The 69,463-nt window shown below is 36.8% G+C and overlaps 6 protein-coding genes across 19 annotated transcripts in view; 4 read left to right on the top strand and 2 right to left on the bottom strand.

Annotated features, from left to right (window-relative positions):
- Nucleotides 1-7,356, bottom strand: part of LOC137714919 (uncharacterized) — an 8,134-nt gene extending 778 nt beyond the window's left edge. Inside the window, exons 1-19 of one of the 3 annotated variants that reach the window (XM_068454079.1) lie at nt 6,941-7,356; nt 6,516-6,774; nt 6,159-6,264; nt 5,935-6,076; nt 5,429-5,693; nt 4,897-5,264; nt 4,616-4,689; nt 4,382-4,532; nt 3,847-4,030; nt 3,122-3,219; nt 2,955-2,995; nt 1,984-2,484; nt 1,484-1,541; nt 1,020-1,104; nt 839-913; nt 667-750; nt 418-561; nt 168-240; nt 1-62 (exon numbers count right to left, since the gene is read on the bottom strand). The exon at nt 1-62 is cut by the window's left edge and continues 21 nt beyond it. In XM_068454079.1, the coding sequence (XP_068310180.1) occupies nt 1-62; nt 168-240; nt 418-561; nt 667-750; nt 839-913; nt 1,020-1,104; nt 1,484-1,541; nt 1,984-2,484; nt 2,955-2,995; nt 3,122-3,219; nt 3,847-4,030; nt 4,382-4,532; nt 4,616-4,689; nt 4,897-5,264; nt 5,429-5,693; nt 5,935-6,076; nt 6,159-6,264; nt 6,516-6,774; nt 6,941-7,235 (3,065 nt within the window). In that variant the 5' untranslated portion in view covers nt 7,236-7,356. Of the gene's footprint in view, nt 63-167; nt 241-417; nt 593-666; nt 751-838; nt 914-1,019; nt 1,105-1,483; nt 1,542-1,983; nt 2,485-2,954; nt 2,996-3,121; nt 3,220-3,846; nt 4,031-4,381; nt 4,533-4,615; nt 4,690-4,896; nt 5,265-5,428; nt 5,694-5,934; nt 6,077-6,158; nt 6,265-6,515; nt 6,775-6,940 lie in introns of those variants that run through there. The other 2 variants (XM_068454080.1, XR_011065482.1) reach the window with 2 other exon arrangements.
- Nucleotides 7,357-18,326: 10,970 nt separating this feature from the next.
- LOC137715879 (heat stress transcription factor A-7a-like) lies at nt 18,327-22,105 on the top strand. 7 transcript variants are annotated; one of them, XR_011065606.1, is made up of 5 exons: nt 18,327-18,525; nt 18,715-19,010; nt 20,020-21,175; nt 21,286-21,379; nt 21,490-22,105. XR_011065606.1 is itself a non-coding variant. In XM_068455237.1 (3 exons), exons 1-3 carry the CDS (start codon nt 18,477-18,479, stop codon nt 20,773-20,775), a joined length of 1,101 nt encoding a protein of 366 aa, XP_068311338.1. In that variant the 5' UTR covers nt 18,327-18,476; the 3' UTR covers nt 20,776-22,104. The 7 variants fall into 7 exon arrangements, 1 of the variants encoding a protein (XP_068311338.1); XR_011065607.1 differs by having other exon boundaries at nt 21,286-21,386; XR_011065604.1 differs by having other exon boundaries at nt 21,282-21,379; nt 21,490-22,104.
- Nucleotides 22,106-29,519: 7,414 nt separating this feature from the next.
- Nucleotides 29,520-33,249, top strand: LOC137716242 (protein indeterminate-domain 12-like). Its single transcript, XM_068455666.1, has 3 exons — nt 29,520-29,834; nt 30,095-30,494; nt 32,140-33,249. Exons 1-3 carry the CDS (start codon nt 29,660-29,662, stop codon nt 32,960-32,962), a joined length of 1,398 nt encoding a protein of 465 aa, XP_068311767.1. The 5' UTR covers nt 29,520-29,659; the 3' UTR covers nt 32,963-33,249.
- A 3,628-nt stretch (nt 33,250-36,877) lies between these two features.
- Nucleotides 36,878-42,781, bottom strand: LOC137715392 (lysine-specific demethylase JMJ31-like). Of its 5 annotated transcripts, none has more exons than XM_068454707.1 (15): nt 42,610-42,781; nt 42,415-42,492; nt 41,910-41,993; nt 41,643-41,807; nt 41,401-41,469; nt 41,175-41,301; nt 40,758-40,830; nt 40,478-40,594; nt 40,250-40,369; nt 40,120-40,138; nt 39,734-39,818; nt 39,276-39,604; nt 38,494-38,609; nt 38,311-38,404; nt 36,878-37,330 (listed from the first exon to the last, which is right to left on the bottom strand). In XM_068454707.1, the coding sequence occupies exons 1-15, from the start codon at nt 42,691-42,693 to the stop codon at nt 37,253-37,255; spliced, it is 1,638 nt and encodes a 545-aa protein (XP_068310808.1). In that variant the 5' UTR covers nt 42,694-42,781; the 3' UTR covers nt 36,878-37,252. The 5 variants fall into 5 exon arrangements, with proteins under 5 accessions (XP_068310808.1, XP_068310809.1, XP_068310811.1 ...); XM_068454708.1 differs by having other exon boundaries at nt 39,761-39,818; XM_068454710.1 differs by having other exon boundaries at nt 41,687-41,807; nt 42,610-42,741.
- A 757-nt stretch (nt 42,782-43,538) lies between these two features.
- On the top strand, nt 43,539-44,853 carry LOC137714709 (transmembrane emp24 domain-containing protein p24beta3-like). The gene is made up of 4 exons (XM_068453854.1): nt 43,539-43,766; nt 43,959-44,145; nt 44,349-44,456; nt 44,611-44,853. The coding sequence occupies exons 1-4, from the start codon at nt 43,539-43,541 to the stop codon at nt 44,742-44,744; spliced, it is 657 nt and encodes a 218-aa protein (XP_068309955.1). The 3' UTR covers nt 44,745-44,853.
- A 6,172-nt stretch (nt 44,854-51,025) lies between these two features.
- Nucleotides 51,026-69,037, top strand: LOC137716159 (protein SPIRRIG-like). 2 transcript variants are annotated; one of them, XM_068455566.1, is made up of 19 exons: nt 51,026-51,596; nt 52,725-52,794; nt 53,246-53,331; nt 53,978-54,113; nt 54,194-54,250; nt 54,375-54,551; nt 55,620-55,811; nt 55,950-56,015; nt 56,291-56,405; nt 56,535-57,691; nt 57,963-58,662; nt 58,745-58,847; nt 59,061-60,166; nt 60,330-61,980; nt 62,093-65,140; nt 65,481-65,789; nt 65,994-66,300; nt 66,612-66,758; nt 67,244-69,037. In XM_068455566.1, exons 1-19 carry the CDS (start codon nt 51,400-51,402, stop codon nt 68,417-68,419), a joined length of 10,800 nt encoding a protein of 3,599 aa, XP_068311667.1. In that variant the 5' UTR covers nt 51,026-51,399; the 3' UTR covers nt 68,420-69,037. The 2 variants fall into 2 exon arrangements, with proteins under 2 accessions (XP_068311667.1, XP_068311668.1); XM_068455567.1 differs by lacking the exons at nt 51,026-51,596; nt 52,725-52,794; nt 53,246-53,331; nt 53,978-54,113; nt 54,194-54,250 and having other exon boundaries at nt 54,430-54,568.
- Nucleotides 69,038-69,463: the final 426 nt, after the last annotated feature.

Genomic DNA, 69,463 nt, shown 5'->3' with positions numbered 1-69,463 from the left:
CTCTTTATTTGATGAGAGAAAAATTCTTCAGAGCATTTCCAAGAAGCTGGTGATCCTCGAGCCTAGTCGCAAAAGTGAAAACAAATTAGCCAAAATGAAATTAGAGAGTATGTTGTCCTAATGTCACAATCCCAAAACCAATTAGCAATAACAGATGGTAAACTCACCTGGCCCTCGGTTTGGTGATGTCGTAAGGAACTCCCAGGGATTAAGATGCACAACTCCATGAACGATCTAAGTCTGTCAACCAAAAAATGTAAGCCTAAATATAAATGGAGCTCAAGTTTGGCAACGGCATAGCCAAAGGCCCAAAGCATGTCATGGACGGTTATAACAAAACAGAGTCTATGAAAGAGATCCGATCCAAATGTTTATTTCCCACGATTAAAGATGTAAGTAACATTGCCTTAAACTCACTTGTAGGCAAGCTCCTTTAAGCCCTCATTCCATCCCTGTAGATGTTGGTCTAAAAGAATGCGTGTGTAATCACTAATCTGGAAAACATTTGGTGATCCTAAAATCAACTCTAACATCACAACACCAACACTCCACATATCGTACCTGTGCAACAGATATGAGGTAAGATGCACATCTATCGTTAGTACAGAAGATCAATTTCTTTCACGAATGTAGATAAAGAACTAATTTACTAATATTTCAACTTACTTCAATGTTGTGTTGGTGGACTTCCGGTACCAATTAGAATAAAGCAAGGCTTCCGGAGGAGTATATTCATTAGTCTGTTCAACTCTAGAGAAACACAAAAATCAATATATCCATCATAAACTCGTTACAATTTTGATTAATGGACAGATAATTCCCACAGTACAATAGATACCTGGATGGTCCAGTAGAACCATACAAATGCTTTAAAGTGAACTCATCCAGTGCACTGCCAAAATCAATAATGCGCCTAAATGATTTATCAAGAAGACATCAAGTTACTAGCACACTCAAATCAAAAGCATGGCCTTTATAATATATCAAGTTATATATTCCAAATAGTAAGGTGATCCTACATTTTGGTGGTGAAATTGTGGCCATTTGGAATTCCTTTCAGGCATCTCCCCGTGTTCTGCTCTTCAAAGCATAACACCATATTCTCTACAAAACATAAGAAAATTCAAGTAGGCAATTAATGCGAAAGATCTAGCTTCTATAAGCCGGATTTTGTAGACAAATAGCTACTAGCATATGTTTCAGTTTCACTGACATAATGAAAATACCATTGGATCCTGTACGACTTGAAAGGTTCAAAATAAATTGTAGATTTAAAGGTGCATCTTATTCGATATTTAAATTTGTCTGACTACCTCCCAAATACTCTTAAAATAATATTTTTATTGGCCAACAAGAATAAAAAGACAATGCTAAGACAAGTACAACCAGCTCTAGCCAATTAATTTCCTTTTCAAAACTATTATACGTATGTTTTCACAATATATAACTAAGGTGTAGTATAACATGACACCGATGAACTCACCAGGTTTGATATCTCTATGGGTAATATTACGGTCATGACAGGACTTCAACGCCATCAACTGGCCAAAATGAAAAAGATCAAGTATTAAAATAAATGCATTGGTCTAAAGGCACAAGAGCAGAAAAATGAATATACGTGATCCCATAATAAGACTGAAAAGAAACTCATGAAAAGTTCCAGCATGATTTTTTTTTCAAACAAATTCAGTTTAAATACCAATAAAAGCAAGAAAGATTCACCAGTCTAAGTTATACTAGACAACTCCGTAGGCGTAGGGATAGTCACGAAGCACGTACTTGTATTAAAGCTAGCATACTTGACAAAGTTCAAAACACTGACACCCCAGAAGTGTTCGACAAAAAGAAATCTTCTGAACTAGATTAACTAGTAATTTGATGTTTTGTTGATAGAAAACTTCTCAATGATATAAGATAGCAATATGTAAATCAGTAATGACGGAGCATAAAAAAAATTCAATGAAAATTAAAGACATGACACACCAATTGCCATATAAGACTGCGCATTTGCTCCTTTCCTGCTTCTGTTGTCTTCAACCAATGCCACCACTTTGATGGACGCAGCATCTGGACATGGTTCACTTTTTCAGCTCTTTCATCAGCATTAGTATCTTCTTCCACGGTATACATAATCTTCGATAAAGACACGCCCTCATAATGAAACACAAGCCATATTTCATTTGCTTGAGATTCAAAAGACTCTACATATCTAGCAATATGGTTCAACCCTTCTTCATAGAAATCTCCATGCAGTCTAAATCTGTCCTGGAACAATGTTTCAAAAGTCCAACTGTTTCTGCTTCCATACGTCATTGAATCAGTTGTCTCTAACAAGCCATAGAAATCAAACCATGATTCATTCAAGACAGAGGTTGATGTTCCAGCTGATAGAGAACCTCCAAGACGACTAGAGGCATTTAGAAAAATTTCACCGAAATATTTTTCCCGTAAACCACTTAAGTAAACAGCAGCCCCTCTCTCCACCTGTTACAATTATCAACCACTCATTCTTAAAAATAGAATTCCAGAAACTTTAAATCTTTAAAACATATTCGACAAGTAAATGCCAGAAAATTTTGAAACTTCACAGAAGCATTTACTTTATGAGTCAAAAGAGGAAACAAATAGTGAGAATGTAAATAATTCTTTGAATTCCATAAGAAAACTGAAAGTATCAATAAGTAGAGAAGAATTATAGTCTTAACACTGCTTTTCAGCACAAGCGCAGTAGGAAGACGAACTTCATTGAATATTCTGATACATGCATATAAAGATTTGTCAACAATAAAACATTTTCAAGAATAAAAATGAAATTAGACCAACTACGGGAAAAGAATAGGCGATATGTTCACAATCAAAAGCTAGAATGTCATTACTATCGCAACATGAATGCTGAATTTTTACAATAATAAATCAATTTTTTTGTCACTAAATTTAATTGATCAAATAATTACCATTATACGTTTTAAAATGAGCAAGTTTTCATCAGGAAGACCTGCATAGCAATTATGAGCCAATCAGCTATTATCTTTGATATGAAAGTCAAAAAGACAAAAAAAAAAAAAAAAAAAAAAAAAAAAAAAAAAAAAAAAACTAAATGAGATGCTCTTATTTTTCTCACTTGAATTTGAAGTGTTGTTGCCTTGATGACAGTTCCAATTAAAAGCCAGCCACACTTCACCATATGATCCACGACCAAACCTCTTCTTTAGTACATACCTGACAGGCAGGAAGGATAATGTTTCTTAAATGTCTGTTCTAAAAGCCAATAAGATACTTTTCAATGCATAAATGGGAGAATACCAAAGGTTTAAAAGGATAACATAAGCATAAATGCAGAACATATACAACACTACACATGATTTTCAAAGCAACCTCTGACTTACTTTTTATTCCACACCATCAAATTCTGATAAATGCACATAAAGTATGATGATTCTAGACTACAGAACAAGAATTTCATCATTCTCTGAATAAAATCCTAACAATCATAAAAATGGTTTTCCAAATGGTACTGCTATTCTGGACCCCTTCGTATCTCTTTCATAGTTTGTGTAAGTATGCATGATGTCAAAGAGATCAAGATACTCATAAATAATACTCACAATATTTCCATATTCATATTCGTACCATTTTTCAAGTGCTTCACAAAATCTATTAATAGGTAGATTGTGGCTGCTTAACGATTTAGCAGTTGTATTTTGTAATACAGATCAGGTGAACTACTCACATACAAATGATGGTTTCAAGATGAATCTCTTATGTCGAAGTCACCACATGTTAGTGTTCAGAACTATTTGACAAAGGTCACGCACAGAGACAATCAAGTAGAGAAAGCATCTTTACCTGCCGTCAGGCATTGAATATTCAGATCCATTAGCTGAACCAGCATCAAGGAAAGGAACTGATTCAAGCAATGCAAGAAAACTTGCAAAGCCTTCAGGATTTGTGCATTGATCTTTAGCATTGTCAACAGTAATTCCAAGGTATGTGCAAAAATTCTGGTCATGGTACAAATTTAGACGTCCACCTAAAACAAAAAGAAAACATTTTAAGTGGGTCTGTATAACTGATGCAATTTGTACTAAAGTTTATACGACATTCTTATTCGACGGTACATCAGGATACAGTACATCAGGAATCTGTATCACGTATGCTAGCATGTTGAAGTGCTTATTTGTGTGTAAACCTAGCCAACATAATAATCATAATAGTAATGAAGAAAGAGGAGAGATGTTTAGATTAAAAATTAAAACAAAAACAGGTTTTAGAAAAACTTCGCAGGCTTCCCATCCAAGTAGAAGCCATTGCAAGTTATTAAGGCTCAGTAAAATTTGATCACTGATGTGGAGCTAAGTTTGTGTTGACACCGTTCACTTACCAAACTGTTGGTCAAAGGCCTCAGGGAGAGCCTGAGGCAGGTCATACACAAAATATTCATGCTCATCCTTCTCTTGCAACATGTACTCTGCATGTTCATCAAGGTTCTCAGATAGATAGAAACAGCCAACATAGCCATGTTTTCCTTTTACCTAGAGTAAGAAAAACAGTCAAAACCTGGATGAGCATACTTCAATTACAACCCCTCCAGTTGAGAAAAGAGGACAAGGCTTACCAATAACCTGTCAAACTTGGCAACAACTGGATGAGCATACTTCAATTGCTTTAGGTCATATGTGAAGTCATTGACTGATCAAGGGAACAAAAGTAATCACGAATGCATTAGGAAATTAACAATCACCAAAAGTGTATGTGACAACCATAAGAGAATTTTAGAAGAACAATGAATTCCAGTTAATGACGTTCTAAATAAGATTTGATTTGAGTTCTCCTACAAATGAATTCCAAATCATCAATGCGATTGATATCCAGAGAAGGTTTAAAAGCATAAGGGACCTGAGCCTTCATAGGTGGACTCCTGCAGTCCTAATGCTGGATAATTTGTGTCTCCTTCTCCAACTGACCTTTCCTTGAATAGATTTCCAGAAATCCCAGTAGATACCAATGGAACAACAACAGCTGCCACGTTATCCATACTGCCCTTTTCAAATGCAGTATTCACTATGCAGTCAGCTAATGAGTAGGAACACGAGGAAGAGATCTCTGATCTCCCAGAATCATAACTCCGTACTTCCCACAACAAATCACAAACGTCCTGCACGCTCAGCTTCTCAAAAACTCCATCAGATGCAGCCACAAGATAGGTATCATTTACAGTTAGGGGTTGCCAATCAGTCAACTCTGGTGCAGATATGACGCCATAACTGATGACAATCCAGTGCAAATGTTAAATTGCATGCAAACGTAATTCAGGTTTCTATGAGATGAAAAACCAGGGAATGCAAATTACTACAACTAAATCAGAAGCTCCTTCCAACAAAGAAAGCGTGCAAACTTTGCAAATTTTTCTGTTGCTTGTGAACCTCACCTTTTAAAGGAGACATCACCAATAGCTCTGGAAATAGCCAGCTCACCATTTACTCGAGGCACACCACCCCATTCAATAACATAGCCACCTGCAGTTTCCACACGTGATTTTTCATCGTATCTGTCAGGATGATGGTCACTTGTCAATTCTTTAACAGAAAAATGCACCATTCCAGTGGAGGAAGCCAAGTCAAGGTTTTTATTGTTTCTTCGACGTGAAAGAGCACCATTATGTCTTTCCTGCCTGTATAATCTTAAATAAGCGGCTGCAACATAAGTACAAGAAAATAAATAAACTCCACCATGTTCTTATATAGTGAAATGTAAACTAAACAGTACCATAGTAAATCACACTCCTACTCCGACATACAAGAACTGATTTGAGAGAGAGAGAGAGAGAGAGAGAGAGAGAGAGAACATAAATTAAACGTCTCAATATGCCAATTTTCACTCAAAATAAAAGTGCATTAAAACAATAAACAGCAGCATTTAAGAAACCCTTCTGACCTTTAGCCTCTGCATGAGATTGAAATTTTTCCGAGCACAATAACGCCTTTGAGTCTCCAATATTTGCAACTAAGATTTGACCATCAGCAAGTATTACAATTGTGGCTGTGGAGCCCGAAACCAGGTTCTTTCTGGATGCTTCCTTCATAATCAATGTAAGGACCATCAATACAAGACCAATTAGATAGAGCATTGCTGGGCAAACAACATCATGTAAAACATACCTTAGAAAACTTTGCATCCATATCATGAATTGCCCTCAATAATGCTTCTTTCAAAATTTCAAAGTGAAAAGAATCATCAAGATTTGCTTGGAATGACTGCTTAAACCTGAGAAATCATAAACAACCAGAGATAAGTACCAAAATGGTTTGTCCAGAAAACCTCCAAAAATAAAGGAACATAAAACAATCTATTCCTTCACTGGCCTATGTAAGTTATTCACGTAAAACAGTGGAAAGCATTTCAGTGGTTTACATCAAAAGCTTCACGTCATGAAATTGAGTAAAAAATTAAAAACCAAAGATCCTTCTTTTCAAGAACCAAATAACAAAGACGGGGCTAATTACATTGAAATGTACCTTCCAAGATTCAATTCATGCCGATCGAGTAGGCCATCCCAATTATACCATTGGAAAAGAAAATGATGATCTGTACTAGTCTGCAAACTTCCTGAAGCTTTCTTCAAGATAGCGGAGTACGATGCATCGATGAGAAAATACGTATGCAAAATGAAATACTCCAGCAAAAGCCTTGAAGCCATTTCACTAGCTTCATCCCCATTATGCCCATCAAAAACAGCAACAATTCCCACTGTAACCTCCTTAATCCCCACTTTCCCTGCCCCAATTTCACATGCCAAACATCAGAAGAAAAACCCAACAGCACGAATTGATCAAATCACAACAAAACCAACCAAATTCATAATTTACAATACAGACGCTAGAGAGAGAGAGAGAGAGAGAGAGCGAGAGAGAGAGAGAGAGAGAGAGATTGGGGCGCTTACCAGGGAAGGGAATGCGTACGTCGAGAGCGCAGAGAGTGCGATCCTCGAGAGACTTCCGGCGGCCTTGAAGCGTGGCGGTCTGGCAGCGGGAGGCGGTGGTTCGAGAGTGGGAGGAAGCATACTCGGAGTGCGTCCAGCGAGGGCATTTAGGGGATTGAAAGACCGCCGGAGCGCCACCTTGTTTGTAAACCGTCAAGCACGTCGACGATTCGGCGTGAGAGGGCGTCGCAACGGCTAGTAATAGTAATAGTAGAAATCCAAATCGGAGGAATTGGTGAGATCTGGAGTCCTTCATCAACTGCCACTCTGCTTTCTGCTCTCCCCCCTCCTCCTATCCGTTGAAAAAATTCAATTTCTAAAGAACGACGATGGGAAACTGTGAACCCGCGCAACCCCGATGACTTCCAATCGCCGGGTTTTTTATTAGACCCTTAAAAGTTCCGATACCGTTTATTTTGAAGGAAAAATCATATTTTTATATTAAAAGTCAATTATGGTATCGTTAAAATTCAAAGTTTTCAAATTTTTTTTTTTTTTTTTAGAGGTGGCAGAGAGTCTCAAATTTTTTGAGAGAGTTCCTATGTTATTTATCTTCGTTACGAGATTTTAAATCAATAAAAGTGATTCTGATTTTGTTATCATTTGATCATTCCGTAAAAAATCTTCTTTAAATAAAAACCAAATGACAAAATGATTGATGATAGACGGAAGAGTTATACTAATTTCTGAGACCATTTTAACAAAAAAAAAAAAAAATTCTTAACGTGATGTTTATATACTCGATAAGCAACTGCCTCCACAGTGGGGCTTTCCATATCACAATTGCAAATATTACTTGGATGCTTATGTCATGAATCATGGTACCCGATCTCAGTAATCGACATTCATTGCACAACATTAGTTTTCCGAAATAGTATACAACTTTTGGAACATTTATGATCATATCCTTCCATCATTGTACCTCGCAAGTCGAGAGCCGATCCCAACAAAAATAAAATCTTCCGAGCAATATGCGATGTTTGTACTGCCTGCCATTAGATTGCCACCAAAATTCTTCCTGCCAGCAAATTATGGATCAGTTTTCTTCATTCGGAAATCATCATTGCGATTGATATCTAGAAGAAGGTTTAAAATTAGAAAAACTAAAGAAAACGTTTTGAAAATTTTGAATTTTAACCAAAATGACAAAAATGTGTTGTAAGTAAATAATACCGGAAGTGACTTTTTAGAGTAAAAAATTTATTAATGTTAAAAGTGAACAGTACCATAAGTGTTTCGTTAAGATTCTCTTTAAAATTCTCTTCACTTTAGAGCCTAACAGTGAAATTTTGAGCTTAAGAACATGCATAAACAGTAAAATTTCACTTTATTCGCCTTTGAAACGTGAGAATTGAGATGAGCAGAGAGGAATGGGGGAGTTGTGAGAGTAGATGTGGTGGGTTGGGTCTTTATAAAGATCAGATATGGACACGTGGTGTGACGTGAGTAGTTGAAAATCTTATTGGAAATTTGAGTAGAGATTCTTAATGGATAATCACACGTGGCTCAACGAGAGCCGTTAAAAATTTTATAGAAAATCTGAGACGATAATGACACGTGAAGAATAAAGGAAAGATTGCATAAAACATAGGGAAATAAAAGAAAAAGTTTCATCTCCCTGTTAAAAGCGCAACTTTAAGGCCTCGTTTGATGGATTGGATGAGATAGGTTGCGATTAATTAAAATGGGTTTGAGTCTAGTCCGTTATTTGTTGAATAAAAATGTGAGATGAACAAGACTAGATATGACGAGTTATGAATCTACAATAAAATGAATTATCTAACATATTCTTATACATAGATTACAAGTCTTTATTACTAATCTCTGTCAATCCAATCTTATTTCTAAAACTCAATCCTTCCCAGCCCACCAAACGGCCTTAGGGTTTTATACATTTTAATAAGAAAACCCTAGTAGCTGATGCTTAATAACCAAAGTGGGCCGGCACTAGATTGGGCTGGAGAACAAGAGAAGCCCATGAAACATCCTCTTGGAGTAGGCCAGCTCATTGAATTAACTAGTTGGTAGATGATCCATAATACCTGGGAGATTTTGATGTTTATAATTTTGTTCGTGTCTCCTTTACGTTGTCGTCTCACAAGGTGAAGTGAATGAGAGAGGACAAAGTTGCAAGTGGCCCTCTACTATAGCGGTGGAGATGAGTTTTGTCTTTACATTACTGTGTGAATTCAAATTTCGTCAGTTCTTTAATTTAACATCTAATCTAACAAAATTATTATTTGATCCATAAAAAATGAGAGGACAAAGTCGCAAAGAAAATTTGAAAATCCCTTTGATAATACTACTGTTGATAAATTATAGTAAATGTGCAAAATCTAAAGAAGATGTAAAATTACATGATTTTATTATAATTATAGAAGATGTAAACTTACCACACACATTCCACCAAACAAAAAAAAACAAAAAAAAAAAAAAAAAAAAAAAAAAAACTTACCACACACTAGTATAATTATTAGTCTTACTATTCTCATCACACTCCCTTTAATTTTTCTTGAATACTTGCCTTTAGACGTCTTCTATTGGCCTTGTGTTTGTTTGTTGCAAAGCAGTGTATGTTTTAGCTGGTTCAATTATCAAGATGTCTCGAGTAGGTTCAACAACCCCAACAATTAAAGAAATAACGACGTTTTAGCTGGTTCACTGATATATACATACATATATATATATATATATATATACACATATATATATATATACATATATATATATATACATATATATATATATATTATTAACCATGTAAACCCAAATGGCATGATCTGTGTAGTGATGCATGATCATGCCATTTGGCTTTACATGATTAATATATGTGTGTACGTATTTAGGGGTTTAATTTGGTTTTTCTCTGTTTGGTTGTCCTTTTATTTTTGATCGTAGAAGATTATCCTATTGTTATGTTACTTGTGATAAAATTTTGTTGTTGTACATATATGGAAGCTAAGAGGAGTTAGTCGTTATGAATAACGATTTTTGTTCGTTATTTCACATGCTCGGTTCCAGTATATACACATGAAGGAGCTAATTAAGATTATTTTTGCATATGTTGAAATTAATTCGGTTAGTAGTGATACTACTTGGTGGTACCGTTGCAGGCATGCATCTTAAAAATAAAAATTAAAAATTAAAAAAAATCTCCTTCACTAAAATCATGCTTTTCTTTGTTTTTGCAGCCCACAATTCAAATGAAACAATACTCGACTTCATGGCATAGTTGATAAACAACTCTTTGTATTGAAAGGCTTTGAAGGGTTGTGGATTGCTTGCACAAATGAGAGCTCCAGCAGGTTCTACAATGCAGTGATCAGAAGGCGTGATAAAAAAACATCAGATGTCCGGCATTACTTGAACTCGTCACTCCCCGATGTACCCTCTGGTTGGCTCTTGGCCGAACGATATTGAACATGTTCAGTGGCACTCAACTGAAACATCTAGTGTTGCTTTGCCGAGCCATTGTTTTACGCATTCGGTGTTAGCTTTCCAAACAATTCACAAATTTAGAGTTTGTCAAAAGTGGAAAATTACGGATGATTTTGTTGCCATAGTTGCTTTTCCAGAGTTTGGTTTTTGTCCCCCGTCTTTGCACTACCTTTTTCTTCTTCAGCGATTTAATAAGCGTAAGGGGCTGAACCCCTTTTATCACAAAAAAAGAAAAAAGAATATATATATATATATATATATATATATATATATATATATATATAATGTGTAATTTCAACAAAATTGAACGCGGAAGAGGAAGAAGTTGGGTTCTTGAGGGTTTGGAGGGGGTGAGTCGTGAGTCGTGAGTCTGTGTGCGAGGATGCAAACATCGATGCATAATTCAGATATTTATGTCCCATGTTGTGATTGTGAAGTTAATCAAGATGGAACTTCAAACTCGTGGAGGCAGAAGAAACACAAGACCAAATTACGATGAAAAACTGTGAAGTGTTAGGCTAGTCAACTCATGAAACTCCTAAATGTCAATCAGATTTGGACTTGGTACCTAAAAACCTAGGACCAATATTGCCACCTGCTTACTAGGTAGGTCAAATATGCAATCACAAGCCAGAAGGTCACATGGCCGGCCCTGAGATTCTGGGGTCCAAGGCGAGCTTCCGAGAGGGGTCCTTGAGTTTCCAAATACAATAAAAGAGAAAAAGCCTCTCAGACATCTATGAAACAAGGAGTCTCTTGACACTTGTCCCTAGTTGTAAAGCCAAATGCAATCACAACCCTAGCTAAATTCCTAATTATATGTGATTTGCATGATCTTCCTATGATCTTCGCTAAGTAACACGTGCGTTATGAGGCAATCAAGGAAACAATGTCTAACGTAAGGCAGGTGATTCACTCCTAGTTAACCCAATCGTTAGTCTAAAGTCTCCAGCACTCCATGCATGATTGAAATGTAAACCCAATCCATAATTAGGGTATTCAACCTACCTATCATATTTGTACATTTCTCTATCAGTCATGTACTTAATCATCTTTTCATTATGTAATGTTGGATGATAATCGAGACTATTTATTTTCAACGTTATCTTACAATTGCTTCATGATAGAAAACAACAAAATGGAAAATTGTTCAAACTTTTATTAACAGTTCAATAATTCATTTTATAATCAAAGATATTGGATTTGTCTAATTAGTTGATTACAATAAGAAAATGACTAAATGATATCTGATTTACTTATTTGTAAATAAAATGACATAGATCAAAGTTTTCAAACCATGAATAATAATAATAATATGGTGGCAGACAATCTAAACAGAAGATAGCTAACACGCTTTGTATATGACCTAAATCAAAAACATCATACCATGCATGTTGAAAATAAGGGGGGTCAAATGTAGAAAAAACAAAGTTGCTACCATACACTCGTTGTAATTTTCGCCTGATTAAGACTCATTCTAAATTTGAATGATAAACCCATTCATTATTGGATCTCCCTCATTAATTTATCATTTTACTCAAAATATCTAGCAATGTGGTCCTATAGTTTCAACAAGACCGAGTGGAAAAGGATAATGCTAAATTTAAATCAAATTTTGTAAATCAAATGATGTAGTTGTTGATGATTAAATTATTAATTAAGTGTGGACTAACGTCCTTATATCATAATGGTGACACATCATTTAGTTTAAAATTTTGGTCTTCCTAATAAATTAAAAAAAAATGAAAACTAATAAAAATGGCTTAAAAACTTTAAGTTTAAATGAAAATGACAAAATAAATGGTAAAATGAATAGTATCATAATTGACTTCCCTTTTAAAAAATTGTTTGCATACCCAGTTTTTGGTTTCTCCAAATGACCAATTCTTTAAAAAAAATTGTGTCAATTCAACAACAAACAAAATTCATTTCGACAAAAAAGAACAACAAACAAAATTGAATGTGGAAGAGGCTCGTGTGTCTTGTGGTCAAACAAACATCGATGCATAATGCAGATATATTTCCCATGTTGTAATTGTGAAGTCAATCAAGATGGACATTAGTACTGCAACTTCAAAATCGTGGAGGAAACAGAAGACCAAATTACGATGGAAAAGTGTTAAGAGTTAGGCTGGTCAACTCATGAACTCCTAAATGGCAATCAGATATGGATTTGGTACCAAAAAACCAAGGACCAAATCGTGCCACCTGTCCACTAGGTAGGTCAAATGCAATCACTCAGGATCCTCGCCGGATCTTCGAATCCCAGGATCCTCCGATCATATCCGTTTATCGTACATCATGCAGTTAGTTTTGGTCAAGTACTATTTATATTCAATTTTCAATAAAAAAAATTTACAATAATTTCTAACCGCACAATGTACGATGAATGGATGTGATTTGAGGATCATCGGGATCTTCACAAAGAGGATCCGGCAAGGATCCTCACTCAAATGCAATCACAAACCAAACTGGTCAAAACCCTAAACCTAAAATCCAAATGAGAATCTTCTATGGATTCTCTTTGTGAGGATTTCAAGGATTTTTAAATTGTGTCTGTTTATCGTATATTGTGCAGTTAGTTTTCGTCAGGTACTATTCATGTTTAATTTTAAATAAAAATTACAAATAATTTATAACCGCACGATATACGATGAACGGACACGATTTGAAGATTCTTAAAATCCTCACAAGAGGATCCGGAGAAAATCTTCATTCCTAAATTCCTAGTAAGTACCTGTACCAAGCACCGCGTACTTGCATTTGGGTAGTCTCTTAACTTGTCCCCTACTTGTAAAGCCAAATGTAATAAATTCCTAATTATATATCATTTGCATGATCTTCCTATAATCTTCTCTATTTAACACGTGCATTATGTGGCAATCAAGGAAACAACGGCCAACGTAAGGCAGATGATTCACTTCTAGAACCCAATCTTTAGTCTAAAGTCTCCATGCATGATTGAAATATAAACCCAATCCATAATTAGAGTATTTTGCCTACCTATCAATTGTACTTTTCTCAATCTGTCATGTACTTTCTTTAGTCTAAAGTCATGTTGCATAATAGTCGAAATCGTTTTCATTGTTATCTTACAATTGCTTCATGATATAAAACAACCAAATGGAAAATTGTCCAACCTTTTTATTAACAGTGGTAATTCATTTTATAATCAAAGATATTGGATTCCTCTAGTTAGTTGATTACAGTAAAAAAAAAATGACTTAAAGTTAACGATACTTGATTTAGTTAACATTTGTAAATAAGATAACTTGGGTTAAAAATTGCATACCATTCATAATAATAAGATGGTGGCAGACGAAATAAAGAGAAGATAGCTAACATGCCTTATGAATCATGATTTGTAACGGATGACATAAATCAAAATCATCGTTCCTTACATGATGCAAACATGTGATCAAAAGTAGAAAAAGAAAACAACCAGCATACACTCGGTCGTAATTTTCGCCTGATTAAGACTCAAACCTTATTTCAAAATCATAAACTCATTCATTATTGGATCTCCCTTATTAATTTATCATTTCACTCAAAATATCTAGCAATGTGGTCCTATAATTTCAACAAGACCGAGTGAGTGAGAATCAAAGAACAATTTGCATTATCTTACAAAAAATATTGCCGATGCTTAACTTTTTATCGGATAATCAAATGCAACTTGTCCTTAGTGCGTGGCTTGTGATCATGCATATTATATTGTGCCGGGGAAAACTGTTGGCTCTGTGCTGCCTATCCCATGACCCCACTTTCCCTAGACTTGTGCCGAGAAGGTGGTGTGTCGACTTCATGGGCCACCACGTATGACTATTCTCATGACTAATTAACCCTATTTTTTAATGTGGTTAAATTAGTTTGCTCTAATGTATTATCCTAAGTATATTTTAACAGCTAAATAGTTGATACGTGTCAAGTAAGATTCATCCACGTACCATTTTTTTGGAGACCCAAAGAGGATATTTTACTTGGCTAAAAATCAAAAGTTGGTGTCTTGGTGACTCGGTCATGCTCGATTGAGTGGGAGGGATTCTCTTTAGATTTAGAAGATTACTTCATTGACCACCAAAGTAAGAAATTATATAACTTTGAATTAAAACCTAATTGGGGAAAGGTGGATATTTAGCCATGTGAAAAGAGTTTAGAGTTATACTAATCTCGAAATAGCTCGAAACGTATACTAAGAGTACGAGATAGCTCGATATTTAAGTTAAAAAAGATATTTTTATTCTAAGTTATACTAAGAGTACGAGATAGCTCGAAACGTATAGATTAAGTGAAAAGGGCTTAGAGTTTATGATTTGATTTTTTCTATTTAAACACTCCATCTCATTTAAGTTCACCTCAATTTCTATCTACAGTTCATATAAAAACTTAAAATCTAACTTTTTCTAAGTTCATCACATTTGTTCAAAGGATACCCTTAAACACCCCAACACCACACCCAACAACACAGCAACAGACGGCTACGGATCTGCTGTGCTGAGTTGAACAAGAATTTTGTATAAATCTATCATCTTCCTTTGAAAGATGATACAAAAACCTAGCAGCCACCCTGTAACCCCAAGTCTCCCAACCACCCAACCCTAGCACGCGTCACCACATGCCTCAACCTGCCTTCCCCACCGTATGCCACCATTGTCTGCCTCCCTCCATCACTTCACCCAACCCTGGTTCAAACTCAGGTGTGGATTAAAGTTCTACAACGAAGTAAAAGCAAAGCTCATATCAACCATGAAAATCAACCACCCTCCATCGAAACCAAAGTCCAATGACCAGTTCCTTATTGAAATCATTAACCATTAATCTATAAGTTTTAAGTTTATAAACTGAAATCATAAGAATATTGCTAGAGGAAAAGTATATTGTACGCAGAAAAATCGGAGAGAGAGATTAGGGTTTGTGAGGTGTAGGGAGAACATGTCCTCTTTTGTTCTCGTACAATTAAAAATAATAATAAAAAATTAAGAGAGGAGGTGGAGTGAAATAAAAAAAAATAAAAAAAAACTCTTACGCTTAGTGAGGAAAAACATTATCTTTCAACATATAAGCTTATTTTCTTAATTGAACTATAATTATATCTTATTTTTCCATTATTTTGTTTGGGCTATTTAATGGAGTTTGTCCTCTTAGAGTCGACATCTATTTTATAAGAAAAAAAAAAAAACCACAACAAAGTTGATAAAACGAAAAACGACAAAATAACTTGAGAAGATAAGATTTGTTAATGTACAAAGTATAAATATTTAAATCAACGGCTAATGATACAAAACATTCTCAACGCAATTGCACATCACTAATCGTCCTACAAATAATTTAGAATTGCTTAGTCGTCCCTAAGTAGTCCCTACACCCTACCAACCAATCCAACCGTATTTTTCATTTTTTCAACTCCAAAACCCTCTTTCGAGAATTATTTTATTTTGTGATATTTATCTTCGAATAATATTGGATATTCCCCAGAGAGTATCCATTGTACTCACTCTTTTAGGTCGCCCATTAAAATCATGACATGTGCATACTAATTTTTGCAATATTCTCTATTGCCCTATCATCCAAACATAAAATAAAACCAAAAAAAAAAAAAAAAAAAAAAAAAAAAAAAAAAAAAAAAAAAAAAACAAACACATCTTCTTTCCCTTCAAATATATAAGAGCATTTTCAATGAGCTCCCTAGATCAGCTTTTAATTAAAATTTAGGAAGGATTTGAAAAATGGTGATGCTAGAAAGACCATCTTTTTTAACAATATTTGTAGACCACAAGTTGTGACTGTCGATGGTTGAATTCCTTCTTTAAATCATTAAAATCATCTCCAATTACACTCCCTATTCACCACCTAAATAGAGATTGTCTAATAGCTCCTAAATCTAGAGAATGAGAAAGGATATTCTAAGACTCCTAGCATTAATTATTGTTGATTAATGTTTAATGCTATTTCAAAATTTTACTTTTATTCTTTTCTTATTTTTATTTGCAAACAAAACTTATAGAAATTATTAGATTGAAGTAAAAAGGAATTAAGACATTTATTGCTTCTCTTAAACTAGAAAGTATGATTAGGGTAAAAAAATTTAGAGCTCCTGATTTTATTTTTTTTTTAGCTAAATTTAACTAATAAAAACATGCAAGTGGCCATTTACCACAGTGATGGGAATGTGTTGTACCCTTGCATGACGGCGTAAGTTCGAACCGTCAGTGGCTAATCTAACATCTAACTTACTAATGCTATCGCTGGACTAAAAAAAACTACTAAAAACATGATTGGAGATGCTCTAACCAAATATCATCTCCTTCTTCCCCCGATCTAGTGTTGCCATGAAAAATACACCATGGCTAATGTCAGCCCTATCCTCATCCCCTCTCCAGCCTCTTGCCTCCTTTGCTTCCTCTCCAATCCCTGTCTTGTCCATTGTCCCCACCCCAAATCCCTATTTTCTCCAGCGACCCAACCTTCAATCCCTTTCTTCTTCTGTCAGCCCACCGACTATTAATCACTTTTTCCACTGATGAACCCAACCCCACTCTTATCCAGCGAGGCCACCCCAAACTCTCTTCTTTGGTGATGGTACTTGAAATCATTATCTTCGACGATGTCAGCTCGAAGGTGAACTGTCATAGGAGAGAGGGAGAGAACGATAGAGAGATAAGAGCATTTTCAAAGAAGATGTCAAAATATTAAAATTAGCATTAGCAGTAAAAAAATGTAGCAACAATGTTATTCAACCGAAAAGTCAAATACGATGTTTTCCAACCTAAAAACCAAACTTAATGTGATAATATGGATTGGCATCCCTTACTCCTACTCTCAAAATTGACAGCAACGTCAAAAAAAAAAAAAAAAAAAGTTATTAAATGCATTTTATTAATTTTATTATTGTTTTTGTTTTAAAAACATTTATTATAATTTATACTAGTTTTTCTTATTTTGTGTGTGTGTGTGTATATATATATATATATTTTTTTTTTTTGAAGATAAACCATAGTGGTTTTATTCATGATGAATTCAGGTTTTTCTTATCTTTTGTATTTTACTTTTTGAAGATAAATGAAAGTGATTTTATTCATCGTGAATTCATAATAAAATAGTAGCAGTTTTATTTGACATATCATATGGTTTACATTTAATTTAAGGAAGTGTTATTGGCACTTCAAAAATCTTATTCTACACTCTTCATAAGTGTAGTTTTCTTTCTTAATATAGAAAGTTTGAAATGTAAAATGAAATTTAAAGTACTAATAACAATTCCCTTAATCTATGAATCGTTTATCCTCCATCCAATAATGTTTTTCCCTGTGATGTCACCCAATTGTGGGTGGGGTCCATGATTCAACCAATGACACTTCAGAAATGTACAAAACCGATAGCTTATCGCTCGCCCATGGGGGCCATGCCTCCACCATACTCCATGGAACTTTCATTCCAGAACTTTGGACCACTCTCTCTCTCTCTCTCCCGGTCTCCCCCCTCTCTCTCTCTCTCTCTCTCTAAAAACTTCTTGCCCAAATGGAGAAAGAGTTAATGTGCAAATCAGAAAAGAGTGTGCTATTTACACACATTTTTAATTTATTATTCATATATGTTTTTAATATGCGATTGTCGACTTGATTGAATTAAAAAAAAATTAAAAGATGGAAATTAACAAGAGATACATGAAAAGTAAACAACAGTATTAAATATAACACATCCATTAGAAATTTCATAACTTTCCCGAAACATTTTAAGATTTGATTAGATCACTATTTAACCCCATCAGTTTTCGCAGCAGCATCTTCTGTGACAAAACCTGCCAACTATATACAATGGCTTTCAACCACTTTCCCGAAGAAGAAAGAAGAAATCCAAAGTCTCAAACTTTGCAGCTCTCTCTCTCTGCCCCCCTATCTCCTCCCTCTCTCTCTCTCTCTCTCTCTCCCCCCTCTTTCTCTCTTCCTTCCACTTTCATAACTGATTCTTGCCCTGATTCAGCTCAAATCTTCCTTTCCCTGATCAGAAATCTCGAAAAGTGTCCGCCTTTGAGCTCCTCCTACTCGGAAGCAGGAATCTCATGACAACTGCAGCTCTGCCTTTTTTCTTGCATTTCAACAGCAAACCATGTCAGTTTTTAGACTCTTAATCTCTTTATTAATCTTCTTTCTTGCTTAATTGATTATCAAAATCGGATTTTGGATCCGACCCAGAATTCGATTTCGAAAAAAAGTAGTGGAAATTGGTGCGACATTCAAAACCCACCAAGATTTTGTTCGTATTTCTGCGATTTTTAGCCATGAATTATTTGTACCCAGTGAAGGAAGAGTACCCGGGATCGAGTTCGTCGCAACCAGGTCCGGGTTTCGACCAGATGGTGATGACGATCCCGCCGCCGCAGCCGATGGAGGGCCTGAACGACATGGGCCCTCCGCCGTTTCTGAACAAGACGTACGACATGGTGGACGACTCGGGGTCGAACGGGGTCGTCTCGTGGAGCAGAGGAGGGGCTAGCTTTGTTGTTTGGGATCCACATACTTTTGTGATGAGCCTCCTACCCAAGTACTTCAAGCACAATAATTTCTCAAGCTTTGTGAGGCAGCTCAACACTTACGTAAGTGTGTTTTCACCCCCAAGCTGAAATCTTTACAAATTGGTTAGTGAAAATTTCGATCCTTTTTCCATCAAGTTTTGCAGACCTTCAAAGTTTTAATGTGTGTGGAAATAATCCAAATGCGATGATTTTTAACACTCCTCTTTTAGCCTCGTGCAAAAAATTGTAAAATATTCAATTTAGAGCGCAGACGGCTAAGAAGTAAATGTGAAAATCGTGTGTGGATGATCATTGTTCTACTGAACGTCGTTCATCCGAGTCCCCTGTAATTTTCTTTCCCATATTTTTCAACCCAATTAAGAAAATCCTCCCCTAATCCTAAATGTTCTTGATCATCTGAGTTTTTTATTATTTTTATTTGATTATTTATTCTTGGAAAAAAATAAAGAGTTTTTCCTTTTGAATCTGCTTAGAAGAAGAGCTACTTCATTTGGGTGTTATTGAAGTTTCACTGTACTGGTTGTTTTCATTTCTTCAATTTTCATATGGTCATGGATGTTACTTGCTGCTTTTCCCCCATCCCTCTCTTTACTTTTTCAATTTGTGCTCCTTTCCTCTGTGCTGTCCTTTTGGGTGGTGATTTTCTCTGTCCTTTTTCTCTTTCTGCACTCCTCTCTCGTTTTTCAGCCTTGGTATTGAATAAATCAAAGAAGAATCAAGTGACGAAAACAAGGAGAAGGAGTGCATGAGGAGACGGCGGGAGTATGAAAGTCGCTACCTTTTTTCTAATGTTTCTATGTTCTGTATTCTCATTAGTCGCCCATCTTTCTTGATTTCTACTGGTGTCAAATTTCAAAAAGTTAGTAATACAATACTCAGCACTATCTAAGCTCCTTGCGCAGTGCGCATATATAATATATATTTGGTGTGTATCAAATATTTGATAGGCATTGGTTGAAGGGGTTAAAGGAGAAGATTTAGTAGATTTATGAATCTGATTCGGCAAGTAGGGTTTGTAATGTCATTGGTTCTTGGTAATTTTGGTCCTAATGTAATTTAACTTCTGCAGGGTTTTAGAAAGGTTGATCCTAACAGATGGGAGTTTGCCAATGAAGGATTTGTAAGGGGTCAGAAGCATCTTTTGAAGAACATTAAAAGAAGGAAAGCACCTTCTCAGCCTTTTCCGGCACAGCAAGCTGTTGGACCTTGCATGGAATTAGGCCACTTTGGGATAGATGGAGAAGTTGATCGTTTGCGGCATGACAAGCAGGTTCTAATGATGGAACTAGTGAAGCTTAGGCAGCAGCAGCAGAGTACTAGAGCCTCCCTTCAGGCCATGGAGCAAAGGTTACAGGGGACAGAACTAAAGCAGCAGCAGATGATGTCTTTCTTGGCAAGGGCAATGCAGAACCCGGCTTTTATACAGCAGCTAGTCCAGCAGAAGGAGAAAAAAAAGGAGCTTGAAGAGGCAATGACTAAGAAAAGGAGGAGGCCCATTGATCAAGGACTTAGTGGTGTTGGTGGTGGCAAATCAAACCAGGTTAAAAGGGAGCCTCCTGAATTTGGAGATTGTGAGTATGAAATGTCGGAGCTTGAAGCACTTGCGATGGAAATGCAAGGATTAGGTAAGGTGGGAAAGGAACAGGAGGAAGTGGTAGAGCCACTAGATAGCGGGGATAAAGAGCTTGATGAAGGATTTTGGGAAGAACTATTGAGTGAGAGGTTTGAGGGAGACTCAACCATTCCGAGTGCTGACGTAGGCGAAGATGAAGATGTTATTATCTTGGCTGATCGCTTAGGTTACTTTGGTTCATGGCCAAAGTAGACTAGCTAGCTGCACTTCTTTTGCATTGCTCTCTCTCTCTCTCTCTCTCTCTCCCCTCTTCAGTTTTCACTGCCTCATTGACCATTACTTTCAAAACAAGGCTAAAACCTTCAACAGTTGTTTTCATAGTCTCGCATTTTGTCTCTTGGGTCTCTCTTCATGTGCCATTAGGCCATAACTTTCTTCTGAATTTCTTGGTATTGACAGGATAGGGGGATTAGCAGCGGTTATTTGTGGAAAAGATACCATCTTTGTTTCTGGTGTTTCTAACCCAGCACATGATAATTGATTGCCTCCTTTTCATCTTCTAATAATTTCCTCTCTTCTTTCTTTATCCTGGTTTAGGTTGCAGGCATTGGTCGGACAGAATTCGGTAACTATGATCGTTATTTATCGCAAGGTTGTTGTTTATTAATCTATGAAAACCACTGTTCTATGTACCATAAATAAAATAATTATCTATCTCTTGCCTGTTGTAATCTATTTATGGCCTCTCTTAAATGAAGGTAGATTGTTGAGAAACTGTTGAACTTGAAAAGGAGTTGCTGCAAAAGCTCCAAGAAACCCTAACACATGTTGTTTTTGGGTCCAAGTGACTGCATTGGTAGTTTGTCAGTATGATATTTTCTGTTACTGAAATGTTGTTTTAATTAATTAGATGTAAAGAGAGCTAGGTAGCAATGAACTTCATAATGTTACGTTTGTACCGTGTAGATCGTAGATTGGTTCATGTCGGATACGGTTCTCTTCTCAGTCACTTCATCAGCTGTGGACTCTCAAAAACTGGTACAGTATGCTCTTTAAAACATCACCTTTAAAATGTGTTCCTTACCCCATTGGTGTCTTACAGATGAAGACAGGATACAAGTACGAAAGTACTTCTACGAAAAGCACGAATTTGATCACTTTGTAAGACTAATGCAACTTTGATCTGAAAGATTTTGTAATGTAGATGGCAGTGTCATCTCAACAGTTCAAGTATATTCTTGTAACATCCTGACTCTAACACATAAAAACCAGACTAACATTTTGACAGGGAATCTGAAGTTTGGATTACTTAAGAAGGATAGAAAGTTAAGTTCCATAACTTGTACTTGAAAGTTTCTATGGAACAAGATGGGAAGTTTGAAGTTTCTAACTTCTCCTCTGTGTTCCTATGTTAGTCCATGAGGCATGTTCTCGTGGACTGATCACCCTTAAAGCATGAAAATAAAAGCTTTTGCGCTCGATTTCTAATTTTGCTGGAAGGAGAAATAAAGTATTTTCCTGCTCTCGAAATTCCTAGGCCATCACCAATTCATGAGATCTACATCCTTTCTCTAGTGCAAGTCTAAGACTTCTTAGAAATGCTAAAAGTGTCTTTTGATGATCAAAGACATTTCTGACTACGTTGTACATAAAAACTTAAAGAAGTATTTTTTTGATCTTGATAACACTTTGAGTGAGAGTGAGTCAAGTATATTTTATAAAAAACGGTAAAGCTGTGGATGCTTTGTTCTATTTTCAAGTTTGGTGAAATACGTTAAGTGTGGACTACACCTGAAAAGTGAGCAAACACAATCTTAAACGAAAAACTTACAAAATTGAGCAATTAGACCATCCTCAACCCATAAATACTAAACCCAACGTCCTTTTTTCCCGTAAGATGCAGTCTTTTTCACCTTCTACATACTCTCTTAGTTTTAATATGTTACAATCTAATAACTAAGAGTGTGCAAAAATCATTTTCCATTCCTCAAGCACTTACTCTAACACTATGTTTGGATGAAGAAATTTAAGATCACTAATAAATTTTCAAAATGACAAAAATTGAAATGACGGGATTTTATTTTCTAAAATTTGTGAATTTTCTTTTTTGATTAACCTAAAATAACTATGGAATTGAATACATAATTTGTTATATTTAAACGCTTAATCACATAAATTGATAAATGACGACTATTTACATGAAATTTAAAGTTAGGAATTAGAGGTCCCAAATTCCAAGTTATTTTTTTTCCAGGCGAAAATTCTAAATTTTTATGGTCAATTTATAAATTCTGATTTTTACCCGAATTCTAAGCTTATTTCCTTCATCCAAATATAGTGTAAAGCCTTCCATAAGATACAACTCCAATGGTATTATTGTCACTTCACCTTGGTTTCTCCATTTTTTTTTTCTCTCCTTTCATTGTTGAGGGGCCAACCATTAATTTCACAAAGGATGTCCATCACTCAAGCCCATGAATGATCGTTTGGGCCTGTAATTCAGTGAAGTTTCAGCCCATACTGTTAGGCCCAGAAATTCTTAGCGTTCTTGGGGCTTGAGGTCATCAATTTTCAGATTTCATTGTGTCTGGAATTTTAGGCACATCCCATATTCTGTTGGAGGCAAATCATGTAGGGCACGGCATTAGCTGTTATATGAGCAAGTCAGAAGTCAAAAATATGAGATACTTGCAAGTCTGGAGAAGATTAGTGAAATGCAAGCATGTAAATTTATGGATTTCTTCTCAACAGAAAAAAGAGTGTTAGAGGATTAAATCCAATATAATACATTGTTAAATATAATAAGCCATTTCATGTTCACTCCAAAACATGAATGAGTACTTTAGGGTTAATTTACTTGTTAGTCTGTTAGACCGACTCATAAATTATTAATTTATGTGTTATAAGTTTATTTTTTAGGGTTGCCCAATATATTTTTATTGTCCTTACATGTCTATTAATTTTGGGATCGTTCATGCTGGGAAGTTTGTTCCTGGTTACTCTCAGGGTTTTGACACTCTATCATTTCTGCTATGGGATCGACCAATCCCTAGCAAGATGCGTACTATTCTTCCTGTGCATTGGTCTCATATATACTTGGTTTCCTTGGATTAAACTTACTACCAATGGTTTGTCTAAAGGAAGTCCTGGTTCTGCTGCTTGTGGAGAAGTTTTTAGGGATTGCCATGGTCAACTTCTTGGTGGTTTCTGCCACGGGATTGGTCATCACAAATAATTATTGGCAATTATTATTGGTGTAGAGTTTGCATATCAATGGAGTTGGCTTTACCTTTGATTGGAAAGTGGCTCTTCTAGTGTTATTTATGCTCTCCAATCGCCTGATTATGATTATCATTGGCCTCTTCCTATGCAATGGTCTACTTGTTTAGACCACATTTGGAAGATGACTCCTCCCACATATATCACGAAGAAAATGTTGTTACGAATAATTTTACTAATATGGGCTTGTCTTCTCCAACTTTGATATGGCATGATTCCCCTCCGTTAGCGGCTCGTGCTACTTTGTATTCAGACTATGTTGACTTTCCTGGTTTCTGCTTCAAATTAATTTGCATCTCGGCATGCAAGTTTGTCTCACTTTTTTTTTTTTAATCATGTGATGTTGCTTGATCTATTTTGAAGGTTTAGACCCGTAGGTTTGGATGTAGAGGGTTAGGTTTCATGTCCCCCAACCCCGCCAACTAGGTGTAACTTCTTACCATTGAATATTAATAAAAATTTCTTAAAAAAAATTTCTTCGTACCGTTGAAGTTTTCTTTAAAAAAAAAAAAAAAAAAAAAAGAAAAGAAAAGAAAAGAATTCACATTCTATAACATTGATGGATATGGAGTAACTAAATAGATACAATATAATATATATATATATATTAAATAAATGCATGTTTTATAACATGAATAAATTGATAACACTGTCTAACAATTACACCGAAAAATTAGGGTTTAGTGAATCACTGATAAATTAGTTCGTCTAATTAGGATTGGATTGCTTAGCAGAGAAAGTAAAGTGTCATGTCAAATACACACACACACATTTATATTATATTGAATAAGAATAAGATAGAGATATATAAGGCGTTCCTGCCAAAACTTGCATGTGAGAGTGAGAATCTGGTAACAGAAAGAACCCGTGAGCAAGGAATGGCCCCCACGGTGTTACCTTTCTTCCCCATTCATCAAAATTTGCCTTCTCTCTGCATGCAATGCAGAACAGAACAAAGTTATATAAAATAAATTCAAATTAGAATCAGCAGGATGATATATGATGAGCAACTCATATAAAATGAGTTATGAATTTACAGTTATGTTCGACTTAATTTAACAATACAATGTCAAGTGATAAGAAACTTATATATAATGTTGTTTTATTTGAACGTAAGATCACCATAGCAGTAAACTTATTTTATGTAAGTTCTTCTTCACAAGATATTGAGATTGCTATCTATCAGAATTTTATGTTTAATTCAATTACTTGAAAGGGTAGTTTTTTTTACGTCTCCACGCTTCTAGGGTTTCTGATTTCTCAAACTTGGCTCATTGCTTGTTATAAGTTCCATATCAATCAATAGTAGTTTTATGCTTAATTAGCAAAATCCCAATTTTAATTGAAGGGTTGTCCATATACTCTTTAGATGAAATAAATAATTAATTTTTCCTATGTTGGTAATTACCTTGACATGACAATTACTGAGTTATGTTTCTCTTACTTCTCTCAACTAGGGGAGACTCAAGGTCTCATTACATAATGAGTTTATAAGACGAGAGCTGTATACAAAGAGAGATATTCTTAATTGTATATATGAAAAGTAAAATAAAAAGTGTTTCAAACTTTAACAGTATATTATCAGAGACTAAGACTAAACCCCATGAAACATTTTAATTTGTTAATTGATAAATTGCCACCAACTTCCAGAAGCCTAGCTGACCCTAAGGAAAAAAATTTGACCTGTATTTGTCGATCTCCCCTATTTGTCAAATGTCCAATTTTAATTTTCTGTTAAAACCAAGTTCAGAAACAGTAAGATCACAATCAACCCAAACACTAAACAACAACAAAGAGACCTCAAAAGCCAGAACACAGCCAAAGGCAAGGATCTTCAGTTAGCACCAAAACGATTAGATCAGTTCCTATTTCCCCCACCCCCTATAGTTTTACACAAACTTTGGTTAACTTGGTGAGGAGGGAAACTGGTAGGGAAAATAATTTTGGGCAATGTGTTTACAGAGAATAGTGCCTTCTTTTTATCTAGGTTAAGAATTTTGCCTTCTTAGGTTATGATGATGTTACAGTGCTATACTGAAATGGCTTCTTCTTTTTTCCCCAACTTTGGTTATGATTTATTAAATTTTTTATCTTTATGTTTGTTTGTTTTTTTTCAGCCAATTGTACATCGCACTGTTTTTTCCTAAAGGTGTTAATCAGTGAAGCATAAATCTCATCTTATCCCAAAAGAAAAGAACATGAATCTCACTAAAAAGGCCCTGCATATTCAAAAGATTTAAAGATCAAAAGAAAACCCACATAGGATTCCAATTTCCAAAGGATTTATATGTGCAAAAAAAAATTAGAACAACGTGCAGTTCACAAATGGGTCCTGTGCCCTACACGCCTGGGGCTTAAGGGATTGGTTTTGCATGGTTGCTGCCCATGTTATTTAAGACACGCATGGCTTCAAAAGGAAGAGAATCCCTTGCCAAGGACACTTTTAACCATGTGTATTGTAAATGTACAGGCAAAGGGTTTGCTGATTTTGGTAAAATGAAGGGGACAGAATGGGCAATTTGCTTGTGGCTTTAGATTCGGGTTTGGAATAAAGAAAGTTATAAGAGAAAAAGAGAAAAGAAGGTAGAGAGGGCCTTCTAAATTCCCCTCTGGTGGGGTTTGCTTGGGCACTTTTATATACACTAGGATCTGAGAGAATATTAACAAAAGAAAGACACACAAATGGGCAAGAAAATTCCTCAACTATATAATGACCACCAACAATTGAGTTGAATCAAATTCTGAACCCCCAAAATAATTCAATCACAACTTTGATCGGGTAATTGCATGTAGAAAAGGTTGGGTGTTTAAATCAACAAAAATCATTATATTTCTAAATAATTATATGTGGTTTCAATAATAAACAATAGTATTGGCGCTTTCATTCTAATATCTCAATTTAATAATCAGATTTGGCATTTGCTAAATATCGTTAATCAAGTTTGTCACTTCATGCATGCTCTGCACTACCATTCTTCATCTCTCCATATTGTAAAATGCATTTTATAATATCAAAATAATTCTCTTGGCCTTGGCCTAAACATCAGTTCGGGACGATAACCACCTTCTTTGCATATATACTGATTGAGCTAGTTGTCCCAATAACAAACAAGCACAATAACGTGTAAAGTATTCAATTAAAGAGCAGATACCCTAAAGAGAACTAAAATGGCAACCCATAACCAATGTTTAGACTCTTCTTAACCAAACTATTCTTATTAGCACTTATAATATTAGGAAAGGGATCGATTTGGGAAATTGGGAGGAATGATTGAATAAAGGTCAAATAAAGGTAATCAACTATTCAATAGATGGTACATTAATTAAGTCTAGTTTTAATGCTTTGTAATGTGCATAATAATAATATATATAATGTGGCATTGTAAATACTGTAGATATAGTTGTAGTCAGTCAGTCAGTGGATCAATCATGGTAGTAGTGGGGTATTATAAAATGCAAAAAATAAAGTTGAGAAAGGTCGGTCCATGCATCTCTATACATCTCTTTGCCTTTTCACCACCCTTGTCCCTTGCTTTGACAAAGCTTTTTAAGCTGCTTCTTATTCTCCTATAAGTCTTCCTGTAAACAAATATATCCCTCCTTTCAATATTCAAATCAAGGTCCTTTCGGGGTTTGGGTGTTTTATTACAGCAACAAAGTAAAAGACAGAAAGTGCCAGCGTCATACTTCCAAAAGAAAAACTAGCATTACTCAAAAATTAACTCATAAAAAAGATAGTGAGAAACAGATAAAAAAAATTACCCAAAATATTTTGAGTGGATTTGTGGTTCTTCCTCGTCTTTGCCTTGGCTGACTTCCTTTGCAGAATTTCTAGCTTTTTCCCTAGCTAGCTATAGAGTTTTTCCTCTACTTGTGTGTTATTTCTTTTTCAATAAATTAGACACGTAAAATTAATATATTTACTTATTACACATCAATATTCAATATACAAGTGGATTTTATATAAGGAATCTTAACGAAACATTATTGGTATTGTTTACTTTTAATATTAAAAACATTTTTACTTTTAAAAGTCATTCTTGATAATATTCATTTAGACCTTTATTTTGTCATTTTGACTAAAACTAAAAATTTTAAAGACTTTTCATTAGTTTTTCCTTTTATATATCATTTGTGTCGGTTTTGCATGTTTAATAATACTATTCTTTTTTTTTGTTTATCTAATACAAAAAATTAAAAGATAAGCGATATTAGTTCTTCGGAGTAAAACAATATAAAACACAGAGCGTCTCCTCTCAAACCAACTATAAACGAAGAAACCTACACTCTCTTAGAGTCCACCACCCTTTGGGCACTCCTCTATTTTAAAATAGGGTAATGTTAGAAAGATCAAATTTTTAAATCAAATTTTTATAAAACAAATGATATGGTTGTTAATGATTTAATTATTATTTAAGTGTTGATTAATATACTTATTTTCTATTAGTGACACATCGTTTAGTTTGAAATTTTAATTTAAAAATGTAGTCTCCCTCACATTATACTTTAAAATAACACCATCCTCTCTTTTTCATCTTTTTTAAAATTTTATTTTATTCCAAGAAAATTTAGTTTGACAAAAAAAAAAAATTAGAAATTTCCAAATTTTCCTACCCCGACCCTTGTTTTCCTTAGTCTCCCACTATAATCATCAGACTACTGCAGAAGTAGTACTGTACACTATAAGCCTACAACAACCAGCTGCTTCTGAGTAGTACTGAAATATCCTCTTCATGATTTCCCGTCACTCTCTAACTTCAAATTTATAGAATCATATAAATAAATAAAAAAGGAGATCGTTGCTAGAGAGAGAGAGAGAGAGAGAGAGAGAGAGAGAGAGAGAGAGAGAGAGAATTGTCTGTATTCTTTCCATGTTGGATTTGCATGGACAACAGCTCTTGATGATGATCTGAGAGAGAGAGAGAGAGAGAGGTTTGTATTGGTGGTGTTGCAGAGTTGCTCAGGGAAGCAATCCATGCCATGGCCTAGTTCTCCTAGCTAAGATAGTGACTTGGAGGGGAGATCGAATAACCCATCATCATCAGAATCAGCATCATCACTACTTCACGAGATTGAAAATATTTATAATTTTCTTTTTGCTTTTTGCCTCCTAAAAAATGAATGTTTTTTATTCATTTCCCTGCTAATTGTGTGTTCAAAGACGCAAATAAAAAGTGAAGAGTAATGCTACTTATATGATATTTTTGTACCAAATTTTCATAACATTTTAGGTGGTATTTGATGTGGATAACCACATCATTTGAATTAATCAGATTTTCAAATTTAATTCATTATTTAATAAATTAATAATTAAGAAAAACTAGTTAATTAAATAATGATTATGGTATACAAGAAGTCTTTCTCCTTCATTTTCTTGGATTTTGAAAAATTTTCAAATGATATGGATGTCCACAGCAAATGTCACCTAAGATAATATAGAAATGTGGTATAAAAATAGGAGGCAGATTCTCTGCCCTCCCATTTCTCGTGCCCTCCTGTTTTGTGTAGTCACGGTTAAGCTACATCAACATTTTATATTGTTTTTTTATAGAGATAATAAGACAAAAATGAATAGTTATATAAAATATTGACGTGATTTAATCTTGACTATATAAATAAGAGGGTACGAAAAATGAGAAAGCAAAAAATCTATCTCAAAAATATGGTATGAATAGGATTACTCAAAAGTGAATGCTAAAGTGTAACCGAAGAAGTTCTCTCAGATTCTCTTATATCTAAAGATCTCTCTCTCTCTCTCTCTCTCTCAGTCTCATCTCTCAGCTTATCCAGCTAGCTTTAATTTGTTTTTTTCTCTCTTTGGAGTTTTCCTTAGTCCAAAGAAGCTTGGACGCTAACCATGTTTCCTATCTCCATGTCCAATTCAACCTCTTTGTCTGAGGAAGGTAATAGTGTTTCTTCAGACTTTGCTGCTGCCTTAAACCCTCTTCTCCTGTCCACCAATATTTCTCCTCATCAGTATGATCAGCCACCTAACAAAATAAAAAAGAAAAGAAGCCTCCCCGGAAACCCAGGTATGTAATAATCTCTGGTTGTTTGATTCCAGGAATTCTAGGATTTGACTTTTGTCGATCATTTTACCGGTGTTTTCGGTCGTGCCGCAGTAACTTAGAGACTCTTTAATTATTTTCATTTTTTAATACAAACGATATTATCCACTAAATTCATTCATATGACTATGGGGAGAGAGACTCGAAATTGCAAAGGAAAGAAGAGCTCTAGCCAACTTGACTACTTTTAGATTAAACTAATATCTTTGTTTCATGTGTTCCAGACCCAGATGCTGAAGTGATTGCATTATCCCCCAAAACCCTACTTGCCACAAACAGATTTGTGTGTGAGATTTGCAACAAGGGTTTTCAGAGAGATCAGAACCTTCAGCTTCATAGGAGAGGCCACAACCTTCCATGGAAGCTGAAGCAAAGGAACAGCAAGGATCAGATCAGAAAGAGAGCCTATGTATGCCCTGAGCCCTCATGTGTTCATCACCACCCTTCAAGAGCACTTGGTGACCTCACAGGGATCAAAAAGCACTTTTGCAGGAAGCATGGGGAGAAGAAGTGGAAGTGTGACAAGTGCTCCAAGATCTATGCTGTTCAATCTGATTGGAAGGCTCACTCCAAAACCTGTGGTACAAGAGAATATAGATGTGACTGTGGAACCCTTTTCTCCAGGTGATTGATTAATTTCCCTTTCTTTTCTTTAAACCTTCAAAGTAATTATAAATTGTGTTTTTTCTTGAATTTTCATGAGTTTGGAACCCAATGTGATTCATACAAAACATTGGCCTTTTGTTTAAATTGGGAAGTCTCGTGTGATAATTAATTACTAAGACATCGTATAATTGTTTTTCCATGGGTTTTTTTTTTATTTTTTTATTTTTTAAGGTTGTTTTTACACAAGAATAGTAATAAATTATGCCTGGAATATATATATCTGAAGGTTTGAATGCAGTGTGGCAGGTTGCACCAAAATGTACACCATTAATATAAGCGACTGTTGCCTGAAACCTGCCTTCTGTAGATAGTGCTCGTGCTTGAAAATTTAAATATGTAAACTTTTTTATAAAAAGAACAAAAAATGTGTAACCTTTTTGGTTTATATATGTTGTGTCCTCAAGTTCTTAGATGAAAATAATCCCGCTAGTTTTTTGAGATGGAGTTCGTGTATTCTTCCTTTCTTTCCCTTCTGGCATTTTTGCAATGGAGTGTCTGCATATGGTCTTGAAAACAATGATGGAGAACCTAAGAAAAAGTTAAAGAAGTTCAATTACTTTTGGGATACATTTCATGGTTGGGGAAAACCCGTGACCTTTTGTTTTATTTTTATTTTTCATTGTTTTTTCCATTTAAGCATCAAGCGTGTGGTATATATCAATTACTTGCAGAAGGCAGAGAGTCATCATGAAAACTGATGAATCTGCAAAGAATATCTGCTGCTGTCCTCCTTCCTCAGTAGCTTTCTTTTTCCTCATCAATGTGATATCTGATCTCCTGAGTTTTGTGTCTTAGTTTCATGCACGAGTCCCTTTTTTCAATAATTTTTTTTGGGTCTTCGTAATTCTATCCAGATTTCCATTTATCCATGCTTAATTATGTTTGCATGCAATACTAAACCCATCATCGAAGTATGGCATGCATCTTATAATTATATTTTTCTTTGGATTTTTGACGTTTTAGTTTTAGGATGTAGGATTATCTATCCTCCAATTTCCATCTCCTTCTCTTTTCTCCTCTCACGTATTATTTTTTGTCTTATTGTCTGTATAAAAAAAAAATTAATATTAGATGTTGATGTGACTAAATCGTAACCGTTCAAATAGAAAAGAAGAAAAGGGGAGAGAATCCTTCTTCTAGTTTTAGTCCCTGTGATAATCTTATTCACAATTCCACTTGCAAGTGTAGTATACATGTCCCAACAACCTTTTCGTTGTCTTCCACCTATGCACAGGAGTGACATTAAACAAATGTAAAGACATATTTGCACCATCTATGAACAATGTGCTTCTATTCTTTGCATGTGTGGCTTTGATCTTCCTTTTGTTTTATTAAATCCCTCCATATATTTTGACTCTCATCATTTCACTTTTTAATTCAAAACGAATTTATAGTTCAATTAAAGTACATTAGCTTCTGATGATCTGTTATAACTTATGAACTTTGTGATACAACTAAAAGTTAACAGGTTTTGAGTTCAATCGTCTTTGATTAGACCAGCGTATCATATACATTTTATCCTAATACATTATGTTATATAGTTTTTTAAACTCTCATAACAATTGAAACTTGCTCCTTTGGCTTGTGATCAAACATTTTATAGGAAGGATAGCTTCATAACTCACAGGGCGTTCTGTGATGCTTTGGCTGAAGAAAGTGCGAGACTCTCAGCAAACCAATTTGCTACAGCCGCCATCACCACCGCCACAATTACACCTCAAATCTCCCTCTTCCCTTTTCCAACCCACGGACAACAACACTTCACAAACCCAAACCCACCATTGCCACCCTTCACTACCATCTCCCTCACCCAATGGGACCCCCCACAACCTCATCAAAACCCTAACCCAAGCCCGAATCCCACCCAAAACTCCCCACTCCATCACCTCATCAAGCCCGAATCTCATCACCATTTCCCACCACCACCACAACAACCCTACAAGGGTTTGATCATCTCACCCTTCCAAAACCTCCATGTCAGCACACAACCCAACTCCAACCCCACTACGTCATCTGCCCACCTTTCAGCTACTGCACTCCTCCAGAAGGCTGCAACCGTTGGTGCAGCAGTAGCCTCTGGAGCCCAACAGGGACAGTCAGCGGGCTTGACCGTGGGAGAGTTTGGGACCGCGAGCCACATGATATCCACAGAGTATCTAGGCGGGTTCGCGTCCGGAGAGCTCGCGACATGGCGCAAGACTGACAGTCTGACAAGAGACTTTCTAGGTCTGAACGGGGATGGCACGGGGCATGATAATAATAACGTTCGCGGTGTTCACGTCAAGGACATGCTAACGTACGCCGGTGGCGTAGGGTTCCATCACCCGCCGTACGAGCGTCTTCGTGGCCATGATTCGCTGCTGAAGCCCCAGGGTTTCGGGTTCGCTGAGACTACTACTGCTTCGGAAACGTGGGGAGACTGTTGACCGTTCGGGCAGAAATTTGACCGCAAGGGTAAGAAGGTAATTTGGAGTTCTATTATGACGGAAATAGCCCTGCATCCTCTGTCCCGGAAACCTAAAAATGTCGAAATTAAAATGAAGGCCTCTTGAGAATACCTTCATTGTGTAATTGCACTACTTTCCCTCTAGATTATCACACTTAGTTCTATCTTCTTTGAGACTTATAATTTCTGCATTTTGTTACTTTATATTTCTTCAAATTTGTTTGTTATAGATGACTTAATTAATGGTTTTCTTTATTTTCTTATTTTCGTGGGGACCTTCGATGATAAAAACAAAAAAGCAAAAAACCCTAAATATGAAAAGTACGTGCCCTTAAGTTTTGAGAAAATTACATGAGGGACAAAGAATGCATGCAGTGTGCCAGTACTACGTGCATCATTGCATGCACTGAAATTCCCATTGAGCCCTTGTAATATTTACCCACTCACTACAAGTAAATGACCAAAATAAAAATAAAAGACAATAAATGAGTGCAAAATTAAGAAGAGACGAAATGTAAGGAAGAAATGAAGTATACATGTCGTTAGAGGGCCATAGAAATTGACGTATGTACCCTTCGACACTTCAAGTCGACCCACAACAACGTTGACACTTCGACAGTGGTAGTCCCGTATGCATGCATATATCATTTGATTGGAGTAGGGTTCTCTCCCCTCTTTTTTTTCCCTCCTTTTCCCTCCCCTCCTATTTGAATGGTTACTGTTAAGTCACGTCAAACGCTTATATTAATTTTTTATAGAAAGAGAAAGACAAAATAAAAAACGTGAGAAGAGGAGATGAAAAGAGGAGAAGAGAGAATCCTAGTCCCATTTGATTAACCATAGACAGAGATGGAAATTCAAACTTTAAACTTCTTTAAACATATAAGAGAAATTCTACTGAAGTAAGAGCGACTATACATTGTTCATTGTTCTGGGAAGCTTGTCGGTCGGAGTTTATTCATGGCTTTTCTTGTGAGTCTGTGACTGCCCCCACTGCATATAGCCTTGTATATTAATATCGTGAACTGGCTTGAATAATATATAGCTTCAATAGGCCAATTAGTCAAGCAATGAATTATTGAATTTAACAAGTTGGTAAAGTACGTAGATCCGTGAATCTCTAGAGAAATCTAGAACTAATAATTATCGTCCGACAAATGCATAAACAAGTGGAAGTTGTTCAAAACAATTAAACAAATAAATAATATTCCATGAAGATAATTTTAAGACGTCAAATCATTTGATCCATTCCATATATGTCATGAATTTTATCATGATTTATGGAGTGTGGATTTTGGACCAATGGGAACAATTGGGAGATGAATTTCATGTATTTTTTTTAATTTTTCACACATTTCTTTTAATTTTGATCATTGGGTTGAATAAATCAAACGAAAACAATGAATGTGATTAAACATGAGTATGTGAGAGGCAAAAAAAAGTATGTGTTTACCATTTCCATATAAATAATTGAGATTTTCTTTTCTTTTTGAAAAAGCCTAATGGAGAATTTGAAGAGCTTTTTAAAGACACTCTTTTTTTGGGGTTTTGGATTAGTGAAAAATTGGGGCATTGCAAAGAAACATAGCCTTTTCTAAAGAGAGATAAGTGAGCCCTAGACTGTATAACCTGTTGTAAGCGTGAGTAGAGAAAGGCAAGCTGGGTGTGACGGTGTGTGTGAATCTGTGCTGGGTGTGGTGGTGGTCCGGGGACATGCATATATACTAGCTATAGCTAGTGGTACAATAAACCCAGCTAAAGAGAAAAGAAAAGAGACACTAATTAGCAGCAGATGAACAAAAAGAAATGAAAGTTTGTAAAATGTCAACGGTTATGAAAAAGATGCTAAGCTCGATAGAACTTTGAAAATAATTCTGAGTCTTCTTTTTTAGGTGACGGACTTGCTCTTTATTAATTTCTGTGCAACATCCCCACAGCCTTTGATTTTGGCAGCTCAACCTTGCAGCAAACCCTAGCTACCATATATATAATTGCACTAGTCATGTTTTTTGTTCATGGACCCGTTTGCTTATCGTCGCATCTTGACCATTCATCCTATCATATATGTATAATTGCAGTCATGTATTTTGTACATGAACTATAGGGTTTAGGGTTTTGAATGATAAGGTCTTAATTAATCCTAAAAGAGGTGTCACTAGCTAATTGGTTTGATTTGCTTAAAATGATGAACACAGTTTGAATAAAGACCAAATAATCACATCGGATTAGGACATTGTTTGATCAAGTGTGGAAGCCCTACGCTGATTCGATAAGAGTTTCATGACGTATATTGAAGCATATGTCCTATATCGGAAACCTCATGAAGTTAATCTTTTCTTATATGGAGTGATTCTATTATTAATTACACCAAAGTATTTTGTATAAATTCTGTACATATTGAATTTCACAATAATTAAGTTAGAGACATTATCGGTATAATTAGTAGTAGGTCACTAAACTATCTCTAAAACTTGTATGTGTGATTAACAGTGGGTCACTGGTTTTCTCTCACATAAAAATTATTTCGAACATTTTTGACCAGATAAGGAATGAATATATCCTTGTTACAACTCAGTATATCCATCAAGAGAGAGAGAAAGTCCTAGGGATTAATGAAAGGAAGGTTTGGGTGGTTATGGTATATCCAAGCTTTTAGAAAGTTTTATAAATAAGTTGCAGGGTTAAGGTACAATATATGCCATTTGTCTTGTAAAAGGGATTGCAACTTTTTTATCTCTTCCTCAGCTTCCACAACCAGACAAACTAAAAGCTTCTCTCTTCTCTTCTATTCCCTCTCTCCCTCTCTCTTTCTTTCTTTCTTTCTCAGCATCCTTGCATTTGTCATAGTCCACCAGGGAATCTCACCACAACAAAAACCCCTCCTTTTCCCCCTTTAATTTGTCCTTCCAACCCTAATAATTACCAAAACCCCTTTTCCATGCTTTTCCATCCTTTTAGTTTTCCCCCTTGTACTGCAAATTTATATACAAATGAAATTAAGAGTTGCATAATTTCCATGACTTCTCTAATCTTTAACTTCCATTTTTTTGCTTGTGCAAGAAAATAATAACTTCTCTGCAATGGGGATATATCCATTCTCTTCTTTAATTTTTCATAAATCACGTGATTCATACAGAAGGTGAAAAAAGGAAGAGAATGAGTATAATACGTGACGTGTGAAAAATGAAGAGAATGAGTACACTCTTGTTTCAGGTAAGTTTCGCTCGTTCAAAAATGAATGATATAGGAATCACACATTGGTACTTTTATTTTAGAAACCTGGCCCAAATGGTTGCTTTTTAAATTTTAATTGTTAAAATGATTAGTTTTTAGTATGTTATCAGTATCGGTCATTGATATGTTATCATCAATTTGTGGTCGTTATGTCAATAATGATAATCAAGATCATTTCAGCAATTAAAATTTGATTTTTGATCATTGTAGCTAATTTTCTTTCTTTTCTTTATACAACAGTATCGGGAGATAGGATTTGTGCTAAACCAATCAATAAGCCTGTCATAATTAGATTTGAACTCGCCGTTTATGATTGTCGATAAAATCTCTCACTTACAAGTGAAAAAAATTATCACTAATGTCAATATGGCATCAAATAGATACCCCTGCCAATTGCTTATTGTCTGAATAAGAGAATGCCATGTAAGTTGGGGGATATTATAAAAAAAATAAAATAAAAAATAAAAAAAAGGCCTCAACAGATTGTCCCTTGGAATTTTGTTAACCGGCCTCTATATATTTGCTTCTCTGCACTTTACGGTTTGGATAACCAGTTTATTCATGTTTTCAGCACGCTTGTGGTCCTTAACTAGTAGGTGTTCTTTTTCAACAACAATATTAGGAGAATTATTGCGAGATAGCGAAACACTGGTACTGTATATAATCAATCCACATGTCACAAGACGAGTGAATATTTATGAAGATTATACCCTTAGCTTACAACTCGCCATCCACCAATATTCCAACACTTGTACGGATTATACCAAGTTGTGGTGTTCCAGTACCACCCAATAATTTTCCAAATTAAGCTTCGTCTTGCTAGACGCCGTCGTTTTTCAAATGAGGTAACAAAGCACAAAGTTGCAGAGCATATCTAACTACACAGAGTGTACCACCAATCATACTCTCTTCCGCTTAAAGTTAGTGATGACTTGAGTTCTAGGAGCCTCTAAATGAACACTTGTAAAAGAAAAGTTCTGGTGATGAAATATGCATCGATTTGCTCCCCTCAAGATACTGCCGGGGACCAATTTCTTTACGAAGTTTCATCAGACCCCAGCTTTGGCCCCCTCCAATCCACTCCCAAATACTTATCCAATACATTCTTGTATGCCTGCAACAAAGAATACAATAGTAAGAGTTTGGAACAATGAGTTCAGTATCCATTGAGGATTCTGAATCGTGTAAAAGTGCATTAATTTGTTAATGAGCAGCTAGTAACATTTTACACCGTACATACAAGTTGGACAAGAATAAAGCTGCACCTCAACGAAAAGTCTACGAAGGTTGTTTAATAGGGGGAAATATGGTTGTCAAGGTGAACAGATCGAATAATTCATGAGTAGAACCTAAATTTCTCAAATGAAGCGGGATTCTGGCTGTACAACTCTAATTAAAGGGAAAATTTATACATCCAAAACAATCCAGAAGAATTGCATACATAAGCAAACTTACATGGCAATAATATTAGCATGATATGAACTGCCAATATATTACCGTGATAAGGTTCACTGCCCATCGAAAAATTTACGGTAAAATTGCAAACTAGAAATGCTAAGGTCGTGCATGCAAACAAAGCAAAGAACTCGTTACGAACTTATGATCCTTGTTCCCTGCCCAGCTCTAGTCAAGACTAGATAATCTTAACAAATATAGGGTAACAGCACAGTGGCCGTCTCCAGCGGGAACCACGTGAATTGACTGTAGCAGTCTATGAGATCAAGACTAACTAATTTTTTACCAATCACAAATTTGTACCGTCTTTTGCAACTCATACATGCCTGGCTATTATTATGATCCTTAACAGCAAACTTCTAGGTTAATCATTTTTTCATGGTAGTTCATACCATCATACCAAAGAGATATTTTTCTTAGTACTTCATATGGTAGATGAGCCCGTGAACATCTTATTTCCGGAATTGTCCCAGACCCAATTTATTCTTACGAACATTATTGAGTACCCATCTACCTAACATGAAGATATGGGAACAAATCAAGAATAATCTCTTTGCACATTTACACCACAATTTGACACCAGAAATATATGTTATCATGAGTGCCAGAAGACACGTTTCAACAAGAGCACAGCATTACCTGGAGTGCAAACAATTCTTTCCCCTTCAAAATTGCATCCATTGCTGCAAATTGGTCGTCAAATACCCCATAGAAAGCCTGGTAAAATCTGTCCCTGAAATGATAAATAAGGATAGAAGGTTGTAGGTGAATACAGGTCCTTACCTTTTTTTACTAAAGAATTAATGACAAATTAGCATTTACCGTTCTTCCTTAGTGATCTGTTGATCCATTCTATCAAATTTACGAGTAAGTACTTCGGCTCCCACTGGTGAAAGCAAGTGCAGTATTAAAGCCTCCAAAGTTCTTGGGAAATTTTCCTTCAAAAGATTATATAGCAGTTGCACAAAAGGATGAGATTTTTATTTAAAAACAAAAAACCAAAATAATAGTGGTCGGTCATTTGATTTACTAATATATAGTTATCCCAAAGTGGCTCCCCTCACCACCTTGCCATGAAGGGATTACTAAATGGTATGAGACTCACTAAAATTATAGAGCGTAAGAGGATTAAAAGACAAATAGGAAGAGGGGAGTATCCTGCCCAGCTGCATTCTCGTAAAGAAATACAGAAACAAGATAAAAGCAGTCAAGCCTTCAAACATACTGGATTTAATGAAAGGAGAAACTATCAAGGATCACTTTTCGTTAGATGGGGCAAATTTCACTGGTAAAAGCATAGAAACACAATTATAAACTACAAGGAACCAGAATAGTAGGCAAAAACAGGGACTAAAGATGGTCCTTTGAATCTAAAAGAAATGAAGCTCCTCTAGATGACAAATTTCCTCTATACAAGTAAGATAACCTGCTTGCGATTAAGCTGTTACTGGTTGGCATGGAAGACGCACCAAACATTAACAGAAAGACTGATTTATCACTTTCCTTTGCTAGTAACGAACAACTCTCATGAGCCGAGAGTAGAGTCACCTATAATAGTCTACGAGTTTAAGTTTTATAGTGAAAGTAAAAATGTTCAAACTCACCACCATGGCAAGAAATACATTTTTCAAAGTGATGGGATGAAGAGTCCAAAAAATTTTAGCAACTGGATCATCTTCCAAGCCAAACGAACTCGGTCTCACGACTTTGATGCATTCATCTTTCACACTAGCTGCAGGAGCAGTTGTTGAAGCAGATTGCACTGGTTGTCTTTGCTCAGCAGCATTAACATGACCATGAACTAAAGAAACAAGTTCATGAAGAGCAAGGATGGCAAGGGGTTCCAGTGCATGTGACATAAATCTTTGTTCTACTTCCTTCCCTTTAAGATCGTTTCCCTCACATGCCTGGTCCAAACCGTTGTCATTGTGATCTGGGAATCATATCAAGTTAGGGATGTCAGTAAACAGAGAATTTACAGGGCCATAAAGATTCACTACAAGTTTCTTTCACCAAGTAATCTTAATACATGATGATCATCAGTGAGCTCATAGAAACTGACTTATCTGTCCTTTTTTAAGCACTATACCAGTATGCCTGTTCATGTTCTCCATTTGAGCTAAAGAAGCTATAGGTAGCACTCGGTCCTGTCCTAAAGTAAAAAATTGAAAAAATAAAAATACTCATAGTGCTCCATTGAAAACTTCTGATTCAAATATATAAAAGGGTGGAAGAAAACGCAGTAGATTTGACCACCAAGTTTTCAAATAAGATAAACATAAAATGATAAAACATAAAACAATATAGAACCATATGTTTACTTATATGTTTCCATATTATAACTTGTTATTATGAAAATATACGCACAAATATAAGGATGTCTACCTCTGTGTGTTTGCGTGTGTGTGTGTGTGTGTGTGAGAGAGAGAGAGAGAGAGAGGTACATACCATTTCTCTATCTGTCAGTCTTTTAATACAGATTGGATAAGTAAATGGTGCATGAGAGAGAAACAAAATCAGGTTAGTTTGTTCCGGAAATGCTTTGCTTACTAACTAAAAAGGAAACAATACCACAAACCTTCTTAATATTATGCGCAGATAATATGCATCCATGTGTTCTGACATGTTTAACGTTACATTGGACCGCCACCAAAAGTTCACGGCAATGGTCAGATCATCACTGTCCACCTGGTGGAACCTGTAGCAAAAATCAATAACCACTATAAATAAAAAGGTTGCGCTAAAATCATATATTATCAGAAGATAAAAAGACTCCTAATGAACACTAATGGATATTAAATCTTACCAGCCTTCGGGAATGAAAAGTGCGTCGCCTGCCTGAAGAATAACCTTCTGAGAGTGCTCCATTAAACATTGTGCTCTTGGATAATTTGAAAAGTTTGGGTTTTCTAAGGGAACAGAACTGCCAAGTGGGCGTAAATTATAAGATTGAAAGACTGCAATTCATTATCTTTGTCGATAGCACAATAGATACAAATAACTAATACAAGCATAAAATTTTCATAATTAAATAATTATAAAAGTTAATTTAATTTGAATTCATATTATTAATACAAGTACTGTACCTATGATTTGATGCCTCCCCATATATTGGCATAGGGTATAACATAGGACTTGCTGAAGGAGGCCATAAAACCACTGTGAAAGATGCAAGCTTCTATCAGACAAATCAGAAAGAAAAACTCTATTTAGACATATTTTACATACAAACATAGTTGGGAACACTGAACAAAGTTCAGTTCTAACTTCACTCCAAGTTGTTATACAAATCAAATCACCCTTAAATTGGTGGCCCTCCAAGAATAAAACTAAAAAATTCACCTTTGCAGGAATGCAAGTTAACAATAAAAGATAAAACCATTTCACTTTCTTGGCAGCTAATCATTCAGTGATATTGAGGACCGGTAACATGAAACCTATCTAACCACTCTGTAGTTGGACAAAGCATTATGCACTCAGAGGGCCAGAGAAAATGATTCGACCTTGTTTGCAGCCAGAGACTACACAGAGAAGGTTATGGTGTGGATCATAGTGAGTGCTTGATCTAGCTTGAGCATTGTTCATCCACAGGTTGATAGCAACTAGTACTTTATCCTCCAAAAATGCAGGCTACAAAAAACAAGAAGTGGTTATTGGAAATCAAGGATGAGAAAAAAGGGAGTGGAATGCTGTACGATAAACAACAACTGTAACAAGAAATTCACGAACCGTTTGGATGTCCTCCCTCAAAGATCCCAGTTGAACCCTCTCTTCAGTTTCAGTATTGATTATTGGGACCTGAATTACACATAATAAAAGTTACTTCCCAAACATGTGACCCTTCAAAGAAAACTAATAAGTCTAACATATTAAATAAAGTATATCCAAATAATGACTAATCAAGCCATTAACAACATTAAAGAGAATAAAATATATTATATCCATTATCTTAAAGCCTTTGAAGGTTAAACCTGTGCTAAATAGATTTGGTGAGGAGCATCCTCATAGGGCTTACTGTCATACTCAGATGAAGCGTCCGGTAGCCCATGCCGATCTGATTTAACACAGGAACCATCCTCCGAATGATGCATGCGTTTCTTACATAGACCAATAAATGCAGAAAATGGCAGCGGTACCTACAGACGGAAGGGGTAGTAAACTAGTTAGGGCTAATGAGATCCAGAAGAGAGTAAAATTCAAAGTTCCAGACCATTCACAATGGCCATACAAATGACTACCCTCTCATGGCTTCTAATATCACCATAGAAGACAGGTGCCGAATCAGATAGCATAGCCTCCACAACACACAATCCGACTCGTTCCTAATTTTCCATTCACAGAAACCATATCAAGCACAAACTTCAATTCAATGAAAGCAAAGAAATCGACGATCTACGCAACAATCAAATAAGTAAAGAATGAAACAAACTACTTGTTAATCCCTGAAAAACTACAGTCACCTCCCTGAGGCCTAATTCAGTAGCAGGAACGGATTAGCACACCAAAGGCTCGGAATTCGAAACAAAACTAGAATACATTATGCATAAGGACATCATTAAGCAAGCATTTGAGGTTGATCTTACTCACATAGTGTTGCTGCTGTGGTAAATTATTAAGAACTCGAAAGAAAGCAATTTAATTTTGACCAAATAATCCCTAATTTTCTCAAATTTACAACCAATCACTACACAGAACGAAGCGGAATTGACGAGAACAAAAAGGAAAAAATAAAGGGAAAAATACCTGCAAATAATCGAGACCGCCATTACATGGATTCCAATTGGAGAAAGCTTTCCAATCTTTGACGCAGCCGCTAAAAACCTAATGAGAAGAAGAGAGCAAGAACACGCAGAGCAAGCGAGAGTGAGCAATTGCTTGTGAATTAAGAAAGGCGGGAAGAAAATTGCAGCAAATTACGTGAAACTGTAACGAACTTACGGCGGGAACGTTCGTGGATTCGATCCCAGACGCGAAGTCTCTGGCCGAAGGAACTTCTTTTAAGCTTCGCAGAGACGACTCCATAGCTGTGCTGATTCGCTCTCCGACTCACTGAGCTAGGTGAACTAGTACAACATAGCAGGACAGGGAGAGAGAATGACTTTTTAGATAAATTGTAGCAAGGTCCTTAACTTTACCGAAATTAGAGCAATGATTTCTAAAGTAAAAATTCACAACAATTAGTCCCTTAATTCATCAAAACGTGCATCTATAGTCATTTTCGACAATTCCGTCAAAAGTTTCGTTAAAATAAGTCACGTGTCACGCACGTGAGGCTGAATCAAGAGGCAAATATGGAAACAAAATGAAAAAATTGTGCAATGCTCACTCAACTTTAACGCTATTGGAGCAATAGTTTCTAAATTTTTAACCAAATCGGAGAAATTGTCTTCTAACTTTAACCCAACTATAAGGATGGTCCTTCCACCATGACTTACTTTGACGAAAGTTCTAACGAAGGTGACAAAAATGATCATAGTTTCACGTTTTGAAGAATTAAGAAACTAATAATCATAGATTTTTAATTGATAGATCAACGCTCTAATTGGATTAAAATTGAAGAACCTTACAATGATTTTCTCTTGAATTTAAGTCGGGAAAGATTGCACGGTGGCGCTCAATGTTTCCACCTTTGCGCAAATACCCCATAAACCAAAATCCGTTACAATTAACAACGAAAACGTCAAGCCTTGTTGCAGATAGCGAACCTAGGCCCAATAGAAAGCCCAAACATGTGGTGATCAAAGTCATGGAGGGAACCAACGGACTTCATAACGAATTAACCGAATTTCAAGCCTCCTTATTTTCCCACTTCAGGAACACACTCTCTCTCTCTCTCTCTCTCTCTCTCGATTCAGTGCAGATCAAACATGGAGAAACGAAAGCGATTTGAGACCGCCAAGATTTGCGTGGCGTACAGTTTTCTTATGAGCTTCATCGGCAATGGCAATGTTGCTACTGCTCTTTCAATCACCGTGACGGAGTTGGAATGCGTCTCGGAGCAAGTTCTGTACGAGGCAGACACGGTCTCCGGAAACTTTGTTGCAATCGACCACGACATCTTCTGGAGCTCCGACCACCCTGGTATCGATTTCACTGTAAGCTTCTAATGCAGAACTTTTGTGTCAAACAATATAGCATGTTACGTTGTCAAACTGTAAATCAAAATGTGTCGAATAATTCACAAAAGATCTTTACATTTCCATTGGCGAAAATGATTAACTTTTAAGATTTGATTTGTGTTCGAATGGGAGGAGCAAGCAAATGCGACTTATGTGTGGTTTATGCAGGCCACAGCTCCAGGAGGCACTACTGTGTTTTCGCTAAAAGGAACGTCCGGGGATAAGTTCGCATTCAAGGCACCGAAAAGCGGATTGTACAAGTTTTGTTTTCGCAATCCTGTTTCGACTCCTGAGACTGTTTCGTTCTACATTCATGTTGGCCACATCCCAAATGAGCATGACTTAGCCAAAGACGGTTAGTTCGTCATGTTTTTTGTTCCGTTATAACGAAATATATACAGTATGAGTTCCTTGTTTGTTTACGTCCGATTATTCATGTTGATAAAATGGGTCACATTTAACCCAAATTGATCGTTACTTGGCTGTTTTCGGTTTTTACCACATATGTAACGGGAAAAAACCGAGGTTATATTTTCATTTCTTGTAATTTTGGTGCAGAACATATGGACCCTTTGAATATTAAGATTGCTGAGCTGAGAGAAGCACTGGAAGCTGTCACAACAGAGCAAAAGTACCTTAAAGCACGAGATGCTAGGCATCGATATAGTATGTGTCATTTGCGCGAAAAACTTGCCTATCTCGGGATGTATATATACACATGTTTATATAGCACACATCAAATGAAATTGAACGCAACATTTTCTAACAACGCTTGTAATTGATCGTGTTATCTTCTGACGACGTTTTTGTGTGGTTGCAGCAAATGTTAGCACCAATAAACGAGTGATCTACTTCACACTTGCAGAGTACCTTGTGTTTGCTGGTGCAAGTGCTCTTCAAGTGTTGTACATCCGCAACCTGTTTAGCAAGTCTGTTGCCTATAACAGAGTTTGATTAGGTTTCCATTTTCCTTAATTGTCTTCTTATAAATTTATCATAGCGATTCAACGTAAGAAACAGAGTGCCGGCTGTCAACTACATGATGCCCTCTCCTCCTTCTTTATCCATGCTTGGGAGTGACAGCGTACTACAAACTTACACAATTATCTACTTAAATAAGGCAACATTATTTATCTCTTTTTATTGGTAACTTTAATTAAACAAGGCAACATTACTAGCACTTCGAACACTTCTATCTGCAATTTTCCTTTTGTTTTCATGCTTAACTGATGGAATATGTGATACCAATTATAATCGAACCATATATTGTGTGTCGAAGTTCTATAAACGAGTTTTCATTCAGAGAAGTACAATAACTCACAATACAAAAACTAGGCGGTTTATTACTGATGGCACCGAGATATTTTGAAATCAAATTCTTCCACACTCGGATAGGTGTATCGAGCCTATGAACAATATGCTAGGTCGGATTTAGAAGCAGATGCAACAATCTATATATTGTAGATGGTCAAGTATTACGATAAGAGAACCTTGTAAATGTGAAACAGAGATGTTGCGTGCAACGAGTGCATGCAAGTTTTTCTCCTATCTTAGACACGAGATACGATGCCTCAAATATTTATATTATGGATGCTAAACCAACTGCATTGTCCTGTGTACTTGTCATCTATTAGCAAATTAAGATCCAAGCATTTCCATTATGCATGGATTAGTGGTGGTTTTATGCCATTTTCTCTTTGTTTCCATTGCGTTGGGAGAATTTTAGAACTCCAAAGGGGGGAGACCCCACCCAACAGCTGAAAATTTTAAGCCCAATTCTAACCACTTTCCACATTATTTCTTACCAATCAGTCAACAGCCCAGATTTGTTTCATCAAGCAAATATTTTTAGTTTAGTGATATTGTATTGTGCAGGCAAAATTCCAAGGACTGAAACCTTATTCATTTATGATTTTTTTGGAGTCCAAATATTTGATATTCCAATATTATACCATACGAATCTATATATTTGCAAATCGACCTGATCATGTTGGTTAGCATCAAATTCCTTTTCGTACGCTTGCCAAATATAATATTGATCATAAAAATCTCACACAATACATATTGCACTTGTAAGACGTGTGATTCTCACGTACTTCTAATATTATGCATCGCTCTTGTTTGGAAATTATTACGTATTATTTGAATTTAGTCTATTGTCTCAGATTTCCCACTTTAATGTATGCAAAATCTAAATACATATATTTAGGTAAATGCAAGAAGAAGTTATAGTTTCTCCAGATCGAGATTTGGAGTCAGCAAACACAAAGATTCAGGCCGTTCAAAGAAGAGAAATACATGAACTCTTGATTTGTGTGAAGTGAGTAAGTGAGTGGGTTAATGGTGTCCATGGGACTTCAAATGAGTGATCATCTAGATCTGCTGGCTCCAAACACTGAGAACCAGAAAGAAAAAAACTCAATTTAGTTTTTTCAATGGTATAATAAATAGATTTTGTTGTACCAATGTCATTGTAAATGTTGATTTTTATTGTTAGCTTATAGTTGACAACAGATATTAACATTTTATTATTATTATTATAACAAAATGGATTTTTATGTTGCGAACGTAATATTTGCATAATCAATGTAGAATGTTGTGTGTAACATCGTTCAACTAAATTATTGCCGCTACCCTTTCAAAGCTTAAGGTTTTGATGTAAATATAAAGCTTCCACCTACTCTCTGTCAACATGGTAGTAGGAGCCGTAGGACATCATGCCTTCCTTAATTAACACTTTAAATCCGATTTATTAAGTTGGAGACGTAAACATTTGATATGAACCGACATATATATTTAGTCACGCACAATTTAAAAGTGGCAAGTGTGGGGTCCACTTCAGTATTAATTTGGCAAAAGCATTAGTCTTCCCGAAATATACAAGCATATTGATCTTATTGCTTCACAAATTGGCGAGGTGAAGTTCTTGTTTGTGATGCGGAGTGATAATTTTGCTGCTCATTTGGTTGCTTCGTTTGTAGCTTACTCGGTTGCTTTATTTGTTGCTTTGCATGGTGACTCTTATTTATAAGACACTATTGGTCCTGTTTTTCTATTTAATATTTTTGGTGAACACGTAAACATTATTGTTAGAATTTAATAAAGTATATACTTCGACAAAAATAAAATAAAAAAAAAATAAAAAAAAAAAGAAGAAAAATATACAAGCATATTGTAATGGCCATATTAAGTTCCATGTACATGTGAGCATGAAACATGTCAGATCGATCTACTTTCCAACCTTATCATAAGTTGTTACAATATAATCATATATCGATCATAATGGTTTTACATTGTGACATCCCACATCGTCCAGGGGAGTGATCCTTATATGTATATTTCCATCTCTACCTTGCATGAGGTCTTTTGGGAGCTCACTGGCTACGAGTTTCGTAGGAACTCCAAAGTTAAGCGAGAAAGGGGCTAGAGCAATCCCATGATGGGTGACCCACTGGGAAGTTGCTTATGAGTTCCCAAAAACAAAACCGTAAAGGAATGGTAAGCCCAAAGCCGACAATATCGTGCTACGGTGGTGGAGCGGGCCCATGAAGTGGTCCCGCCCCGGCCGGGATGTGACAATTTGGTATCAGAACCTAACCCTGGCCGTGTGTGTGCCGACGAGGATGTCGGGCCCCTAAGAGGGGTAGATTGTGACATCCCACATCGCCCAGGGGAATGATCCTTAAATGTATATTCTCATCCCTACCTAACACGAGACATTTTGGGAGCTCACTGGCTTCGGGTTCCATCGGAACTCCGAAGTTAAGCGAGAAAAGGGCTAGAGTAATCCCATGATGGGTGACCTACTGGGAAGTTGCTCGCGAGTTCCCAAAAACAAAAGCGTGAGATAATGGTAAGCCTAAAGCGGACAATATCGTGCTACGGTGGTGGAGCGGGCCCGGGAACTGATCCACCCCGGGCGGGGATGTGACAAATTGGTATCAAAGCCTAACCCTGGCCATGGTGTGCCGACGAGGACGTCGGTCCCCTAAGGGGGGTGGATTGTGACATCCCACATCGGCCAGGGGAGTGATCCTTATATGTATATTCTCATCTCTACCTTGCATGAGGCCTTTTAGGAGCTCACTGGCTTCGGGGTCCGTAGGAACTCCGAAGTTAAGCGAGAAAGGGGCTAGAGCAATCCCATGATGGGTGACCCACCGGGAAGTTACTCGTGAGTTCCCAAAAATAAAATCGTGAGGGAATAGTAAGCCCAAAGCGGATAATATCGTGCTATGGTGGTGGAGTGGGCCCGATAACTGATCTGCCCCGGGCGAGGATGTGACATACATAGTATACCTCGAGTACTAATTAAAATTAGGAAGTTAATGTATAATGCATAATGTTAAAATTTAATGTCGACTTAACCCCCCAATGTAGTGTAATCGACTCGAAAAAGAAGCGATTTGATTATTATTGTGAATATTTTATTTTTTATAAAAAAAAAAAATAATATGTTCTTTGATTAATGTGGTCACAATCAAACAAGTAAATGAGTTTTGTTGTAAGTACAGTTTTGTGTGAATTATTTTTATTGAACACTTAAAACACGGTTGGTTATATGATGGGATATCTTATGTAATTGATCCAAACAAGTAATTTATCATCCACAAATAAATTGATATTATTTTTAAATTCCTTAAGATGACTTAGGTTTGATTATCGCCAAAGACGAAAGACTTAGGTTCGATTCTTTCCAAAGACGAATTTGAATCACACTATTGTTAGCTCATTGTGAGGCTAAACCCACCCCTCTCACTTAGTGTAGATAATATTGTTTGTTCAAAAAAAAAAAAAATTATCTTTATAATTTTTATAACATCTTCTATGAATTTTCAAACCTATGGCCGGCTCGCCCCTTACTCATAGGATTGGGTGACTGAGTTAGCACCTATTATCGCCTTTGTACACAACAAAGTTTTGTTGCGCTATCTAACGTGTAAACTTGTCTCCTATCCCTCTTTTAGTTATTACAATTATTGGTCGTGTGTAACACATAGGCCAACCCCCTAACCTAATAAGAACAACTCTCCTTATGACCAAATGATGAACAAACAATTTGAGCATTTTATTAGTTATGGCTTTTACCCTCACCAATCCCCTTGCCTGTTATGCGCAAGGCTAGCCCTGAAAATGGGTCATAGGCGAGCCTTCAAAGTGGGATCCTAGAGTTCTCTGACTCCCAACCCTTTGTACATAGAAATGTGTAAAAAAAAGTTACTAAATACATGAAAAATCTATTTCTACATCAAATATCATTAAAAATTAATATAAAAAATAGAAAGATATACAAACATTACACAAATATTATCTGTCTCGCGTTTTTAGATGCAAATGCACTTATTAAGTTTACATAATCTAATTTTTCAACCAATTCAAACCGAAAGAGAAGTCCCTACCCAATATGCCAAATTATAATCATTTTTCTATTGTTACAATGTTACTTATTATATTCAATAAATGAATGTATAGTGGATTAGAGAGACACCATCTTACAACTAGGAAAAATACTAGAATGAAGAGGATAGTAATTTTCGTATACGAACTTAGGTGGATGAGACGGATTTGAATAATTTATTATATATTATATAAACTAATTAGTTTGAAAATCAAATAATGTCATTTTTCAAAAAGGTGGGAGTTTTAACCTTTTATGTACATAATAAAGATATATGCGGTGTGATCTTAAAATAGGGTAATAAAACCTCATAAAAATAAACATAAAAGTGATATTTAAGAGAGAAGCAAAAAAGTAAAAATAAGATAGTGGGAACTTTTTAAAAGGGAGAATACGTGCAGCTATAAAAAAAAAGATGATGGGACCATCTTAAGTAAAATCATGTAATTAAAATGAAGTTGGGAACATGGTTGTCTTCTTCCTCGCACGAGGCTGACCCTACAACAAAAGATTTATAGATTTCGGCGTTTACATATAAGCCAGCATAGCTTCCGTCTATCTCCATCCAGACCTGCCTAGTTCTGCCTAAAAATTGGGAGCCCTAGGCAGGCGCCTACTCCGGCTACCCTCAAGGCCCGCTCTAGATATGCGCCCTCCCTTACGTGCTAGTTCACCCCTTCTTAGACAATTAGTAATACAAGTTAACAATAGCAGTGGGGGATTGATATTGTAACCTCTTTCAACATTGAAAAGAGAAGTACTAGTAGATTAGTAATAACTAATTGTTTTCTTTATGTGATTTGATGATTCTTTTTCTTTCAATAACAAAGTACCATATATGGGTGGGTATTTGAACCAACAAACAGCGGATCATCCGAACTAGGTCGAAAAAATTGGTGTTGGCATAAACCGGTTCGATTATTAGTTTGTCCACTTAAACTTGATTGGACCACTCGTATGTTTGTTTCTTACGTGTGTTCTCTTACTGGACATCCTACAAAAACCGTAGAACTTGCACATAAACTCATTCATTATTTCTCTTTGTATTCCCTCCCGATTTCCTACTTGCTATTTTACTTCTTTTATGTCCGATTCTTCATCTCATCTTTGAAGCGAACACAATTGACAGGGTGAAACACAAAACGAACCAAATTGATTGATATTATTTGACTTAATTCTCAATTTAAAAGATGAATCGTACGAAAACGAACCGGACCCATCCATGATATATGCCTTTGCCATTAAGGCACAAACAATAGTGTTACATCAATAGTTAAATGCTTCCTACCATAAACAAAAGTATAATCGATCCTCCTTTTCCAAAAGCTCCCATTTGAACCTTTGATTTGCTTTAGCCGGAAGAGAGAGAGGCAGTCACGTCTGGCACGTTCATTTCATTACGCTACGTGGTAGCCTGGGAGACGTGGATCCCATGTTGACGTGGTCGATGATTGCATAGAAAAATTCAGGAGGAGTATCGTCGGATCTTGCAATATAGTTTAAAATTATTGTAATTTTTTTATATTTAAAATTGAATATAAACAATAATTAATAAAAAATAACCACGTGATGTAAAATGAACAGATATAATTAGGAGATCCCAAAATCCTCACAAAAAAGATCCGATGAGGATTCTCTCTCTAGAAAAGCAACATTATATTATTTTTAATTATTTATTGAATATTGTATTCTAGAGAGAGAAAGTGTTAGAGAGAGAGAGAGAGAGAGAGAGAGAGAGAGTACGAACAAGGCCGTCCGAGAACAGGCACAGCCAACATTTTATATTTCATTTCAATTTGTCGCTTTTTCGCTTTTTCGCTTTTGTCCTCCAAAGTCCGCGACTCCGCGTTTTTCGCACACAAAATTTAAAAAAGAAAAAATCGGAAAAAAAATTGACCGAAATCCGGAAAAGAAAATCCGTCGCAGAGAAGAAAGAAACGCGCAAGAAACGAGCAGCGAAACGCCGAGGTCCATCGAGCTCGAAACGCCGGATCTTGCTGCTCCAATACGCGACCCGACTCCGAATCCGATCGCTCTCCGTTCGGGCGCATTGGTTTATTAGCTCCGTGATTGTTTGATTTTTCCGGGAAAAATATATTTTCCTGGAACTTTTTTTGCGGTTTGGGAAAAATTGATTGCGAGGTTTCTGAGGCTGGATCAGATCCTTCTGGAGGAACTTGGATCTGGTGCGGCGGATGAGAGAGGAGGTGTATGTTTCAGGGATCGAAAGGGAAAACGATGAAATGGGGAACATTGCTTAAGGACTTAAGGGAGAAGGTCGGTCTCACTCATTCGCCGTCGTCTTCTTTATCTGCTTCAGCCTCCGCCGCCGCCGCTTCTTCGTCCTCGTTTCTCTCTGCCAATAACAATGCTAATTCAGCTCTTCACGGCTCGTATTCTCCTTCAAGGTACTCCATTCCTTTTCTTTTTCTTTTTTTCGCTTGTTTAAATTATTGCGTTTTCGATTCTGGAGGTTAATATTGATAAAGTAGTAAGTTTCAGTGCGGCATTGGGTTTAATTTGTTTAGCAATTTCTTGTTAATTTGGGGTTTAATGGGTTTTAGGTGGGCGGTGGATTGAGTGTTTTGGTAATACTTCAATGGTGTTATGCACTCTAAGGAAGCTTTTAGTTTTTAATTTCTTTTTTTAGTGAATGAGCTGTGATGGGGATTTGTTGACTAGCTTTGCAGCTTGGTGTATGATCAAATGCGAGATTGTTAGATTTGGCTCGTCTAGTCTCACCCAGTGGATGGTCTGTTGCCTCTGTCCATACAAATTTTGCGGCCACTGATGGTGTCAAAATGGATATATACGGCTTTTAATTCTATTGTGTTGGAGTGTTTTAGACTTTAGAGTGTAGCATGATGGTTGCATTGCCTTGGCACTGATTTCATTGACATCTCAGTCATGGCACTATGTTGGCAAGTCCCGAGTCATTATAGGTTATATGTGATCAGCTAACGCACCCGTCTTTGAATGTGTTCCTGTTTTAGCATATCCTGGTTTGGGTTAGATTTTAGTCATCAAACCTAGTGGCTTTAGCTCGTTTGTCTTTGATTGATACCTTTGCATTCCAAACATTGTAATGCCTGAATGGTTTCAGAAAGGAAAATGCAATAGTCTATGTCTGGCGGATAGAGAGGCTATCCTATTCATGCATGTATAATCTCTCTCTCTCTCTCTCTCTATATATATATATATATATTATATTTATGCATGCAAATAGTTTGTACAAAACAATAGAGGTGAAGGATGTTGCTGTTAATTTCTGCTGGCGACTCAAAACGTGTTTGGATTAGCATAAGAAGTAGCAAAAAGATAATGCAATCTTCTGGTACCAAAGTAAAGAGTTAATGCTGTCTCTTTTAGCGGAATCATAACATAAATTTTGTAAGTGTCAACATCTAAATTTATGATTTGCGTTCTCATATAAATCTTCCACAAGGAAGCATGGTATTAGTTGTTTGTAGATTCTATATTTCAATTTGATACTGGAGCATTACAAGATCATTAACATCCAATGCCTGTGAAAGCAGAGACAAACATGAATTGGAATTGGACTTCAAGAGATTTTGGGAAGAGTTCCGGTCATCCAGCTCTGAAAAGGTTGTTTTCATTACTTATTCGATATATCATCTTTTTTAGTATTGTGATGCAGAATAAATAACGAAAAAAGAGGAGAGAGTGTCTGGATGAAATAGAAGAAGGGGGGGGGGGAATGAGACAGAGATGAAGAGCAATAGGGAGTCCGGAGTTTCAAATATATGATAGTCAATCCTCAAATAGGTTTTGAAAAAAATTTCCTCAAATAGTTACATCATGACCTATTTAAAAGCCTTTCCAGAAATCAGATCTGCAATTAACTTTCTAATAAACTGAAATCACCAGTGAATTCCCCAATAACCTCTCTAAATTAGGGTAAAACATTTCAAATCATTAACTTTTATTTTTAGGCAGGATCTTCATCATAGTGTATTTTTCTTTTATACATGTATGCAGTTATTTTTTGTAACTGGAAATCATGGGTTCTAATTTTTTTTTTTAAATTATACTGCAGGAGAAAGAAGCAGCCTTGAATTTAACTGTAGATGTCTTTTGTAGATTAGTAAAGCAGCATGCCAATGTAGCTCAATTAGTTACCATGTATGAACGCTTCCCCTTTTCTGGTCTTCTGAATTGATTAGTACATAATTTCTTCGAAAAATGGGAAAAAGATGTTGTTTTAATTTTACCTTGTAATATAGATGCAAGTTATGCATACAATATTTCCTTTAAGAACAATTCATTATTCATTTGACGCTTATGTGTGTACCAAATTGGTTTTGTGGTGCCACTGCAAATCAAAATAGATCAGTTCCCAGCATAACCAGCCAACTTTGTGTTGTTAAAGCTGGGTTGGACAAGTATTGGTTGTTAACTCCACCTTATTTCTTCTGTCACTGGTGTCATTGAAAACATGTTTTTCCTCATATTATTTTTGTTGGATCCAATTACCAAAATCTGTTGTCATGTCGAGTTGGAGACGTTTATTTGATTTTAAATTTGAGTATGTACAGATGCATAATTTTGTTTTAATTTTTAAATTTTTTTAAAATTTTTATTTTTTTAACGTTAGAAAATGAATCCTGAAAAATGACTTTCGCTTGGTTTGGAACTTTTTGTATAAGTTAAACTCTGCCACTTCTACAACTGTTGGTTGCAATTTATCTTACCTTGAGTTTGTTGAACTTATATCCTGGAAAGAGGGAAAAATTCCAGTTTGTTGACTAACAAGTTTTGATGAACACAGGTTAGTTGAAACACATATATTCTCATTTGTCCTGGGAAGGGCATTTGTAACAGATATTGAGAAGCTAAAAATCAGCAGCAGAAAAAGACATTTGGATGTGGAAAAAGTACTGCATTTTTTTTCAGAAGTCACAAAGGTTGGCTTTTATTTTAATGGGTGTCATCATTGTTTTCCTATCTGTTTCCTGAAGTCATAATCTTATTTACTTCTGTGCAGGATGGCATCACTCCTGGTTCAAATTTGTTAACTGCTTTACAAGTTCTAGCTTCTGGGGTAAAATTTTGTTAATTTCACATTTTCACTAGATTAGGATACCTCTTTGGTTGTGACGGACTTTAATGATTTTATCTTCTTCATTCGTACCCTGTTCATGCTTGTATCCTTATGCTGTTTGCAGCCTATTGATAAACAATCACTCCTTGATTCGGGTATATTTTGCTGTCTCATTCATATTCTCAATGCCCTTCTGGATCCTGATGAAGCCAATCAAAAGCAAAAGGCTACTGATCGTGATGAACTATTTTCAACTGAGAAAGATTATGACGGTGATGCTGGTCAAGTCCGTCGGCTTGAGGTAGCTTTTGCTTAATGGTATACAAAACCATAGATGTTTGTTACACAAAGATGTATGCAAAGATTGATTTGAAAACACAATAGGCTTAATTGCTGTTATGTTGTGTTTGGTAGAAGGAGATGAAGTGTGACATTTTTTTAACATTGCCATGATTTGTGGGTAGTCTAACATCTTTATTTTCCTTGTTTGAGGTGTATAGTTGACATATTTGAACTACAGCCAGTAGTGTGTGACATTTTTCTCATTCTGAACTTAGTCTTTGCTTGTACGTTATTGCGCTGTTCATTATCACTTGCCCCATTAGGCCAAACCTCTCATTATTACTTTATCAGAAATTTTTAATTTATTTTTGATATTGATTTTCAAGCCTGTTGTAATTGCTATGTGTGGCTAGTGGCTATTGGGAGGCTCAACACTTGTGATCAAATTCAAAGGAGAAGTCCTTTTATTTGCATCTCTCCCCATTGGTGCAGTTTGTGTAAAGCAAAGGAGGAAAGTGTTAACCACATTTTTCTTCATTGTTCTTACACGATTCAACTGTGGTGGAAATTGTTTCAGGAGGTTAGAGTAAGTTGGGTCATCCCAAAGGGTTGTTTCGAGCTTCTAAGCACTAATTTTGAGGCTCTAGGAATTGGGAGGAAAGCTAAAGCTTTGTGGGGTTGTCTGGTGTCGGCAGTTTTTTGGAACATTTGGTTGGAGCGTAACAAAAGAATTTTTGAGGATTATACTGGTGTGGGGGTAGCAGATCTATGGGGAAGAGTAAGATATTGGGCAGCCTTCTGGGCTTCAGTTTCAAATGAATTTAAGAATTACTCTCTTTCTCACATACTGTGGGATATGTTAGCAGTAGTAAAATGATTTTGGTTGAGGTTGTCCTACTTGTAATCTGATCCTCTGGAGAGTTTTTCTTGTTCTGTTCTTGGTGGATTTCTTATCCACTTCTGTGTATTACACTTTTCTTTTTTAATAAACTGTTATAGTTTCTTCTCAAAAAAAAAAAAAATTGCTATGTTATTGGTTCATGGCACGTTTTAAACTTTCTTTTGGTTTGTAACCTTTAAATTGCAGGTAGAGGGGGGTGTTGTGCATATTATGAAAGCGATGGCAAACCATCCCTTGGCAGCACAAAGTTTGATTGAGGATGATTCTCTTCAATTGCTCTTTCAGATGGTTGCGAATGGCTCTTTGACAGTCTTCTCTCGATATAAGGAGGGCCTGGTTCTGCTGCACAGCATCCAGCTTCACAGACATGCTATGCAGGTAGATACATTGCACGTATTGCCTGCCCTATTTGTAGAGACATAATTGGATAGCAACATTTTCCACAATCATAATATTAAATCAGTTTTAGAACCTGTAATTTGGATTTTTTTTGTGCTAACTTGTGGTTTTTTCCAGATTCTTGGTCTTCTTTTGGTCAATGACAATGGGAGCACAGCACAATATCTTCGTAAACATCATCTGGTATGGTGATATGTTATATGCGTGCACTGTAATGGTTAAATCCTAACTACACTGAATATGCGTGCTCAACTCACCATCATACCTCCCCCGCATACTCTTTAATGTTGTATAAGCATATAGTTTTATCAGGAACATAAGCTAGCCAATGATGACTACACAGGCTGTGCTGACTTTTTTAATATGTATTATTTTCAAATCATGGCTTGATCCATGGGTTTTTTGTTATCGTTTTAAAATTATTCTCACATTATGATTTTCTGTTCCCCCCTGTGCAGATCAAAGTTCTTTTAATGGCCGTCAAAGATTTCAATCCTGATTGTGGTGATCCTACATATACCATGGGCATTGTGGATTTGCTGCTTGAATGTGTGGAATTGTCATATAGACCTGGTAATTGGCTTGTCAGTTTTCCTTCTTTGGTTGAGCTAAACATCTCTTCCTTGTGGTGTATTCTTCTAATATGATTTTCTACAGCTTAAGTATGTGTTGGTTCTGATATGTTACATTTTTGTCATGTAGATGCTGGTGGTGTCAGGCTTAGGGAGGATATACATAATGCCCATGGTTATCAGTTTCTTGTACAGTTTGCTTTAACACTTTCCTCAATGCCAAAAAGTCAGGGGTTCCATTCTGTTCATTTTAAATCTTCAGACCAAAATTCTGCTTCAAGCGGTTCCCATGCACAGGACGTTGTAGACATGCAGGATTCCAGGGGAGAAGGACCCTTAGCTGAACAACTTTCTCCCACACTGTCTAGGTTGCTTGACGTTCTTGTTAATCTAGCTCAAACTGGCCCAACTGAATCGAAAGGTTCCAAGTCTTCGCATACCAGGTCCAGTGGCCATAGCAGAAGTTGTACACCATCTTCAGACAGATTGGCTGATGAAGTTTGGGAAAAGGACAATAATAAAGTCAAAGACCTTGAAGCAGTTCAGATGTTGCAGGATATTTTCCTCAAAGCAAATAGCAGGGAGTTGCAAGCAGAAGTTCTGAATAGAATGTTCAAAATATTTTCAAGTCATCTTGAAAATTATAAGTTGTGCCAGCAGTTACGGACTGTTCCACTTTTCATCCTAAATATGGCTGGTTTTTCTCCATCTTCCCAAGAGATACTTCTAAAAATTCTTGAGTATGCTGTGACTGTTGTGAATTGCGTCCCTGAGCAAGAGTTACTGTCACTTTGTTGCTTATTGCAGCAACCAATATCATCAGAGTTAAAGCACACTGTACTTTCTTTTTTCGTAAAACTTCTATCTTTTGACCAGCAGTACAAAAAGGTCCTCCGAGAAGTTGGTGTCCTGGAGGTATTGTTGGATGACCTGAAGCAGCACAAGTTACTTTTGGGTTCAGAACATCAAAGTGGCAATAGTAATCAGTTGGAGAGAAAGTCCAGCTCAAGCAGCTTTAAAAAGCACTTGGACAGCAAGGATGTAATTATTTCATCACCCAGGTTAATGGAATCTGGTTCAGTGAAGCTTCCTATGTTTGAAGTTGACCGTACAATTACTATTGCATGGGATTGTATGGTCTCTTTATTAAAGAAAACCGAAACCAATCAATCATCTTTCCGTGTGGCTAATGGTGTAACTGCTGTTCTCCCATTTCTTGTGTCTGACACACACCGTGCAGGGGTGCTTAGGCTTTTGTCATGTTTGATCATTGAAGATAGTACCCAGGTTTGTTAGCTTTATTAGTCTTGTAACTCTGTAAATTTTTGAATTTCGATGGTTTTGCATTCAATTCTTGTCCCTTTATATTCCTCTTTAATTTTTCATTCATATATTTCTGAAATAAAAATGAGTGACAAATCCAGATCTTTCTTAACATAGAATCCGTGGATGTTTTGGCAGTTATTAGAAGCTTTTGTGCAGACTGCAATAGTATTTGAGTCATCGAGCTTTGCCATTGTTGATTGTCAAAATAACTTTGCTTCTCATTTTTGACCAGGCACATCCTGAAGAATTAGGTGTGATTGTTGAAATTCTAAAAAGTGGAATGGTTACCAGTGTTTTGGGATCTCAATACAGGCTTGAAAATGATGCAAAATGTGACACTATGGGGGCTTTATGGCGCATTCTGGGAGTTAACAACTCAGCTCAGAGGGTTTTTGGTGAAGCCACTGGTTTTTCTCTTCTGCTTACCACACTCCATAGTTTCCAAAGTGACGGAGAGCATTCAGATCAATCTTCTTTAGAGGTTTACATTAAGGTGTTTACGTATTTGTTGCGTCTAGTGACTGCTGGAGTGTGTGATAATGCTGTTAATAGGACAAAATTGCACACAGTTATATCATCCCAAACTTTCTATGATCTTCTGTCTGAGTCAGGCTTGCTTAGTGTGGACTGTGAAAAGCAAGTCATACAATTATTGTTTGAACTAGCTCTTGAAATTGTGCTTCCACCCTTCTTAACATCAGAAAGTGTTACATCCTCGGATGTGCTTGATAATGAGTCATCAAATTTTTCAATAATGACCACATCAGGTTCATTTCATCCTGATAAGGAACGGGTGTTTAACGCTGGTGCTGTCAGAGTTCTTATTCGGTCGTTACTGCTCTTTACTCCAAAGATGCAGCTTGAAGTTCTTAACCTTATTGAAAGGCTTGCTCGTGCTGGTCCCTTCAATCAGGAAAACCTCACCTCTATAGGTGTGAAAAACAATAATTATTTGCTTAAGTATCTAAATTTCTGACCAGTATTCTCACTTTCTACTTTGTCTAATGTATTTAGGTTGCATTGAACTTCTGCTGGAAACCATTCACCCCTTCCTTTTGGGGTCATCTCCATTACTTAAGTATGCTCTGGAGATTGTTGAAGTACTTGGGGCATACAGGTGGGACTTGCATACATCTATTTGAATTTATTTGTTTTCTCTGTTAGGTTCTCATTGTTGTTTCACTTTATTTGTATCTAAATTCTTTTCCTGTGCAATTATGTATGGATTTCTGGGAATTGAGGTGTCTCTCAGCAACTAAGAGTGGTGGTTTGACTTTATTCAATTTGAATAACAAGGTTTTTTTTTTTTTTTTTATGTATGTGGTGGCAGGCTATCTGCATCAGAACTTCGAGTGCTTATTAGATATGTGTTGCAAATGAGGTCAATGAAGTCAGGTCGTATACTTGTGCACATGATGGAAAGGTTAATTCTCATGGAGGATTCAGAAAATATTTCCCTTGCGCCATTTGTAGAGATGGACATGAGCAAGATTGGTCATGCTTCCATTCAGGTTTCTCTGGGAGAAAGATCATGGCCTCCAGCAGCTGGTTATTCATTTGTCTGTTGGTTTCAGTTTCAAAATCTCTTGAAGTTGCAAGCAAAAGAAACAGAGTCCAAAGCTGGTCCTTCTAAGAAGTGGAGCAGTTCTGCCGGGAAACATCATGAAAGGCATATTCTCCAGATATTTTCTGTTGGTGCAGCAAATAATGAAAATGCATTCTATGCAGAATTATATCTTGACGAGGATGGTGTTCTTACCCTTGCAACTAGCAATTCTTGCTCCTTATCGTTTTCAGGATTGGAACTTGAGGAAGGCAGGTGGCATCACCTTGCAGTTGTACATAGCAAGCCAAATGCTCTTGCTGGATTGTTCCAAGCCAGTGTTGCTTATGTGTATCTTGATGGAAAGCTTAGACACACAGGGAAACTAGGATATTCTCCATCTCCGATTGGCAAACCTTTGCAGGTAACCGTTGGGACTCCAGTTACTTGTGCAAGAGTTAGTGACTTGACCTGGAAGGTCCGTTCTTGCTACCTTTTTGAGGAGGTGCTCACCTCAGGTTGTATTTGTTTCATGTACATTCTTGGTAGAGGATATAGAGGGCTCTTCCAGGACACAGATCTTCTTCGTTTTGTCCCTAACCAGGCATGTGGTGGCGGTAGCATGGCTATCTTAGATACATTAGATGCTGACTTGACCTTGGCTTCTAGTACACAGAAGCTTGACATATCTAATAAGCAAGGAGACTCCAAGGCAGATGGCAGTGGAATTGTTTGGGATTTGGAGAGACTAGGTTCTCTCTCTTTACAGCTCTCTGGGAAGAAGCTTATATTTGCATTTGATGGAACCTGTGCAGAAGCTATTCGAGCATCAGGGGAGGTCTCCATGCTCAATCTAGTTGATCCATTGTCAGCGGCTGCTTCTCCTATTGGGGGTATGTTTAAGACAAAGGTTCACATATTGCATCCAAATTTTGACATTTATATGATATATACAATTATATGTATATATATGCATGCATGTATGTGAAAAACTGGTGGATCTAGATTTTTGAATTCTTCTCTATTTCCTTTGTTCTCATTTTTAGTTTTGTGCAGGTATACCACGATTTGGGCGTCTTCATGGGGATATTTACGTATGTAGGCAATGTGTAATTGGTGATACTGTCTGCCCGGTCGGTGGGATGACTGTTATCCTGGCTTTAGTTGAGGCTGCTGAGACTAGGGACATGCTACACATGGCCCTTACCTTACTGGCCTCTGCTCTTCATCAGAATCCTCAGAATGTGAGAGACATGCCGAAATGCCGGGGATACCATTTGCTGGCTGTCTTTTTGCGTTGTCGAATGTCATTGTTCGACATGCAATGTCTTGAGATATTTTTCCAGATTGCTGCCTGTGAAGCTTCATTTTCAGAACCAAGGAAGTTGAAATATAATCGAACTAATTTGTCACCAGCTACAACTATGCAAGAAACCAGTTTTGAGGAACTTAACTTGTCAAGGTTTCGTGATGAATTTTCTTCAGTCGGATCTCAAGGAGACATGGATGATTTTTCTGCCCAAAAAGATTCATTTAGTCATATTTCAGAGCTTGAAAGTGCTGATATTCCGGCTGAAACCTCAAATTGCATTGTCTTGTCAAATGAAGACATGGTTGAACATGTCTTGTTGGATTGGACATTGTGGGTAACTGCTCCAGTTGCAATTCAAATTGCACTTCTTGGTTTTCTAGAGCATCTAGTGTCCATGCACTGGTACAGAAACCATAACCTTACTGTTCTGCGCCGAATAAACCTTGTTCAACATTTGTTAGTTACGCTTCAGAGGGGTGATGTTGAAGTTCCCGTTTTGGAGAAATTGGTTGTATTGCTTGGTGTCATTTTGGAAGATGGGTTTCTCTCTTCTGAACTGGAACATGTGGTTAGGTTTGTGATTATGACATTTGATCCACCTGACTTGACACCCCGACATCCAATAATGCGTGAGGCCATGGGAAAGCATGTAATCGTGAGAAACATGCTGCTGGAGATGCTTATTGATCTGCAAGTAACCATTAAATCCGAAGAGGTGCTTGAGCAGTGGCATAAGATTGTGTCTTCTAAATTGATTACATATTTTCTAGATGAATCTGTTCACCCAACAAGTATGAGATGGATCATGACTGTTCTTGGAGTTTGTCTTACTTCATCCCCTACATTTGCACTAAAATTTCGCACCAGTGGAGGTTATCAAGGCTTGACCCGGGTGCTTCCAAGCTTCTATGATTCCCCAGACATATATTACATTTTGTTCTGTCTGATATTTGGAAAGTCTGCTTATCCTAGATTGCCGGAAGTTCGTATGCTAGACTTTCATGCGCTTATGCCAAATGATGGAAGTTTTGTGGAACTGAAATTCGTAGAATTGTTGGAAGCTGTTATTGCCATGGCAAAATCTACATTTGATAGGCTGAGCGTTCAGTCAGCGCTTGCTTACCAATCTGGTAATCTTTCCCAGGTTGGTGCTGGCCTTGTGGCAGAACTTGTGAATGGAAATGCAGATATGGCTGGGGAGCTGCAAGGTGAAGCATTGATGCATAAAACATATGCGGCACGCTTAATGGGTGGGGAGGCATCGGCCCCTTTTGCTGCTACTTCGGTCTTGAGATTTATGGTTGATTTGGCAAAAATGTGTTCCCCTTTCACTGGTGTCTGCAAAAGAGCAGAGTTTCTTGAAAGCTGCATTGACCTATATTTTTCTTGTGTCAGGTTTGTCATGGGACAGTATTTCTGACGTTGATACTATTTACTTGATCTAAATTTTACTGGTTTTATTTTGGAACTTTTCTTTTTACTCAACTCACTATCTGGTTTCTTACAGAGCGGCCCATGCTGTGAAGATGGCAAAGGAGCTATCTGTAAAGGCAGAAGAGAAGAACTTGAATGATTGTGACGATTCCTGTAGTTCCCAGAACACATTTTCTAGCCTACCTCATGAACAGGATCAGTCTGCCAAAACCTCCATTAGTGTTGGAAGCTTCCCTCCTGGTCAGGTGAGTTCAAGTTCTGAAGACACGGCTGTTCCCCCAAATTCGGGGACTGATGATAAAGCAGAGGCCAAGGCTACTACAGCCCAGCAGGAATTACACAAATCAGTGCAAGACGATGTACAAGCTGTTCAGAGCTTAGAAAGTGTTAATGTTGACCAGGTTTCTGCCACCTCCAGCACAAATGATTATAATTTCCATAAGAAGGTCACCCTGGAGCCCATTAAACCAGTGGATTCTCAAAGTTCCACATCGTTTACCATGCTTGATTCTCCCAATTTATCAGAGAAGTCTAATTCTAGACTCCCACTTACACTCTCTCCTTCTCCTGTTTTAGCATTGACATCTTGGCTGGGAAGTACAGGCTATAATGAATCCAAATCTCCCTCAGTTGCCACTCCTTCCATTGATTCTTCTGTGACTACAACTGAATTTGATCCATCCTCAGACCTGAAGTCTCCTGAGCCTTCTACTGCAAGTACCTTTTTTTCAGCTAGTCCAAAGCTACTTCTTGAAATGGATGAATGTGGCTATGGAGGTGGTCCTTGTTCTGCTGGAGCCACTGCTGTTTTAGATTTTATTGCAGAAGTTCTGTCTGAGTTTGTGACTGAGCAAATTAAAGTATCACAAATTATAGAGGGAATCTTAGAAAGTGTTCCATTATATGTTGATGCAGATTCCATGTTGGTATTCCAGGGATTGTGCCTTAGTAGACTGATGAACTTTCTGGAAAGGCGTCTCTTGCGCGATGATGAAGAAAATGAGAAAAAGCTAGATAAATATCGTTGGTCCTCAAATTTAGATTCATTATGCTGGATGATAGTGGATCGTGCATATATGGGCGCTTTTCCTCAACCCTCTGGAATACTAAAGATACTCGAGTTCTTATTATCTATGCTACAATTGGCAAATAAAGATGGTCAAATTGAAGAAGCTACTCCTAGTGGGAAGAGCCTATTATCTATTGGAAGAGGGAGCAGACAACTTGATGCTTATATACATTCAATTCTTAAAAATACAAATCGTATGATACTGTATTGTTTTCTGCCATCATTCTTGTCTTCAGTAGGAGAAGATGATCTGCTTTTGTGCTTAGGTTTGCTAGTTGAATCAAAGAAGAGAGTTTCCTCCAACTCTTCACTTGATAATTCAGGAATTGATATCTGCACAGTCTTACAGTTATTAGTTGCTCACAGGCGAATTATATTCTGTCCCAGCAATATGGATACAGATATAAATTGTTGTCTTTGTGTCAATTTAATCTCTCTCCTCCGTGACCAACGACAGAATGTGCAGAACTTGGCTGTTGATATTGTCAAGTATCTCCTGGTGCATCGTCGGGTGGCTCTAGAAGATCTGCTGGTCTCAAAGCCAAACCAAGGACAGCAACTGGATGTGCTACATGGGGGATTTGACAAGTTATTGACTGAAAATTTATCTGCTTTCTTTGAATGGCTTCAAAGTTCTGAAGTGATGGTGAATAAAGTACTAGAGCAGTGTGCTTCCATTATGTGGGTACAGTATATTACTGGATCAGCAAAATTCCCAGGAGTGAGAATTAAAGCTATGGAGGGTCGTCGCAAGAGAGAAATGGGGAGAAAATCAAGGGATACATCAAAGTTAGATCTAAAGCACTGGGAGCAGGTGAATGAACGGAGATATGCACTAGAATTGGTGTGCGATGCAATGTCCACTGAGCTAAGAGTTGTGCGTCAAGACAAGTATGGATGGGTTCTTCATGCTGAGAGCAAGTGGCAAACCCATCTTCAACAACTTGTCCATGAGCGGGGAATATTCCCAATGCGAAAATCCTCTGTTAAACAGGATCCTGATTGGCAGCTTTGTCCAATTGAAGGTCCATACAGGATGCGCAAAAAACTTGAGCGCTGCAGATTGAAACTTGATACCATCCAAAATGTTCTTGATGGACAATTTGAAGTAGGGAAAGCAGAGCTGTCCAAAGAGAAAAATGAGAATGATCTGAATGCTTCTGATAACGATTCTGAACCATTCTTTCAACTTTTGACTGATAGTGCCAAACAGAATGGCCTTGATGGTGAGCTGTATGATGGATCATTTTTTAAAAAACCAGATAATGCCAAAGATGTTGCTTCTGTTAGGACTGAATGGAATGATGATAGAGCTAGTAGTCTCAATGAAGCAAGTTTGCACTCTGCACTCGAGTTTGGTGGCAAATCTAGTTCAGCATCTATCCCCATAGATGACAGTGTACAAGAAAGATCTGATCTAGGGTCTCCATGGCAATCTTCTTCTGCAAGAATTGATGACATCAAAGTCACAGATGATAAATCAGATAAGGAACTTCATGATAATGGTGAATACCTGATCAGACCTTATCTGGAACCTTTTGAAAAGATACGATTTCGGTACAATTGTGAACGAGTTATGGGTCTGGACAAGCATGATGGTATATTTTTAATCGGCGAGCTTTCTCTGTATGTGATTGAAAATTTCTATATCGATGACTCTGGGTGTATTTGTGAAAAGGAATGCGAAGATGAACTCTCTATCATTGATCAGGCTCTTGGTGTAAAGAAGGATGTTAATTTGGATTTCCAGTCAAAGTCAACTTCATCTTGGGGAGCAACGGAAAAGTCAGGAGTTGGGGGAAGAGCGTGGGCCTATAATGGTGGTGCATGGGGAAAGGAGAAAGTCTGTACTAGTGGTAGTCTACCTCACCCTTGGAACATGTGGAAACTTAACAGTGTTCATGAGCTTTTGAAGCGTGATTACCAGCTGCGTCCTGTTGCTGTTGAAATTTTTAGCATGGATGGATGTAATGATCTCCTGGTGTTCCACAAAAAAGAAAGGGAAGAAGTTTTCAGAAATCTAGTAGCCATGAATCTTCCTAGAAATAGCATGTAAGCAATCAATTCCCAATTTCCTCAATTTTTTTTCCAGTAGTCCTTTTTGCGTTATAATTGTTGTATTTATATATTTATGCGTGATTTTTTTTTGACTGCCAGAGTGTGTGTGTGTGTCAGTGTGTCAGAGTGTGTGTGTGTGTTTCCGTGTTTGTGTGCCTTTGTTAGGGACTCAGGATGTTGAAACTATGCAAGTGTATATCGTGGAACATAGCATCTAAGATTTACCTATATTATTGTTTTACTTGTGTATTGATGGTTTCCTGCCTAATATCTTTTGCATCACCTTTCCGATTTTTGCTAGTAATTATTTAATTCATAATTGTATTCATATTAGGTTGGACACAACCATATCAGGATCAGCAAAACAAGAAGTCAATGAGGGTAGCCGACTATTTAAGTCAATGGCCAAGTCCTTTTCAAAGAGATGGCAAAATGGAGAAATATGCAATTTCCAGTACCTCATGCATCTCAACACGTTGGCAGGACGGGGGTACAGTGATCTTACCCAATATCCAGTTTTTCCATGGGTTCTTGCAGATTACGAGAGTGAAAACCTGGACTTGTTAGATCCAAAAACATTTCGTGGACTTGACAAGCCGATGGGTTGTCAAATGTTAGAGGGCGAAGAAGAATTCAGGAAAAGGTAATATGAATTCCATTGTTTTATTCTTATTTCACTTTTAAGTTGTGTCTTTGATTGAAGTTTTTCCTGTTTCAGTTCTATATAGTTGTTTTAACCACATGAAGCACTTTCTCTATCATGGTTTTCTATATGCAGAAATGCATTTTTGGATGTATGTTATCAGTACTGTTTCTTTATTCATCTTATCTTTCATTCTCTACTCAGGTACGAGAGCTGGGATGATCCGGAGGTCCCAAAATTCCATTATGGTTCTCATTATTCCAGTGCTGGGATTGTCCTCTTCTATCTTCTACGCCTACCACCTTTCAGTGCAGAGAATCAAAAGCTACAAGGAGGGCAATTTGACCATGCTGATCGTCTTTTTAATAGTATTAGAGATACTTGGTTCAGTGCAGCTGGAAAGGGCAACACATCAGATGTGAAGGAGTTGATTCCCGAATTTTTCTACATGCCAGAATTCCTGGAAAATCGTTTCAATCTTGATTTGGGTGAGAAACAATCAGGAGAGAAGGTGAAACATCTTAATCCCTTTCCTAAGAAAAAAAAAAATTATTTGACGTTCAAGCCATTAACCATTCTTGAGGGCCCAAAGTGCATATACCATTCTCGTAGACGTGTACAGCTTTTAATTTTGCTTTCTAATAAAAGAAATTAGATATGCAAACAAAGGTTTTCTTCTGTTGTAATAGTTTAGGTAGAGGAAATGCGTTCTGTGCTCTGGTCCAATGCTATTTGAATCTTCTTTATTTTTTTATTTTTTTTATTTTATTTTTTCCTACTATTTGAGAACTGAAACATTCTCTCTTTAATTTCTATCATTAGGTTGGTGATGTTGGCTTACCTCCATGGGCTAAAGGCAGTGCTAGAGAATTCATCAGGAAGCACAGGGAGGCCCTGGAATCTGATTACGTTTCAAAAAATTTGCATCATTGGATAGATCTCATTTTTGGATATAAACAGAGAGGAAAGGTTCGTATTGAGATTCATTTTTGGCACACTGCAACTCATTCATAAGCTTTTAATAGGCCTCATAAAGTAGTGCACCTGGAAGTTCTTCAATGAAATTTGTGGCATCATTTTAGTTTCATCTTTCAGCTCAATATTTACTCATCTAGAGACACATTGCCCACGCATATGTGATTGCATGAGATATACCCAAACCTAACTTGAACTGGTGAATAGTGAAGTCATCTTTGCGTGTGCTTATTTTTGCAACAAAACAGATGTTACATGCTCAATTTTTCTTGGTAACGTACTACATGCTCAATTTAATAAAGAAATTGTTGGTTGAAATTTTGCTGAGATATAATACTACCCGACTATTTTTTATTCTGGATCTCATTGTGCCAAACACTTGTGTTAATTGCACTTACTTCTGGTCCTGACTTTGTGTTCTACTTTACTCTTTCCATTTTGATCTGCTTTTCATTATAAATTTCCTTGAAAATTGACAGGCAGCTGAGGAAGCTGTGAATGTTTTCTATCACTACACGTACGAGGGGAGTGTAGACATAGACTCAGTGACAGATCCTGCAATGAAAGCCTCAATTCTAGCACAAATTAATCATTTTGGGCAGACACCCAAACAGTTATTTCTCAAACCCCATGTGGAAAGGCAGGTCAACAGAAGGGTTCCTCATCCACTCAAGTACTCAAACCATCTTGTTCAGCATGAGATACGCAAGACATCGTCTTCTATAACTCAGATTGTTACTGTCAACGAGAAAATCCTAGTGGCAGGAACAAATTGTTTGCTTAAGCCAAGAACATATACCAAGTATGTTGCATGGGGTTTTCCAGATCGCAGCTTAAGATTTATGAACTATGATCAAGATCGACTCCTATCCACACACGAGAATCTTCATGGGGGCAACCAGATTCAGTGTACTGGCGTTAGCCATGATGGTCAGATTCTGGTCACTGGGGCTGATGATGGCTTAGTTTCTGTTTGGAGAATCAGTAATTACAGTCCTCGTGTTTTGAGACGCTTGCAGTTGGAGAAGGCACTTTGTGCCCACACATCCAAAATTACATGTCTTCATGTAAGCCAGCCTTACATGCTGATTGTGAGTGGATCAGATGACTGCACTGTTGTTGTATGGGATCTCAGCTCCTTGGTTTTTGTTAGGCAGCTCCCTGAGTTTCCAGCGCCGATTTCTGCAATTTATGTGAATGACTTGACAGGGGAAATTGTGACGGCAGCTGGAATTTTACTTGCAGTTTGGAGCGTTAATGGGGACTGTCTTGCAATGGTTAACACGTCTCAACTGCCTTCTGATTCAATTCTTTCTGTGACAAGTAGTTCATTTTCTGATTGGCTGGATACGAACTGGTTTGTAACCGGTCATCAGAGTGGGGCTGTTAAGGTTTGGCAAATGGTTCACCACACCAACCTCGAGATTTCCCAACAGAAGTCAACGAGCAATGGATTGGGGGGTTTAAATCTCAATGATAAAGCACCAGAGTACAGGTTGGTCCTTCACAAGGTGCTCAAGTTTCATAAGCATCCCGTTACTGCCCTTCTCTTTACAAATGACCTCAAGCAGTTACTAAGCGGGGATTCTGGCGGGCATTTGCTGTCATGGACAGTGCCAGATGAGAGCTTGAGAGCTTCAATGAATCAGGGGTGATGATCCTAAAGTTTTGATTCAGGTATAATAACTTCAGCAAATGGGGGTAGCTTTCGGTTCTAAGACCGGGACCCTCATCATGAAAAGAACGGACGTGGTGCTAGTACTACATGGTAAAAGCAGGGACAATTCCAACAGCAGGGCTGGCCTGGACCGGAACAAGGCAAAACTATACAGGATTGACAGGAAAGATGAATCCACTCATAAACCAATTGTTAAATGTTGAAACCCACGCAAGCGTGCTGCCCACCGGGATCTTTGCTAACCTGGGTTGAGCATCTGATTGGGAAGGCGATACTCAATGCTTTTGGGATGGATGGGAGGATGCTCTCCATTTCGGACGAGGAGCATCCAAGTCTTACAGTTTTTTTTGTTTGTTATTTTTTATGTAAATAGTTGGACTAACAGTGTGATGGAAGTTGTATAGCAGAGTAGTGTGCCAGGAATCGGGACGTTTGGGTGAAAAAATGATGGTTCCAGTGTGAATGTGGAACGCTTAATTTGGTCAATTGTGGGCATTTTTTGGCTACGATTCTTTTTGAAATAGTGCATTTGGGCACTTATTATTGCCCATTTCATTTTGTAAGACTCTCTCTCTCTCTCTCTCTCTCTCTCTCTCTCTAACAAAAGGTTGTGTATGTTTTCTTACGCACAAGCGGGTAGTTGAATTACTCTAATTCATAACTTGGTCGATTATTCATAACTTCTCGAGCATTTACTAAAACTCGTATTAGAATTATTTTGGTTCTTTACTTCGTTGTGTTTAGTGTTGAATAATAAATCAAAAGCTTGACAGTACTTTTCTCGTTATAAGTAAACATATCATTTTATGGAATCATAACAACAAAACAAAATATAAGCAGTTTACATCTTTGGAAACAAAATTTAAGCTGATATTGGTTAGGTCAAGTTGTCCAATAGTATAGTGTTTGAGTTCGAATCTCCATCCCCCGTCTATTAGCTTACGATATAAAAATGCATGCATTCCACTTGTAATATGTGCTAACGATATAATCCCGCGCAGCGCTCACGTACTCTGCTAAT

This window comes from Pyrus communis, chromosome 14, assembly GCF_963583255.1.
Source record: "Pyrus communis chromosome 14, drPyrComm1.1, whole genome shotgun sequence".
Lineage (NCBI taxonomy): Eukaryota > Viridiplantae > Streptophyta > Magnoliopsida > Rosales > Rosaceae > Pyrus > Pyrus communis.
This window is presented reverse-complemented; position numbering and strand designations above follow the sequence as displayed.

What these genes read in the sequence shown, in the direction of transcription:
- LOC137715879 (XM_068455237.1), top strand. Translation starts at nt 18,477, where the DNA reads ATGACAACTGCAGCTCTGCCTTTTTTCTTGCATTTCAACAGCAAACCA. An exon ending in GCATTTCAACAGCAAACCAT is followed by an intron (nt 18,526 to 18,714) that starts GTCAGTTTTTAG and finishes ATTTGTACCCAG; the next exon opens with TGAAGGAAGAGTACCCGGGA. An exon ending in TGAGGCAGCTCAACACTTAC is followed by an intron (nt 19,011 to 20,019) that starts GTAAGTGTGTTT and finishes TAACTTCTGCAG; the next exon opens with GGTTTTAGAAAGGTTGATCC.
- LOC137716159 (XM_068455566.1), top strand. Translation starts at nt 51,400, where the DNA reads ATGTTTCAGGGATCGAAAGGGAAAACGATGAAATGGGGAACATTGCTT. An exon ending in GTAGCTCAATTAGTTACCAT is followed by an intron (nt 53,332 to 53,977) that starts GTATGAACGCTT and finishes TGATGAACACAG; the next exon opens with GTTAGTTGAAACACATATAT. An exon ending in TACAAGTTCTAGCTTCTGGG is followed by an intron (nt 54,251 to 54,374) that starts GTAAAATTTTGT and finishes TGCTGTTTGCAG; the next exon opens with CCTATTGATAAACAATCACT.
- LOC137716242 (XM_068455666.1), top strand. Translation starts at nt 29,660, where the DNA reads ATGTTTCCTATCTCCATGTCCAATTCAACCTCTTTGTCTGAGGAAGGT. An exon ending in AAGCCTCCCCGGAAACCCAG is followed by an intron (nt 29,835 to 30,094) that starts GTATGTAATAAT and finishes CATGTGTTCCAG; the next exon opens with ACCCAGATGCTGAAGTGATT. An exon ending in TGTGGAACCCTTTTCTCCAG is followed by an intron (nt 30,495 to 32,139) that starts GTGATTGATTAA and finishes AACATTTTATAG; the next exon opens with GAAGGATAGCTTCATAACTC.
- LOC137714709 (XM_068453854.1), top strand. Translation starts at nt 43,539, where the DNA reads ATGGAGAAACGAAAGCGATTTGAGACCGCCAAGATTTGCGTGGCGTAC. An exon ending in GCATGACTTAGCCAAAGACG is followed by an intron (nt 44,146 to 44,348) that starts GTTAGTTCGTCA and finishes ATTTTGGTGCAG; the next exon opens with AACATATGGACCCTTTGAAT. An exon ending in AGATGCTAGGCATCGATATA is followed by an intron (nt 44,457 to 44,610) that starts GTATGTGTCATT and finishes GTGTGGTTGCAG; the next exon opens with CAAATGTTAGCACCAATAAA.
- LOC137715392 (XM_068454707.1), bottom strand. Translation starts at nt 42,693, where the DNA reads ATGGAGTCGTCTCTGCGAAGCTTAAAAGAAGTTCCTTCGGCCAGAGAC. An exon ending in TGAGGGAGGACATCCAAACG is followed by an intron (nt 41,302 to 41,400) that starts GTTCGTGAATTT and finishes TGTTTTTTGTAG; the next exon opens with CCTGCATTTTTGGAGGATAA. An exon ending in ATGTATTTCTTGCCATGGTG is followed by an intron (nt 38,610 to 39,275) that starts GTGAGTTTGAAC and finishes AATCTTTTGAAG; the next exon opens with GAAAATTTCCCAAGAACTTT.